General features: G+C 49.1%; 1 protein-coding gene across 4 annotated transcripts; it reads left to right on the forward strand.

Annotated features, from left to right (window-relative positions):
• The first annotated feature begins 4,049 nt into the window (after nucleotides 1-4,049).
• On the forward strand, nucleotides 4,050-55,955 carry PMEPA1 (prostate transmembrane protein, androgen induced 1). 4 transcript variants are annotated; one of them, XM_037403008.1, is made up of 5 exons: nucleotides 4,050-4,579; nucleotides 20,762-20,800; nucleotides 43,758-43,912; nucleotides 50,514-50,567; nucleotides 50,669-55,955. In XM_037403008.1, the coding sequence occupies exons 1-5, from the start codon at nucleotides 4,477-4,479 to the stop codon at nucleotides 51,212-51,214; spliced, it is 897 nt and encodes a 298-aa protein (XP_037258905.1). In that variant the 5' UTR covers nucleotides 4,050-4,476; the 3' UTR covers nucleotides 51,215-55,955. The 4 variants fall into 4 exon arrangements, with proteins under 4 accessions (XP_037258905.1, XP_037258906.1, XP_037258904.1 ...); XM_037403007.1 differs by having other exon boundaries at nucleotides 4,477-4,579; nucleotides 50,666-55,955; XM_037403009.1 differs by lacking the exon at nucleotides 20,762-20,800 and having other exon boundaries at nucleotides 4,324-4,579; nucleotides 50,666-51,444.
• Nucleotides 55,956-70,177: the final 14,222 nt, after the last annotated feature.

Below are 70,177 nucleotides of genomic sequence, written 5' to 3' on the forward strand. Positions count from 1 at the left end.
AAAGATTTAATCCACAGTATCCTGTAGACTTTAAATGGTACCTGAGATGTAGCCGTACTGACTTTCAAAGGCAAACAAACCGTTAGCTAAGACTGGCGAGCATCCGTGTCCCTGCCTGGCTTTGTTCTCGGACACAGCAGAGATCTTGTTCTAATTGTTGGGGAGAAAACGCGAGTTTCTGGTACCAAACAGTTAAAAAATATAAACTTAAATTAAGAGGTTAGTCACCAGAAAGTGGAAACCATGTCTGGAATTGTTAGAAATAAAGCTTGCTTGAAAATAAATATAGAATTATTCACCATGGTAACTATTGCCCTATTGCGTTAGTGCATATCGATTTAACATTAATCCAAAGACTAATGCTGTGAAATATTTGGTCTCTTTAATGGACAACTGTTTAGTTAACAAAGCTTTGGGGAGTTGTGGAGTTTTTTGTTTTGTTTTTCCTTAGATCGCCTCAACCACTTTTGGAAGAACATGATTTGACTTTTAGGGTTACTTATTTCTCACATGGATCTCTCTTTCCAATTACATTGTATGAATTTACCCTTAGTGCCACGCTGTAATGATTGTGCGGGGTCGCTCAGATCTTTAACTAAACTGTTGCAGTGAGGAGTAAAAGGAAAGATTTAAATGTGGCTGCCCAGGGAAATGCCTGTACTTCTGGTCTGGCAACGAGTGAAACTATATTATAGTCCAAAACCTTGCCAGAGCAGACTGATTTTTCCGTGTCGTTCAGTTTGTCCAAGGACCTCAGATGTTACTGCAGCTCCTGCGCGTCCCTTTCCATGGCTGCAGAGCCCGAGGCACAGCAAGCAGCCCCGGCTCACCCTGAAATTTTGTGGCAAAACCAGGAAGCGAAGGGAGATCTCGCAGTGCCAGCCTCGTCCTGGAGCCGTCAGAGGTGTCTCTAGGGAGAACATAAAAAGAAACTGAAAAAAGCAGATCAGTTACAGAGTACAGGAGCCAAAATCAACAAAAGTGTATTCTGGAAGTATCCCCCAGCTGAGCAGTACTTGCTGCTGGTACAAAAGAAACTCCTACAAACGGCAGCGGGCTGGAGGGAGAATAGCGTTATTACAAAGAACAGGGTGAAGTGTTTAAGTTAGCTGATGTACTTTTAATTTTTACAAGCCCATCTGGGATGACTTTAATTATTTGTTCTTAAATCATGGTGGAAAAATGCTGATTGTTCTTAAAGCCACATGAGTCGTTCAGATGAAATCGGGATGGTGGTAAACAGTGCATTTTTAAACCAGCATCAACTTGCAAACAGTTATTTTCCTTTTTTTTTTCTTTATTTTTAAAGAAGGTTAGGCAGATGTGTGAACTTGCAGCAGCCTGCATCTGAAACTGGAGCCTTTATCCACCACAGCTTTGCAAACTTGTGAAAACTCCCCCTAGAACAAGCTGGCTGATTCACGGGGTGAGGGTGGACACCTTTTCCCCCACCAGAGCCAGCTCTTCCAGGGCTCCAGGCCCCCCCAGCCCCGGCTTGCTCAGCCCTCAGTGCTGGTTAGGGTCTGTGAGATGCCTCCACCAAGCTTCCTTCTGCCACGGCGCCCATCCCCAGCTCGTCCTGCCTGTAAACAGGTCTTTGGCCGTGGTCTTCCACGGTGCTGCCCTCTCTGCCGTTCCCTGGGCCCATGGGTGATGCGGTGCCCGGCTATGGAAGGCAAAGCCATGCGTGTTGCAGCAGAGAGAGCCCAGAAGGACTCTGTAACCCACCAGTCAAGGAACTGGCCTGCCACAGAATAATAATATATTACTTAAAGCTGCACTTACTTGCTTAAGACCATTTAAGAATGCACTGTGGCTGTGGCTTAAAATGCACGAGTTCTGAATCAAATGAACTGTGGCTGCATCCGCACAGCTGATGTGCTCGGAGGGCTCGGCAGCAGTGGCGGGGCTGGTGTCCGCCAGCATCTCACACAGCACGAGGAAGCGTGCAGTGTTCACCTTGCCTTAGTCATGACAGTGCTATGCATTGTGAGTGCAAAGGACTGTGCATTGCAAGCTGGTGGCCTCCCTTTAGCTTACAGCCACCTTTTCTGGCCAGTCAAGCAAGGTCCATTGGAAAAAGGGTCTCTAATATGCAGCTGCCAAGTGTTTGAAAAAGAAAAAAAAAATATTTCCAGCTAAATAAGAATAAAAGTGGGTTGATTGATAAAGCTATCTGAACTTTATTTATTGATAAAGCGTTAGTCTTAAGTTATGACCGTGTGCTTGCCTCACTTTAATTTTCAAGCTGGCCCTTCTGGGGCTTGCGGGCTCCCACCTGCCCGAGGCCCACAGCCCTGTAACAGGGGTGACGCTGCTTCACGTTGTCATGACCCATTTCTAGAAATTCGCCTGGCACAGAAGAAACTTGAGACTCCAGGAGCAACCTAAAGGAGTCGGCTAGAAGGCCGGTAAGAATTACCCCTCCTGTGCTGCCGATGAGGAACCTGAGGCTGGGAACAAAACACAAACGCACAACTGGAAATGCTTTGTTTCCAGTTCTAGTGTAGATTTTTTCCAAGCAATTGCCCCCCCCCGCCCCACGCTGCCAGGCCTGCTCGCGAGCCCCCACCTCTGGTGCCACCCCTGGCACCGCTGCCCGGCGTTGGGGGCAGGGCACTGGTGTGAGAAGTCACCTCTGCTCCGCACGGGGAAGCACAAACTTCTCAAAGCTCGTTTCTATCTGAGCCGCACGATCCTCTTCCGTGTTTCCTTTGGATTAGTAATTGTTGGGAGTTGCCATCTGTCAAGTGGCAAAGAGTAAAAGATTAAACAACCTGGCAATTCCTTGTTCCTTCTCTTCGGGCATTTTCGCAGGACCGGACGGGGCCACAGGAGCAAAGCGCAGGCGCGTATTCAGCAGTGGTTTGTAAACAGTCATGTAGAAGCAAATTCCATTTTTTGGGAGGTGGAAATAAAGGTTAAACCTTACCAGTGAGTGCCAGCACGCCTGACCTGGCTCCCGGCACCACCATTCTGTGGTGTGCAGAGCATTGTACAAACTGTGGGCTGGGAGCCTGTCCCCTCAGTGGTGGCTTCCCGGCAGCATCTCTTGGGAGCACAGGCCCAGCTGGGGACTCTTCAGACACTTCCAAATCCTAAATCAGAGCTATCAAGAATGATGGGAAAATATGCTTTCTTAGAAGATAACCGAAGCTGCCTTTATCTCCCAGCCACAGGATTCACCAAGGATTACAGGAGCTGCTATGCACCACTATGGTTAAGCATGTTTCAGCATTTTTATTATAAACCTCTGTTTTCACAGGTTTATTTCCCAGAGAAAAAGAAAAAAAATCTGCCTTGACTAAAACTGGGCACACCAAGCACTTGGAGAAGAGATGATGGCTTTTTCCTTTCCCCTGTCTAAAATGTGAATGGGGTCACTCATTTCAAAGCGGGCGGTTTGAAACAAACCTGGGGATTTCTCTGCCTGAATCGCTCCTGCGCCGTGCAGAAGCCGCGGGAGCACGGGCAGAATTTTCACCCGGTTCAGCCGTGGCCAAATCGACGCTTGCAGGTCACCCCCCCCCCCCCCGCTTCTTTTCCAGGCTTTCCCATTTTTTCCTTTGGAGCGCTGCGTTTGGGAGCGGCCGGCGCCAGGCTCCGCGGCTCTGCGCGGCCGTGCCCGGGGCCGAGGGCGCGTCGGGGGGTGCCCCCCGCAGGGCGGCCGGGCCCGGGCGCTGTGGGGCCGCCGTGCCGTGCCGTGCCGCGCCGGGGGGCGGGGGGGGGGCGGCCCGCGCGTGCAGCTGGGCCCCGCGGGCAGCCAACGCAGCAGCACATCTGAGCGCGGGGCGGGTGGGGAGACCCCCGCCCCGGGAGCCGCCGCGGTGCGCGGTACCTGACCGGCGCCCCCGCCCGCGCGCGGCCCGGGGGGCCCAGCCTGCACGAGGCAGCGCGGATCCCGCGCGGGGCAGCCCGGGGCGCGCGCGCCCGCCGCCCCCATCCCCCCCTCCCGCCTCCCTCCCTCCTCGCCCGGCGGCGGCGCGGGGGAAAGGGCAGTCCCCGTCTGGCGCTGACGTCACGGAGCCCGCCCGCGGCTGGCGGCGGCGCGCGGCCGCGTCCCCGTGGCCGTGAATGAGCGCGGGGGGCGGGAGCGGAGCGGGAGCGGGGAGCGGGCGGGCCGCGCTCCCACCGCGCTCCCACCGCGCTCCCACCGCGCCGCTCCGCCGCGCCCCACAAAAGTGCGGGGTTGCGGCGGCCCGGCCCAGCCCAGCTGCTTCCCGGGCCGGAGGGGGCGCGGAGCAGCCGCCGAGCCGAGCCGAGCCGCTGCGGGGGGCGCTGCGCCGCGCCGCGCCGCGCTGGGGTTTTTATTTCCAATTTTTGATCGCAGCTGCATTTCCCTCCCCCCGCCCCCCCGCGCCGAGGAGGAGCCCCGGCTTTATGTGGTGCTGCCCGGAGAGCGCTCGGCGGCCGTGAAGTTCTTTGTGTCGCCGTCGCCTTCTTTCTTTTTTTTTTTTTTTCTTTTTTTTTTTTTAAATGTATAACTTAATGGGTCTGAACAGCACGGCCGTAGCTATTCAGCCCAATGTGTCCTGCACATGCAACTGCAAAAGGTCTTTGTTCCAGAGCATGGAGATCAGTAAGTACTTGTCCTGCTGCCGCCGCGGGGCCGGCCCCGGCCTCCCCGGGGGTGGGTGTGAGGTGCGGGCGTGCCCCCGCCGCGGGCACGGAACTTTCCGCGGGGGCTCCCGGCAGCGTCGGGACCCTGCGCTGCGCTTTCCCGGCGTGTAAAGGTTGCTTCCCCCCCCCCCCCCTTCTCCTCCGTGCGAGCTCTGATCGCTCATCTGTTGCTGGTGGGATGTCTGGCGCGGGTGCCACACGGCGTGACAGTGCGCGGCACCGGGCCGGGGGCGGGCGGGACGGGCTCTGCCTCCCCCGGGCTCAGCCTCCCCCGGCTGCCCGCGGAGCGCGGCCGCTGCCCCTCGCCCGGCATCGCCGTGCGGAACCCCCGCTCCGCCCCGCCCGGGCTCCGGCCCCACCCGCGCCCGGCCCCGGCCCCGCGGCTCGGCCCCGGCGATGCTCCGGCTGGCGCAGCCCCTGCCCCCGCGCTTCCCTCCCCCGGGGGCGATGTCGGGGACCCCGGCCCCGGCGGTCTGCACTAGCCCCGCTGTAAACCCCCCCTCTCGTTACTTGGTGGCGGGGGGACACTGCTGTCCGGACACCCCGGCTCACATTTGGGGACCTGTTCCCCTGCCCCCAGCCGCCGGGGGCTTTTCGTTGCGAAGGGCTACTCGCCTTTTTTATTTATTTTATTAATATTTCCCAATTCTCGCAGAGTAGCAGTGAGTGCAGTGCCTGACCTAAATACCCACTACTTTCCTCTTTGCTCTTTCCCTCTTGGAAATGGAGCGCAGCGAGGTGAGAGAGAATATTATTGCTGAGGCGAGAGAAGGGAGTTAATTTTTGTGGTTGTGGAAAGCGAATGGTGTTTTCTGTAAAGGGAAGGTTTTTTCAAGGCGTCTCAGGCTGGGTGGGTTCTCAGGGTTGTACCCCGCTTAACACCTTCTTCTGTGCCGGGAAATCTAACCCCAGCACAGACTAATGCAAAATGGTCCAAAATGCAAACTTGGGAAAGAGTCTGGTTTTTGCATCTATTCCTGGCATGGCGATGGGGCAGCGCTGGGTGCGTGTAGGGGAGAGTCAGCTGAGCTGCGCCTGTTCCTGCTAGTGCAGGATTTGCCCCGTTACCTCCAGCAGGGTTGCAGAGCAGTATTTTAGAGCCAGCATCTGTCCCTTGGTATTTTGGATGGCTTTTGTCCAGTGTCATCTGCCTTTGCCTTCTCCAGTTTCATCGTTCTTTAATTCAGGTGTCTTGAGTCCTGGAGAAGGTCTGTAGGCATTTGTATACTGGGTACTAAAATGCATTCATTCTGAATTTTAGCATAAACCATACCCTTTGTACTGTATGCACATTTAATCTTGATTTAATCTCATTCGTGTTCAGACAAAACTAAGCTGGATTTGCCTGATTTTATTAACACTACCGGTACTGAATAGACCATTATTCTTCCCTGACTTTAACAGGCCGGGCTAGATGTGCATACCAATAGCAGTGTATAAATAATGAAGATACAGTTCTTTTTTGTGTCAGCTGGTTGGTGAACATAAACTGTGTCCCACAGAATTGCAAGGATGAGAGACTTTACTTTGTGTCTGATCAAGGCTCATGATTATGATAAAAGTTGTGAATTAAAATGTATAATGCCTTTTGAAGAAAAAGCTTCTCTTCCTGTCCAGCTCTTGGCTTAAGGTTTTGTTGGAACAACTCAGACTTTTGATTTCATTCCTTGACTTTTCAGAAATAGTGTATTTTAGATTCCCCCCCCCCCCCCCCCCCCCCCCCATTTTTTTCAGCGTATGAAAGGCTTGGTAGGAGGCAGGTGCCGGTTACAGATGAGGGTGTGAGAGGCTGGGGACAGAGAAGTATGCTGGAGGACACCTTGCCTGAACATGGATGGGGTTGGCGGGAGCCTCGTGCCTGATGCCATATGGCTCCCGAGGTCCTTCCCCGGCTTTTATCCGCTGCCACCACTGTGCCTGTTCCCCTGTGCCAGCCACTCGGCTCTGGGGTCCTGCCACTCAGACGCTGAGTTCCCATTAGCTCCCGAGAGCCTTGGATCGAGCTCCCTTCATGCTGCCCTTCCTTATTTTATTTTCAGATAGGTTGCTTTATCGCCGGTGTTATTTATTTATTTCCCGCTGATGGTGGGCAGCGTTAGCTCACCTCCATGCTACGGGAGGGCTTTGGTTGCACTGCAGGGGCTGTTACCTGATCGCTTCCTCCACCGGGGTTCAGTGGAAAGGATAGACTTGAGCCTCCCTGACATAAATTCATTATACAGCTTTTCCCCCCGTCCAGTCGCTTGATTTTATTTCTCTTTTTCTAATATGACTTTTGAGGGAACCTCAGAGCAGCCACCACCAGATGCTGTTTAATTTTCTAGCCAAAAGTTACCATGCAGGAATGCTTCAGGAAAGTGGCATAACTGTAAACTCTTTTAATTTAACCCTCTAATTAGGTTAACTGTACAACTGATACCCAAAAATATTTCTTTGCAGGCTTTATTCCGTATGGCAGGCTGTGGCGCTGCGGTGGAGGAAGCAGCTGGTTTCTGTGTGTGGTGCTCCCAGATTAGGATTATAAAAGGGCTTTTTGGGGGCGGGGGCGCGGAGTCTCCAATATGCCAGGCAGTGTTAAGCAGCCAGACGTCTGCAGCAGTGGTCTCTAATCGCTTCGGCTGGGTGAAAGAGGTCAGGGGTGATTGTCGTGGCGGAAGAGGCTGCAAATAACTAATTATTTGGCGCAGGGAGCGGAGCAAGGCAGCCTGCCTGCTTCCCGGGGCAGCTCGGTCCTGCTGCCGGCTGGGTGGGAGAGAAGCACCCGTGCCTGCCCACTGTGGCCAGCGCCGTGGCCATGGTGGTGGGGGACCTCACACCTACCCCAGGGTGCCTTCGCATCCCGTGGGGGCTCCTCCTGGCTGGTCTGACGCCAAGGCTGGAGGTCCTGCCTCTGCAGGCACCCGGGCATCCCTGCGGGAGGGTGGCTTAAGGTGCAGGTCTTGGCTCTGGGCTGGGTGGCCCTTGGCAGAGGCTTTGCTCGTGCGGTAACGTTAGCCGAGGCATTCGGGGGTTTGAGAGGTGTCACTGCATCTCCCCGTGGAGATGAGACCATTCCCCGTGCTGGCAGCAGCGCCCTGACGCTGGTGTCGCCGCGGCGTGCTTGGCCGGTGGCGGACTGGGGTGAGTGGACCGTGAGAGCGGGTTTCTGTCCAAGCGCGGACTTCTAGGTTTTCACATTCTTTGGTTTAATAACAAACCAAACGCAGGTGGCTCAACCAGGGATCACATCTCCTTTCCACTTCAGCCTGCCTTTTTGGCAAATGCATTTCTTTCCTGACACTGTGTCAGCGGCAGTTACGGCTTCTTCCAGGGCAGAGTGGATAATAACGTGTACTTCTTTATTCCCCCCCAAGTTTTCCTCCAGGAGGTAGGGACGTGGAGGGAAGCCAGAGCTGCTACCAGCGTTTCAGCAAGCTAGAGAGTGTTTGCACAGAGGATGTTCAGTTTGTGGCATCTCAGTTTGACTTCAGCCAAACCGGGGAGTTCCCTGTGTCTGGCTTTGGCTCTGTGTCCATGACAGGCGCTGCTTTTTGCCGAGATCAGCATCCCAAGGTACGACTGAGGAGGAGCGAAGCAGGGATGGCTTGTGCTTATGGTGGCCTGAGAACTGCCTGTGTGTGCCCTTGGCTGTCCCCAGGGACCCTGGCTGTCTGCAGTCCCAGCTCTGCTCCCGTACCCAGGGCAGCAGGGACAGTCCTAATTCCCTGAGCCTGCAGAGCACAGGGGTCGTACAATTACAGTTTATTTTGTGCCTTCAGGCAGTGATTTTAATCTTAGCGTTTTATAATCTGTGTTGAATTGGAGAATGAAAAGACACAGAGGAGGAAACGGAGGGAAAATAGTCACACTTTGGGTTTTTCCTGTGGGTGAACACCTGGGCTGTGTGATGCTGCACAGCAGGACCAGCACACATGGCAGCAGAGGTGATCCTGTATAGTCAGAGGTGACCATATATAATGTGGAGACGAGATGTGGCTAATTCTTCCATTTCAGTCAGTATCAGGGTATATTCAGAGGAGAATGTTTAACACAGCAGGTCCTGTCACGTTCTGCCAGGAAGCAATCCTCTCTACCACTTGAATAAGCCGTTGGTTTGCCTTTGTTTTATTTATTAGTATGTTTTCAGATCCTGGTTGTGAGAGGACTGGCACTGAAGGGCATGTGGGAAACAGCAACCGTGTTCCTTTCCTTAAAGCCAGGAATTCCCAAGGTAGTGCCTGGGATCACCTCTGAATTTTCAGGATACTGAATTAGCCGAACTACCTCTGCTTCCTTTGCAGATGGAGAGAAGAGTACCTACAAATGTATGTTCTTACTTCATTTGCTGTTGCTCACCAACTATACTCGTATTTTTAGATTTCCCAGGATGACAGTTGGTGGCTGGATAAATCCAGTTTTAGAATGGATTTGTAAACCTAAATTATAAATGGATAGATGTGAGGAGACCTTTCCAAGGGAAGTACCAAAATACATGGTGTCACTAATAGACAGTAATTATAATCCAGCTTCTTTCCTTAGTAACTCATTGTACAGTCATGTCTGTTGGTCTTGTTTCAGGTAATAGCAACCGTCAGAATTTGGTAACCCTAATTAGCTAAAAAAGGTCATTTATTTGCAATGGCATTTCATGTAAAAACTGACTACCAGTCTGCTAACTGGAAGGAGATCCCGTGTGTGGTTTGTCTTATCAGATCCCTCAAGTTCTCCGATAACACGGTGCATCTGTTGTTGGTGTGTTTCATCAAAGTAATAAAGTGTGGCTGGAAAGCTTGCGAGGAGAGAGGTACAAGGGCCACTTTGCTGCAATTAAGTGGAAACTTGGTTCACACCATGAGCACACTCCCAGACGTCCATAAAGCAAAGGATTCATTAGTGTCGACGGGGTTGTTTTATGCAGTGTTCTTCCTGTCTGTGTGGCTAAATTGCCAGGTGATTATTTTATAATTATTTTTTGGGTGGCAGAAGGTAGGTCATTTGGGCAGATCCCAGGTGAGGAAACACATCAGAGACCTGCTCTGGCTGCAAGCAGAACAGCCGAGTCCGGCCCCGAAGTGGAACAGGGAGAATTTCGGCACAAGGCTCCCCTCTGTGAGAGCAGGATCTGACCCATCATCTCCATCGCTCAGAGCTGATTATGTGGGCTCTTGCATTGCTGCTTCCTTGCTGCACTAAACGTAATAGTGCTCTTAGCTCCTTGAGGAGCGATGCACGAGTTGCAGGGTGTAGTGGAACAGCAATGCCGGCGTTGAGCACGGTGCTGCTGTGGCAGGAACCAGCACCTGAGCTGCTGGTGCTCACAGGGTGAGCCCATATACATACACACCCCCAAGAGCTGACAAGTTTTCAGTGCTTGAAAAAGTATCGGGGTACCGTCTGTGTGTGTGTACAGGCAGTAACACATTTGTGAAAGTGAAGTGGTTTAATAATACAAGTAAGTAGTTCAGAACGAACTGGTCAATGAAGTAGTTGGTAACCAGAGAAAGGAGTTGTGGGCTTTCGGCTTTTTGTTTGTTTGTTTGTTTTTAAAGCAGATAAATTTCAGCTGTAGGAGTTTATCATCCAAATCAGGATTTGGGGAGCTATTGAGAGTAAAGAGAGCTTTGATGGTTTGGCAAGGAATACAGCTTCTAAGGCAGCACTTTGATCTGCATTTTAAATGCTTCTTTGTAATGACAGTTTCACAATTTCTTTTCTCATTTCAAGTCAGTTTTGCAGAGGTATGTTTTGAGAGAAAATAGTAACAGCACACATTATTCTTGTTGGCTTCGGAGCCAGCTAGAACTTGTAGTTCATCCCAGATCTTTTGGCTACTACAGTAAATCTATGATTACACCAGAAAGGAAATTAGTAGAGATGTTAAATATTATCAAAGCTTTGCAAATCTTTTGAAATACCTCCAGTGTGAAACCTAAACTTGCATTGGCGTTTTTGCTGTGGTGTGCTGTACAGTATTTATCTAAGTATCCACCTCATCTTGCAGGTTCCTGATTTAGTTTTTTTTTACCTTCTAAAGGACATGTTACTCTTTAGCACATGCATCCTTTTAGTCTTGCGTTGCACCTGAACACCTCGATTCTAGTGACTCAAGCTTTCTAAAGACAACCCGGAGCTGCTGTAGTGGTGCTACTGAGAACCTTTTTCTTCCCCTTCTACCTACAGTTTATCTACATCCTTAGATAAACTCTCACTGGAGGGAGAAGGTTGTTGTTGTTGTCTACGTATTTTTATAAAAGAGAGCTTGTTTCATTAAGTTATGTAGTATGGGTAGAGTAGGAGAGAGGGTAGGAATTGGGAATGTTTATTAAGGTTTTCATTTAAATCTTGCATAGCATCTTTCATTCTTGCAGCCAGTTTGGGGTGGGGTTTATACCTCTCCTGGGAAATCAGCAGCCTTAAGGGGGGAGGACAAGTTTTCCCAAATTGATTTGGAGTTGTGTGGTAGCATTTCTGGTGCTGGTTTTGGACTCTCCTGAGCTGTGACGCTAAGCTGTACCAGGCTGGCAGCTCTCTGCTAGTGGAACCAAGGTCAGCTGGTGTGTAGAAGAGGGCACACATTTCATTTGCAAACTAAATTAGCCCATGAAGTTGGGTCTTCAGTAACATGTAAAGGGTAGCATCACTGGAAGGCCTTAGACAAATAGCATCCTGTATATATTTCTTACATCCTTTTCCAAACTGTCAGTGACTTCATTCAGTTGGACGTTTTCCTTGTTATTCTGCATATCTCTCTAGTACAGGATGCTGGTTTGGAGCATGTAAGACTGCATGGCCCTGAGACTTGTACATTCAGCTATCACGCTCAGAGATGCTACAGCCAGTGCACTGGTGTGTATTGCAGGCTCAAGTTGGCACCACGTCCACCATCACCTTTGGATTTTTTTGAATTAATGCTACTTTTTCACTGCATACAGCAAGTTAGCATGGCTGATGTCATAATTAGTACAGTAACCCCTTTTTTCTCCCAGTAGTCATACTTCCATTTTCTCCCTGATGCAAGGCTAGGCTTATGCTCTGTCTAGAAGAGGGTGTGTTTTTCTCTGTGTGGTGTGTGTTATTGTTGTCACAGGCTGTGGGGTAACGTAAAGATACCTTGCACGTCTTTTGAAACTGGCCTCGCAGGTTGTCAGTGTTGGTGGATGTCCATAGTGCTTTCAAATGGTTCACAGATTTGTGCTCAATGTGTTCAGTCTCACATGTATCTTTAATAAAATGCCTCAGACTGACTAATTTTTCACTTGCAGTATGTATTTGAAAATGTGCATTTAGAAAGACGGGTGCTTTTGCATGTGGTAGTTCTCTCATCCGTTCATGAGACCCTGGTCATGGCCGCAGTGCTGAGGAATTGTGCTGGCGTGAGGTTTGTGCTCTTCAGCAGGTGCAACAGGATTTCCCACATTTGCAAACTTGGCCCAAGCAACCCAGCAAAGCAGAATTTAGCCTTGGAGGATGAAAGCTGATTAACCCCTGGGCTTGGAGCATACCGAGAATGAAAAGACGTACTTGCACAAAAATCAATACTACTTTTCGAGAATATATGCAGGACGTGGTTTGGGGATTTTTTTCCATCTCTTCATTCTGTCCAATATGTTAAGTAGCTGGTTTGTTACTCTAACCCCCTACAAATGATTGTCAGTAATAATTCTGTAAAACTATGAATCAACTCTGCATGACTTTGTGCAAATAGACTGAGTAATTTCTTTGTTCTTTTCTTCTTACTTTGTAATTGGAGTCTGTAAAAGCCCAAAGGTTTGGTCTTGTGGAAAGCATGATTCATTTATTGGTGTCTGTGCCGACTAGTTATCTTTCAGTAATTCCAGAGTGCTGCTACAAGCCAAGAGTGATTCATACATGGCTAAGTGCACAAACAAATGGGGTCATGGCCATCTGCAGAAACTTTTCTAACCTATTTATGGTATCAGAGAAAGAAGTGGGTGTATTAAGGATGATGGAATAGGTGTCAATTACATTAGTGAATATAACCGGTTAAGTAACGCTAACCATTACTCAAAACCACATGTGCTCATTGCTAAAGATCAGTAGGTCCTATTTAAATGTTAACATAGGTCTGATATGAGAGATGGATTGAGTGCCCAGCTTGTCTGCTGAGGAGCTCACCACCGTAACTGCTATGGTAGTCTCTTCTACCTTCCTTGAGATTTAGACGTCAACTTGCCCTGTGAATGTTTGTAGTAACAAAGTCTGGCTCTTTGCTGTTGCAGACCTCAGTCATTATATGCTTTATGTGCAGAATTTGGGCTAATACTAATTAAGGTGCTGTTGATGATCAGGGGTAGGGTTTCTTACTTGCACACCAGGCAAAATGGCAGTACATCATCTTAGTAGAGACAGCGGTGGTCAGGCGAGTTGGTTTTCCTTCCAAATGCATTTTCAGTGCTTTAAAATCTCAGAGGGAAGACAACCTGCATCTTATGAGGTAGATTTCCTCTACTTTCATCCCATTTCACTAATTGAGAGAATTAGTTTTCCCCTTTGTCACTCTGATAACAAAACAGCACTGGCTGCAGCCATGTCGGAATTGCTTTGTTTGGATTTTAGTCTTTTGCTTTGGGGGAGGCAGTTTGCTCCTGCTGTGCTCGCAAGTAGGGGAGCTGGTCTCCAGGGCTGGCACTTGGGTGCCTGAGTTGGTCACGAGGAGGAGGGGGTTTGAGACTAGCAACAGAAAATAGCAGGGGCAAGAAGCACTCCTGGGGTGTATGGATGAGGGCAGGGGGTGGGCTCGCTCCCGGCCACTTTCTGCCAGTGCCTGCCCGCTCCTCAGTCTTGTGCACTGCAGCTGGTTTTGCACCTGAGACAGGTGTATCCAACAAGATCTTGCGCTTGCAGAGCGCATGGTGGTCTCATGGTGCTTTAGAAACATCCCGTGTCTGCAGGACGGATGAAGGTTCCTGCGAAGGCAAGCTGGAGGCACGGGTGGGCTGGTGCCACAAGGTTCAGGAGCGGGCATGGCCCCATCCGAGACCCCTGCGGTCACCGCTCTGTTCCGTTGGATTTCTGAGGGCTTGACTGGAGCAGAGTTCATGGATTTACATTTCTGTAAATCAAACTTAAGCATCAGTGCTGGCTAAAAATATGGAAGAATTTGGCAACATGTCGTTGTTGTCCTTGTACCGGTATTTTGAATGCTGTGACCGTTTGTGCTGCACCCGCACTGCATGTGCTCTCGTGGAGGCGGACGGGGCCCTGGCCGACACACCGAGCATGCTGTGGAGGGGGAAGTGACCCAGACTTTTGCCCAAAGGACTGATGAGCCTTTCCTGATGTCTGAACAGCTTTCTTCTTCTGCCCTTGCTTTATTTAAGTCAACAGATTGTGTAAGCCACATGCTGGATTTACCTGCAGGGCAAGTGGGAAGGAAGCAGTGCCATTTGGATGAATTCCCAAAAGACGTCTAACCGCTGAGCATTAAGACTAACATTTCCAAGCCCGAGTCCCTACAGCCATCCTCCTGGATCTGCTTGCCACCTCCTCCATCCGTGTGCAACGCACCTGTGGCCTCGGCTGCCAAGGACGAGTCCCGGGGAAGCTGCCCGCTGCAGCCTTTCGCCGGTGGGTCTGCTGCAGGTTGGGCTCCGTGCTGAGTGAGCTGGGAAATTTTCCCCCTTAGTGTTTTTTGGTTTAATACTACGATTGATGTTATTTCTTATAAAAACAAAAATCCCCCCCTGCCAAGCTAAGCTGTGACCTGAGCCTCCCTCACCTTCCCATGCTGTGTTTTCCACGGTGCTGAGGATACTGGCTGGCTGTTTGCACCGCAGGGATGAAACCCACGGCTCAGCAGCTTGAATGACCCAGGCTTGGGCTTGTTCTGGGTGCACGCTCCAGACCTGAAACCAGGCTGGATTTCCTTGTGCCCTCCACAGGTATCGGTGCAATGAGACCCAGTTAGAGAGTCGGAGAGCATCAGTACTCCCTGCACTGGCTGTGCTGCATGGGCTGAGCTTCGCTGAACCTCTGCTGCGTTCCTGGAGGAGCAGGTCCTGCTCTTTTTGTGTTTTTTTTCATTCTTTCCACCATTATCCCACCTTACCAAGGGTGGTCTCTTGGCTTCAGTAACTTTGAACAGCATATACAGACTATGCTGTTTAGCACTGAGCTCTGAAAGTCCCTTGGCCTGCTAGGTGCTGCCTTTAGGACACTTAAGGAACAACACGATTTACGGACACTTGCTTCACACAACTCTGAGCAAAATTATCTTAAATTGCAATGATTTCCCATATATTAAACAGTAATCTCACTTCTATTGTTACGCTTATATTACTGTAATGGGACTTTGCTTGAATTGGAAAATGCATTTTTGAGTGCTGTGTCTCCCTCTCCAGCGTGCTGACACACGCACGAGGTGTGTAACACTTAATGATACTGATTACTGGTGTGTGATGCAGTGAACGTTTTATATTTCTGTAGTGTGACTTATTCGTAGCAGTGTATACAAATTGCACCTTTTTCAACTTTTGCTGTGGATGCAGGTGATGGCTGTCCTGTCAACTGATGCGCCAGAGATGGGCTCAAGAGTAAGGAGAGGGGCAGAGGTCTCTGGTGGGAGTCCTGTATGCTCCGAGTGAGGCATGGAGCAAACTACGGGGTTACAAACGTGTTCTGTCTTGCCGATAGCTTTTAATCCTCATCATTCTCATGGGTTTTCTCGATAAATACTTCTCAACAACCGCTGACTTGCCATCCAGGCCTGAATTGTAAGGAACAATAAACGTAATGGACAGCCTCAATTTAATAGATTCACTATGAGCTTTTTATTAGTGGAGCTCTTCTTTTTTTTTTTTTTTTTTTAAATGACTGCATTTATTTAATTTAAGTTCAGAAAGTAGCTCTTTCAAATCTGAGGGAAGCATGCCTGAGTGGGCTCAGTTCAGCTAATTTGGTTATGCAGCAAGGAAAGGATCTGTCCTGCTGTGCAGCCTGCACAGTGCTGGCTGGTCTCGAGTGGGTTAACAGCTGCGTGCAGATGTTCAGGAATTTCTCTTTTGACTTGACCATGGGGTTTTGCTGCTCTTCAGACCGCAAGTGCACTCCAGTCACAGCAGGTTCATGGGTTAGGAGATGCTTTTCATCCTCTCCTGTTCTGTTTGCTCAGGAAGGGATCACGCTGTTATCTTGCAGCCATGCGTCTTCCTTGGTTACGCTTCTAGAGATTTGGAGACCCACATTAAGCATCTATTAAATTAAGCAAAATGGCCATTAGAAAGCTACATTTCAAGTGGAAGAAATGCTTTATGTAATCTAAGGATATGTGAGGGGACCTAAATACAGGCTTAAATTGGCTGTTACGAAAATAGGTATAATTGGGTTTTTGCACAGTGATTTTATGGCTTCTGAGTTTAATGTCATGACGAAATCCCGCATCCAGTCCTTGAGCAGACGAGGAGATGGGGGTTGAGAAGCCTGAGTAATGGGACTTGTTCTAGGAACAGCCCTGCGCTCCTTTGCAAAATTGGACATACCTGTCATATGCTGAGGCTCTGCTTTGTTTGAAAGTTGTCTAGAGCTGTGGTTTCCTCTCGCCTGTGTTTGCCCTTGGGTCTCCCTACAGCACTCAGCCACCCGCTGTCGGGGCTAGGCAGGCGAAGGGGTGTCTCTGGCTGTGGTTGTAACTACCTGCAGCTGAAAAATGCAAAAATCTTGCAGCTGTACCCTCCTAACTGTGCACATGCCAAGAGCTGCAGCTTTGTTTTCCAGCCTGATCTATGCAGTTAAAGTCGTTGGGTAATTTAGTAGCACTTCTGTAGGCTTGGTGTGAGGGCAACTGCTTTGCTACCTGCCTTGGGCAAGGCTGGAGAGGGTTTCCCTCCGAACCCGAGGCTTCCCCAGTCGCGGCTGGGGCCAGGTGATGCTGTGGGGCTGTCAGCCGGCTGTTCTGGGACCGGGAGTCTGAGGAAGTGGAGGATACCGCATTTTGACCTTGCATCCTCATATTAATCCAGATAGTCTTTCCTGTTTCTATATTTAAAGCCTTTCCATTCTTCTGTCTAGAGAGACAGAGCGTCAGCTCTCTTGGGTAAAGACTGGCCCATCCCCTTTTGGAAAGCTGGTCCCCAAGTAGCTTTTCTCCATAGAAAACAAGGCTTGTCTGAATGTTGTTGGCAGGAATTGGAAGAATGATTTTTTTGTTTGATGTATCTTCAACCAGTTAGCATTAGAGCTATTCTTTCTAGCTAAAGGTCTTGCAAGGGTGAAGAAACTCCATTGCTTTCCTGAGAGTGTCTTAGCCAACACATGGGAGAAAAGCCTGGTACTGTGAGACGGGGTAGAAAAAGCTGAGATAGGATTTGCTGCTTCTTTGAAACTATCCCTTTTTAATTGTCCAAACAGCATTTCAAAGAAAATCTCTGCTCTTCTCTATCTCCTTCCAGCATTATAATTCTATATAATCACTTTTCTTTCTCAAAAAGAATAGGGCGTGATTTATTTTTTTTGCAGAAGGAGGAAGGGATACATTCCAGATGTTGCTGGGATACACTTTTTGCCTCTGTTTAATGTTTAGTGGCTTTCGGTAAATAGGCTGTGAGAGGTGGGGCTGATGGTTTTATTCCAGGACGAATCATCTACAATAAATCCCATCTGCTGACGGGGGAGCATATCTTGGGTGTCAGGAACTGATCATGTCTTTCCTGCCTTGAAGAAAGGCAGCAAAAGCTGAGGCTGGCCCAAGTGCTCCTTTAGGGTCTTTGCCCTTGGTCCTTTGGGGTGTTTGCCCCCACCTCGCTGCTGAGCTGTGGGTGAGAAACACCGTGCGGGGTCCAGTCCCCTGCCTGTGCGGGAATGGGCGCTTCTGCTCTACAGTGACTCGCTGCTTTTTCGGGAGCAGCTCCGACCTGCAGGCAGCCCTGGGCAGGCAAGGGCTGCCATGTCCTGTGTGCTGTTTCGCGTGGGGTGCCCAGTTCAGCGGGACTCTTCTGTCTGTGCTGCCAGCAAGCTGGGCTTTCTGGTGCTGGTGTTGCAGCCCAGCAAAGAGCATCCAGGTGGCCTGCACCACTGTGTGAGGCTGGGCCCAGGAACTGGCCTCTGGTTACAGGCAGTCCTCTTCCCTCCTCCTACGGCTAAGACTTGTTGTTTCAGTGCATGCAATGCTTCTACCTGCTTTTGGAGCTTTCTTTCACACTAAGCCAAAAATAATTTTCCAGCATGTGTTGCACACAGGCATCGTGGGACAGCGTGGCAGCTCCATTCCCTGTTTCATGTTTTCACCTGTTTAGACTAAGTACATCTTTGTTTTGTTGGCAGCCTGTTGCGTTGCACAAACAGTGTAAGACAAAACCACTAGCAGGTGTTGGTCCAGCCAGTATAATTACTGGTTCCTTGCTGCTGCTGGTAGGCAGACAGCGTGAGCCGCCCTTCGCGTGGAGTCTTCTGGCAGGGCTGTGGCTGCAGGAGTGCTCCGGGCGCTGATCCACAGGGAGTGTGTGCCGACTGCTCAGCCACTCCTGCATCTCTTCCTGGCTGCCGATTGCATAAAAAAAATAAAAATGTATACATCTGTGGAGGAAGGAGGGAGAGCTGAGTGTGGCTCTGGTCAAGTTAAAGCACTGACTTTTAAGTGCAAATTCTCATTTACATTTAAAAAGATGGCAAAATGCATGGCTGAACCAAAAAGGCCAAACGTGAACAGTTGAGAGCCAGGCAAGCTCAGAGAGAGGAGAGAAGCAGCATCCTAAAATCCTGCAGGACTTGAGAGGGTTCAGGCTGGCTTCTCCCACACATCCCGGGCTGTTGGCAAAGCCGGGTGAGCTGCCATGTGCCCAGTGTGCCAGGGCATGGCCGTGCTGCGGGGCTGCCGGTGCGGCACGGCGGCTCCTTCCCACCCTTTTGGAAATTTAACCGGAGAACAGCTGATCCTGATCTGGCCAGCTGCAGGCACAGAGGCTCTTTTTCTCAACACCTGACTTCCCTTCGGACTCCCATACCTTTTGGGCCTCCCAGGCCTTTTTGGCCTCTTGCTTTTGTTGCAGCCTCTACTTTTCCTTTGGCCCTGCACCCATTTTCAGCCTCCACTTTTTCTCAGCCTCTAGTTTTCCCTTTTTGGCCTCCCATGCCGTTTTGCTCTCCTACCTGTTTTTCACCTCCATTTTCCTCACCCTCCGATTTTCCCTTGGCCTCCCACCCTATTTTGGCCTCCACTTTTTCTCAGCCTCTACCTTTCCCTTGGCCTCTCACCCCTTTTGGGGCTCCCACCCCTTTTCGACCTCCACTTTTCCTTAGCTCCTACTTTGCCTTCGGCCTCCTGTGCCTGTTCAGCCTCTCATTCCTTTAGGGCCTTGCACACCGTTTTGCCCCCCACCTGTTTTCAGCCTCCACTTTTCCCCAGCCTCTATTTTTCCTTTGCCCCCCCGCTCCATTTTGGCCCCTTACCCCTTTTCTGCCACCAGTATTCGGCAGCCTCTACTTTTCCCATGGCCTCCCAGCTCTTTCTTGCCTCCCACCCCTTTTTGCCCCCCTACCCATTGTGAACCTCCCACCCCCTTTCAGCCCCCGCTTTTTCTCAGCCTCTCCTTTTCCCTTGGTCTCCCACCCCTCTCTCCGCCTCCACTCTTCTTTTGGGCCTTTCATTCCTTTTGCCACCCCTCTCTGGGCTCTGTGCAGGAGCTGACCAAGGAGGAGGAAGAGGAGGAGGAGAGGGGGGGTCACCATGCGTTGCTGCTTGTTGGTGTTTGGCTGGGCCCTTGGTGTTTGGCTGCCATTCCTTTCCCATGGGATTGGTGCTGGTGCCACCTGCGGCAGGGATGCGCAGGATGCTCTGGGTTGCAGGTGACGCCACACGTCATGGTCACTCTGAGTGCCTCCCGCACGCACGGCATTGATTTGTGATACATCTGAACTTTTGCTCTAAACCAGCCCGACTAAAAATCAGTGAGCTGATGCCGCGCCGGCGGATCCCGGGGTATTTAGCTGCTGCAGTAATTTACAGCGACTCGCTGAGCCCTTCGTCTTTTCCTGGGGTGAAAAAGTTGCTTATCGCTGTTCTCTTGGGTGCATGGGAAATAACTTCTTAAAGCTTTATTGGGGAGTGAGGAGCCCCCCAGCCTGCTCACCCGCGGCGTGCGTGGGCGCCCGAGGTGAGGCAGCCTGGGCTGGCGGTGCGTGCAGCTGGGAGCCTCCCTTGGTCTCCAGTTAAAGGCCACTTTTACAGGCCAGTAGGAGGCCTTTGGCATCAGACTGTGGCAGGTACTAATTAGTACCAATTAACCATTATCAGTGACAGACAGCTCTTAAGGGCTTCATAAAAACGTCCAGTACGTGGGTTGTCCCTGCAGAATCCCCGGCGGGGCTGCGGTGTGCTCACCCCTCCGACAGTGCCTGGCGGCCGCGTCAGGTACCCAGCTTGGGCCGGGGTGGTTGGGGGTCCCTGTCCCATCAGCCCGTCAGTTCTGCAGAGAGTCGCGCACAGCTCGCTGACAGGCGAGAGGGAAGTCACGAGCTGTCTTTTAATCCAAACTCTTTGCTGCTTTGAAAATCCACCTACTGGGCGTTGCATCTGGGGTGTTGTGTGAGGTGTTGCTGTGGGTCCTTCCTCTTCAGCACCCTGCAGCCCCTGCTCCCCGCTGGGGTGGGGTGTCAGGACTCCCACAGCTTTCGCTGCGGCTCAGTAGCCCTTGGGGCTCAGCTGTGTGTGTTTGCAGGGGGGCAGCCCATGGCAAATAGCCTTTGAAATGTGCAGCACTGCCCAGAGCCACGGATGGGTGGTCTAGCAGCGTTGGACGTGGCAGGAAGGCTTCTGGGGTGGGCTGAGCGATCCCCAAAACTTTGCAAACCTTTGTAAGGCTTCGGCATGTCATCAGGCGAGTTGGCCGCGAGTGCTGGAGGAGAGCGGACCCGAGGGAGCCCGTGCAGTGGCGTGGCCGGAGAGGAATGGGACCTTGTGCTGCAGCTTCTGGTGTGGGAGAAGCATGGGTTGTTACTGGGGGTCATGACACCCAGCTTGTAGTGCTTTTGGTACTCCTGGCTACTGTGGAGGTGGTGGGCTTGGGTGCAGGTGTCAACCACGGTTGGCTGTGGGGGAGCTCTTCAAAGAATGGGACCCCAGGAGGGGAGCTGGGGGGTGTGTTGCAGCCGGTCGGAGGTGGCTGCCATCACTGACGGATGCTTTCTGTTTTCTTTCAAATGTCTCCAGGCACTGAATGTTTAGGTCGCACCTTTCCAGGTAAACTGGGTAAGTGAAGTATTTCAAGAGTTGCCAAGATCTAATTATGAAGGCTGATTGCATGATTGCAGCTGCTGTACTATAAACACCCTGGTTACTCGCCTGACGGAACAGGTGGTACCTTGCCTTGCCCTGAGAGCAGCAGGTACCTGCTGTTCGGGGTGCGGACAGGGATGCAGCAGTGTCTTCAGAGGCTGATTGTGCAAACCTGATATTTTCTGTCTATCAATAGCTGGCTGCACTGTGGTAATCCTGGATGGAATTTTTTTTCTTCTGCAGTTCAATGTAGAAAGAGCTTCAAAAGCCGATGTCTTTTTAAGCATGAGCACTCTTCCATTTGCTGTTACTCTGGGAAGCTAATGAGCAGCATTACATCAAGGAAAAAAACTTTCACTGTATTTTGTGAAAGTAATTTGACAACCTGAATCTTTTTAAGACATGGCATGTTGGACTTCTGTCGAGTGTGGGGCTGCCGTGTTCAGAACAGACAAAACCAGATGTCAGGAGCCCCGTGGAACCAGGCTGCTGGATTTGAGCTGAACCTGTTTGCAAAAGAGCCGTTGCTGGTTTAAAAAGACACTGTTGTAATATTTATGGGTCTCTCAGTTTAGAATTGAGTTTATGAGAGTACCTCAAAAGTAAGGCGCCTTTGCTCACATGTGGTGTCCCAAGCCTGCTGGGGGAGAACAGACTAAATAAAGTGTTAACAAGTGGTGAATAAACGATTTTAATAAATGGCTAATCAATTGTTACAGAGCCTGCGAAGTCAATAGAGTTTATGACCTTGGCTTATAACCATGCTCAGATCTTTAATGTGCTTGTAATGCCTACAAATCATTCATTAGGCTTTTATCAAGCATCTATTAGTGAAAGTCATAATCTAAAACAAGACAAAAAAAAGAATTATTTCGGTTGTTTTATTTGAAGCCTGATGGCAGAATTTGGTTGCACAGTACCATAGTCCTTGCTTATGCAAAAAAGCCATGAGACACCACCAGTCCCACCAGCAGCGTTCTGTGGTGCAGACATCAGGCAGGGGAACAGCAGGAGCCCCAGGCTGAGAGCAGCCTGTGGATGCAGGGCAGATGCAGCCCGGGTGCTGGGACACTCGCACCAGTCTGTAGGGAAACTGTCCTGCAGCAGTCAGTGATTTTTTTTGTATTTATTTTATATTAATGCCTTAAACAACAGATTTCAGCAGATAAGCTGGGCGGATGGAGAGAGCACCAGTGTCATGCTGCTCTGAGCAGCGTAGCTTGGGGTGTTTTCACTCTAGCAAAAGGTGTTTGCTGTTGCTTGACTGTTGTAAAACTTGCACCCATTTTCTTGTCCTGTGATTTAGGAAAGCGTGTGAGTGGGGATGTCCTCTTGTTGTGCTGCTCTTCCTGCTTTCCCTGGTCTTCCCTGTCTCATTTTGTGTGTATGTTTGTGCCTCAGGGAGGGAGGCAAAGATGCATGTGAGAACATGCAGTTTTCTTAGAATATAAATAACATAAAATTAAATATATTGGGGTTTTGTTGTAGAGTTGTTCCCTGTCGTCTCCAGTTGCTTGCTCCTTTGCTGAACTCCCTTACTCTTTGAGGTTTTTTAATCTTACTAGATGGATACTATTTGGAGTATGGTGTAGCACACTGTAGCGACCTTGCTGCTAGCTTACTGGTGCTCCCAGCGAGGGGCTGTCTTTGCAGACATCAGTTCGTGCCCAGAAAGTCTCCCCTGGCTTCTGAAAGCCACGGTCTGCCAGAGGCGGCTGCCTCTATCAGATGGCTTTTTGCCTCGCCTTTGTTGTCTGGATCCTTGCGTGCAGCCTCAGCCTGGGCCAGTATTGCCAGACATCGCCACCTCCACCACCTGCTTCCTCGCGGAATGCCCGGGTGCTGCCTGCGGAGTCAGGACCCTTGGGGAGAGATGTCCCTGCCCATCCCTATGCTGCCTGGGCTGAAGTCCTGCACACAGGGATCAAAACACAAACCCTGGGCAGGGAGCACCATCCGAGACCACAGCAAGGCAGGTTTAGCTTTCATTGTGTTTTTTTTTTTTTCTCTTGGGTTTTTAAACTGTTCCAGCATCTTCCAGGTAACTCCTAGATGTCTCTGGTGTGGATGCCAGACTCTTGAATATCTATAAATGACTTGTGGATCTCTCTTGCCTGCTGAGAGGGGATCGGTTTGGCTGAGCACAGCCTCTGCCCAGAGCTGTGCACCAGGGCATGGTTAGGCACTGCTGTCCCCACGGGGAGCAAAAAGGGAGGCTGCGATTTCTGCCAGGTTTTGTGGTGGCTGTCCTGCTTTTTGCAGGGGGTGGCTGGGAATGAGTACGGAGGGTGAAGGGGAGATGCCCTCAGCAAGGAGCCACTCATCTGATGTAGGAGTCGTCCTTGAACTCTTTAAAATTAAAGGGCAGGGTAGAGGGTTTTCACAAAACAAAATTCATAAGGCAAAATACATAACTAGATGAAAATGCGTGGTCTGCTGATTTCGTAGAGGTCTGAGGGAATTCTGTTGGGGTGGACACACAGACCTCCCCCATTTCCCAGAAGCTGGGTCAGGCTCTGTGTTCACTGCAGTGCTCCCCTGGGAAAATGCCCATGTGCATCGTTCTTTTATTTTTATGTTGTGGGCATTTTGTTATATTAGTCTAAATGGGTTTGTTTCCATAGCTGCATTCTGCTGATAAAATCCCAATGTAGGATCTCTCAGTCTCCCAGTGCCTGTGTACCAAAAATAAATCACATGCAGTTGTCAGAAGATGAGCTGCTGCCATGGCGGGTGCCAAGCTGCGAGGAAGTTCGGGCTCAACCTCGCTGAGACTTGCAGGTGCATGGCATCTCGCCCTGGTGCCACCACGCAGCGTCCTGCTGCAGCTCCCAGCTCTGCAGGCAGCATTGGTGCCAGGGTGCCCCGGGGAAGGAGTTGCTGCAGGAGGGGTGATGTTTGGAAATGGGGTAAGAAGTGATGGAGGCAGGGGAGATGCAGCTCCCTGTCCCTCACCTGCTTTACAGGTAGAAAGGTATGGATGAGGCAGGGTGCGTTGGTGAAGGATTGGTATCAAGTGGCTACCAAGATAACGTATCTCCTGGCTTGTTCTTAGTGCTGTGGTTTTGCCACCAGCTGCTAATACTTCTCTCATCAGAAGAGAGTGGGCTTTTAATGGTGATATAAACTATCTCAGCTGCCGGGGCTGGTTTTGCTTGGCTTCAGGCTATAACTCCACAGGTCCAGCCTGGGAGGTGGCACAAGGAAGGAGGATCCCCTGCAGCTGGCTGAGGTGGCTGCTGGTTGTGCCCAGGGTTGTGGGTCCCTGTGGAGTGATGCTGATGGCTGGGGTGGTACCACAGCAGTGCCACCAGCTTTGTACACGTGGGTCACTCTGATTTTGCTGTCTGTACAGCTGGGCTGGAGCACATCTGGCAGAAAACCTGGTTTCTAAGAGGTAGTTGCCTTTCCTTTGGGAAGAGCGAAACTGATTATTTTTGTTTTGCCAGAAGTTCTGACCTACGGGTTGGTGTGTTTCGGTGTGGGACCAGCCCCGCTGCCTGCTGGCACTGCTCGGGGCAGGTGCTGCTCCCACTGTCCGCAGCGGCACAGGCAGGGCATGGCCAAGGGCATGGCTGGGGCATGGGAGCACCCCCGGGGAAACCTTGTCCTGAGGGTGCACGGGGTGCATGGCGGGTGGCTGGCCAGGAGCGCTTCCCCTTGCTGCTCTGCCAGCGGTGTCCTTAAACCCCCGGCTGATCTTTCTCCTTTAATGCATCTTTTTAAGTACTGGGTAATAGTGTTTTCGTTCTGGCAGAAAGGAAGGAGAGCTTTTAATAGGTCTTTTGTTTTCTCTCCGTGCAGTTCCCTGGCAGTAACCTGCCATTAGCTCTAGCATTTATTTGGGGTATTTGCATTTTCATCTGTGGGGACCTACAAGGCTGAGAAACCAAGGGGCTCGTCCAGGGTCACACAAGGAATACGTGGCAGAGCTGAGTTTTGGCTTCAACTTTTCTGACTGTTGAGCTGATCTATAGGTTTAGCGGAGATGGAACGTCTTGGTTTGCCCCCTTTTAAGCAAGACAGACAGAGAAAGCAGAAAATAAAGGCTCCATGGAAGGAAGCATATTTTTTTTGCTGTCTCCTGTTAGCAAGCTTCATGGAGCTGGAATTGCAGGATGGCTGCATTTGGGAGTGTGAGGATACATGGAAGCAAAGGGAAAAGCCAAGGCCAGTCATGCTGGAAGTCCAATGAGCTCCTTCGTCTCCACTGGGTCCAGCTGCACTGGGAACTGGGAGCTGCCCCAAGAGCCGTGGCTAACCCGAGCGCTGGCTAGGGAGGGTGGGCTGCCCGTGGCCTCGCTCCCTCAGCAGCCTGGTGCGTTTGGGGGGCGATGGCTGCAGCTGGGTTTGCATCGCTGCTCCTGTCCCGCAGCGCCTGTGTGCCTGCCTTGTCTGAGGCAGCCCCTCTGTGCCGGCAGCACAATACTCGCCTTCACTCGCCGTCAGACTGAAGGTCTAGACGCTCTCCCTGCCTTTTGTTATCAGGGTCACAGGTTAGGGAGCGTTCCCAGCTCCTTTTCCCTCCACTGGTCAGGAATCCTTTCTGGAATTGGGCACTCCCCTTGGGACTGCGGCAGAGCCTCCTGGAAGGAGTCACCCGACTCCCCAAATTTAAAATTATTGTGGCAGCTCCCAAAAAGAAATGTGCTTTTGAAATGCAGTCAGGATCACTGCCACTCCAGTTCTTGCAGGCACAGATGCTCAGCTGACACCAGCTAAATAGAAACCTTTTAGCCCTTGCCAGTAAGTCTAGAGCAAACTGCCAAAAAGCATCGAGGACCAAGATACAAAACGAAGTCAGGCCTGAGCAAAGTACTTAAAAATGAAGGATGGAACTGATGTGCTCTGTCTCTTGATTTTTTTTTAGTACGTTAGATGCTTCAGTCTTGGGGTTTTGTTAAAATGCAACGGTGGAATTTTAAAGGTTTTCAGCAGATACAAAGCAAATAAGTCCCCTAGCAACAAAGGAAACATTTTTTCCCTTAATGCAGACTTTTTTGACATGAAACATTTGTGAAATCCTCCCCCTCCCCCTTAAATCAAAGATAAGTTTTGCTGAAGGAGACATTTTTAATGGCTTTTAGACATATTCAGAGATGGGACTTGAACCCTTGATGTGCATCTGCTTGTTCCCCTGCTGCAGCCCACCCCGGCTGGCTGGGGGCTCCCGCAGCCTCACCCTTGCCAGGTCTGCAGGGTGCCTGCGTGCTGTGACCCCTTGCTGGGGGGGGAGGGGGGGGGGGTCGGGGAATGGTGCAGTAAACAAGCTGGTAGCAAGTTTCATGCATGGTTTCGTCTTCTTTTTTTTCTTTTTTACTTTTCTTTTTTTTTCTTCCAGGCAAGAAGGCTTAACAAAAAATTGGCAGGGTCATACTTTTTATTATTGAATTAAAATCTGTTAAGTAACAACAGTGAGCCAAAACCTGAAATCGTTATTAGGCAGCGCTCTTGGTAAAGTGAAATGCTTCTGGATCTGGCTTGCTTCTGCATTTTGTGTGTGCTTACGTAGTCTGTGTAAAGAATGAGTGTATGAAGCTCAAATAGAGCTTTTAAGTAGAGGTGACACTGGCGGCTCCTTCTCCGTGACTCCAAGGCCATTATGTGTCTGGCTCTGGCCAACGTGAATTGCAGAGGAAGTTCATGTAAACGCCATGGCTGATTTGACAGCCGCAGAACCGTGGCAGGTTCAAAGCCTGGATGCTGTTGAGCAGAAGCAGTGACGTTTTTCTATGCCTGGTGATTTATCTCTTTGCAGAGGGTAAGGGGGGACCAAGGGAGCCCGTTTTACACCCCAGTCCTGGCACCTGTGGTGCTGGGATGGGCAGGGGCTGTTGGGCAGTGGTGGCACTGCGGGCAGCACCAGCGTTTGGTGCTCCATATCTCACCGAGCCGCTGTGATTCTGGAGTCGCCAAAAGCCGTGACAACAGAGGCACGCAGGGTGCCCACAGCTGAGCGTTCCTGCGGCCTTGTTCTATCCTTATGGCAAAACCCATGAGTTATGGTCAGGCCAAGGCTTGAACTTCTTCCCTAGAGCTTTGTTGGGTCTTGGATACTTCCACTCCCGGGTGAACATCACCGACTTGCACTGCCTGGAGGATGCAGGGGGGACGTGGGCCATCCCACTGGTGGTGGTGGAGAGCCAGGTTAGCTGGGCTAACCTCTCCTAGGACAGTGGGGCTGCTGCAGAACTCTGCTGCCTGCATCTGTGGAGGGGCTGCGCTGCGGAGCCCAGTGGGTCGGGGGGGGTGTGGGACACCCTTGGTGCCAGCTCTGCAGCCCCCAGAGGCAAACCTGCGCTTTTTGCCCTGTGGAAACCCTAGCGCGGCGTGGAGAGCAAAGCACACCTGTACGCACCGTGGCCACGGGAGCAATGTAGGGTTAATTCTGCAAACCCGCAGTGTTCCGAATGATGCTGCTTGTATGGGGCGTGGGATGGAATAATGTTAAATTACACTCTCCATAAGGGAGGAAAAGCATCCAGCCCCATTCTTTACTGCTCATTTTAGTAATTTCTTCCAGATAACCTACACATCTGTGTCAGTGCAATTAAAGCAGAAATTCTGTCTAATGAACAGTTGTAGCCCTTGGGCTATTGCGGAATGAACAGTGAAGTTGGAAACAGTCTTATTAAAATAATAATTAAGAAACAAGGGTGGGGAGACAGAGGGAGGTGCAAACGAGGTGGTGGTGGTGGGATGCTGTAGGGTGAGGAGTGGAGAGGAGCTGCAGTCAACCTGGTTTTGAACTTCCAGGGCTGACTCCACACTGTGCCCCCCCGCCCCTGGGAAGGACTGGATGGTGCGGGGGGACCCGGGGCTGGGCACACCCTGGTCCCCCTCCCTCACCTGGGCATCTGATGCTGCCATGTCACAACAAAACAATCTTTAAGAGCCTGTCTTGCACTTTGTTGAACGTGGCTGTTTGTAGGCTGGCTGTAGGCCTGCGGGCGCTTGCTCTGTTGTGGGCAGCGTTCGCTCTCCTGTGAAGCCAGATCAGTTATTTTGTGTATTTGGGTTTTTTGGAGATTTATGTTCTCCAAGGATAAAGCTCAGGAAGGGAGGAGAATTTTTCTTGTGTTAGACAGGATTACACCTGGTTTTGCTTTTTCCAGAAAACTCCTTTCTCAGTAAAAAACCCATGCTGTGCACACGCGCAGTTTGCTTTAACTTTCTGTCTTGCTCTCCCGAGTACAGTGACTGACCAGGCTGAACTGTGTCTCAGTGATGGAGACCAGCTAGTTCTCTCATGTGAGATAGTTTATGCTTTTGCTTTTAAGTAAAAATAAAAAAAATCATTTTCATTATTAACCCTTGGAGTTATAATAGTGTCTCTCCACAGGTCATCACTTTATATCGATAAATCAATTAATACTTGGAGCTGGCTTTTTTGAACTTAATACACTGCTGTTTAGAAATGCATGTGCTGCAAAAAGCTAGTGACATCTCAGATTAACAAAATAAAAAAAAATAAGCAAATGCCATTTAAAAAAAAAAAGAGGCCAAACAAATCCCACTGGAATGATACATTGGAATGATTTTAGTGGGATTTATATCTATGAGCTGTGAGGTTTTTGTGGTTTTTGTCTTTTGAAATGGTTGTGAACCAGAGTGATTACTTATCATTTTCATTTTAACTCCATCTGACAAATCGTTTTAGATGGAGAAAGCAATACTGCATCTTTAAATGGCTACTCTGTCAGCGCATCTTGCAGGGCTTTAAATGCCCTTTGTTATCGCAGTCTAGACAGGACGCAGGCGGAATATTTGATATGTTATAAGGCAAAGATGTGACAAGGTTGAATTAATTTACTGGCTTATTTAGAACTGAATTTCAAAACATTTTTCCTTACAAACTTGTCTTTCTCTATCCTATATATATTTTTTCCGAAGTTAGTACAGTATGTTTCAACTGTTTAGACTGGGAGAGGAGACATTAGCTTACTGCAGCCTGCAGTACTTTAATTGCCCTTTTTATGACTGTCTAGACATCATGCAGATGCATGTTTGTGGTGAGAAGACATTTCCCCCCTCTGGTTATACGATAGTCTGAAACCTCCACATTGCCTATCTCCTTACCCCCCTGTCTCGGAATGCGCTTTGCTTCCTCCATCTCCGAAAATCACTTTTTTCCCCCCGTTTTATTTTTTGAAGGGCGCTTCAGCCCCCGTGTTTCTGTTCTCTTCCCCCTGCATGTTGGCAAGCGCTGATGCTGTCGGGGGGCTGGAGGTATGTGGGGCAGGAGGCGGGCGGGGGGCTGCGTGCCCGGGGGTCCCCGGGCCGGGGGAGCGCAGACTTGCGGGCCGGGTTTAAGAATGAAAATATCAGCAAGGTTTGAATGGGTTCGGAGTTTTAGTTATGCAAATGAGATGCATTAATTAACCCCGTTGCTATAGCTACTGCTTTATTGTTAAATGCAGTGAAAAGGGGACAGGCGGTGTCCGTGGATAATCCGCCCCTCCGTGCCCCCCCGCCCCCCCCCCCCCCCAATCCCCGTCCCCCCGGAGCCGCCCTGCGGCCCGGTGCGGGGGCAGCTGCCGCGCTCCTCCCGCCGCCGCGCAGCCCCGGCCCGGGCCAGGAGCCGCCTCCGCGGGGCTGGGCCAGCTGGGGGGCTCTGCCCCCGGCCGCCCCTTCCCCGGGCCGCCCCCGGCCCCATTGTGGCCGCTGACCCGGGGGGCGGCTCTGCGCCTCCGCCCCGCGCCATCAATCTGCCGTCGCGGGGCTGCGTGGGGACGGGGTGCGGGGCACGATGGGGCGGGCGGGAGGGGCCGCAGATGGGCCAGGGGACGGGGATTGGGGGGGTGGGGGTGGGGGTGGGAACCCGGCCCCGTGCTGCGCTCCGAACCCGACAGTGCTGAGCCAGGGCAGCCGGGCGGAGCGGCCTGGTGCGGGCTTGGACGCGCACTACCGCAAAACTACCGCAAAACTACCGCAAAACTACCGCAACACGGTGCCTTCCCGGCGACCTGCTGTGGGAGTTAGACCTTCCTCAGGCTCTTGCTGCAGCTGAGGTGCAAGTACATTTATTGCTTCTGCTTTTGTCAGATTTGGGGCGTTTTTACTCACCTCCCCCATTCGCTCTGCTGTGTGCGCGTGTATAAATATAAATATTTTTTTTCACGTCTCTGTGTGAGCACGCACATGCACTCACTCCCATCTGGTGGTGCTCGGACCGGGGCAAGAACTGAACTGGAATATTGCAGTGACCAAACACGGTGTGCGTGTCTCTGCATTTGCATGCGTTTTGCATATTTGTTTCTGCAATGCATAATTATCTCTGTAACTTAAGACTGTCCTCATTCCATGGGAGTAATCTGTCTTGTGAAAGGTCGCTCCTTTTGTAAGCAAAAGCTGCGAAATCATACGGATGATAATGGCACTTAAGAATAGGCGGAGAAGGGAGAGGTGTCCTGCTGATGGGCCCTGGGCAGGGCTGAGGAAATCCGGTGGCAGTTACAGCCCCATCGGTGACCTGTGTGGCTTTGGCCAACTTGCTTAACCTGTGTTTCGACACCCGTCTGCAAGTGGCGTGTTGTGTCCGGGCAGCCCCTGGCGCTGCTGCCCGGAGCACGTGGCCCGGAGACCCCGGGGGAGCTGCAGCGCCATGGCCTGGGGCTGGGGGCACGGCTGGGTCCCCCCGCATCCCTCCCAAATTGCAAGGAGAGTTGGTAAGCGAGGTGGTGTGGGGGGAGCCACGTATTGATTCACACAGGAAAAATGCCAGAGGAGCAGAGGTTCCCCAGCCACGGCTTGTGACGTTTAGTGGCTTCGCTGTGCTGCTGCCACATCCTGGCACTGGGTGAGAGTCCGTGGGTGTCGTGCTTGGGGCAAGATGGCATGGGCACTGCTGCTTGTCCCTGTGTCCCTCTCGGGGTGCTGCTGCTGGAGCGCGGGTCCCGCAGGACTTGCTGGGCACTATGCCAGGGTTTGGGTGCTGGCACTGGGGCACCTGAGCCGCAGCTGGCTCTGGCGGGGCTGTGGCTCACCACGCTGGGAATTGGCTGATGGATGGTTTTCCCATGAATATGTGGAAATGGAAACTTTCTAGACAGCCAGGGTGGAGGGAAGTGGAAAGGGAGGACACTGGGGAGGGAGACCTGGTAGAACTCGGTATATACTGTGTTCAGTTGGGAGAGACTGTAGTCCGTGCCGATGACAGCCATAGACCTCCATCCCTGTGCCACTGTGCCAGCGCTGCTGGCTGTTTCACAGTGGGGTGTCCCACACAGAGCGGGAGAACCTGCGCCATCTCACTGCTTTGCAAGCGAGGAGGATGCTTTGCTGCTGCCTTCCTCTCTGTGTGCACAACAAATACAGCGTATGGGATCCTTGTGACCTGCAGAATTGAAGTTGCCTTGTTCTGATGGGCCTGGTGACTAATGAAACGCATATTCCTTAGTGCCTCCGCAGCAGCAGGAGGGGGGAGCAGGTACAGCAGGGTGGGCAGGTCGGTGGTGTGCACCAGGTGACGCGGTGCGGGCGGCTGGCTGTGGCTGACTGTGAAGCTGCAGGTGCCCCGTCGGTGCGAGGCAGCTCCGTTGCAGTGGGAGACAGGGCTCAGACAGCGCTGGATTCGGAAACCCAATCCCTGTAATTGCTGTTAGCTTTCTGGAGAGGTGGCAAAGCCCTCCCTGGATGGAGCACTTGCTCTCCTTGGAGCGTCCGCAACTGGCAATTTGTCTGTCGAAACAGATGTGGGCAGCGACAAACATCTATTTCTATAACTAGAAACAAATTTGGTAATTGCCTCTTTCAACAGGACTTGCTCAAGCAGGAAATGAAATTCCTAAATGGCAGTTAGCAAAAGTATTTATAGCTAAGTTCATAAATGAGATGTGCTTTCCTTTGTCATGAGTTTCTGCTGGGTGGAAGGAAAAAAAACAACCTCTACAGTAGCAAGCCACATATTGATCAGGAGTGTTTCCAGGGTATACGAAAATACTTACTTATTAATGTGCTTATTTTTACTAGCTGTAGAAATACCCCTGACAAACAAAACCTCTTTGGTCTTTCCGGGTCGGCTGGCAGGGTTTGATCTGGATAGTGTGTACGGTGTTTTTTCACTCGCTTTTTTCTAAATTTTTTTTCTTGCTCATGCTATATGCGATTGCAAATGGTAAACTCTTGCTCCTGTGTCCCTCTCTGGATGCTTGTGTTCCAGGTGGCAGGTGACGTGCTGCCCTCACCCCAGCCCCAAACGTTGTCTTGGCCAGACACCGTGGTGCTGCCTCTTGGGGAGCAGGAGATACTCTGGTTGTTCTCAGCTTGGTGGGCCATGAGCCTTGCTCGGCATTTTCTAGTCAGCAAGCAAATTTGCCTATCTTTTAAGTGCAAAATCAGAATTACTTTATTCTTTTAATCCAGTTTAGCTGTTCTTACCCTTGGGAGTAACTTCAAAAGCAATGTACTCCTTCCAGTCATCTCAGCAGGCTGGGATCAGGCTGACTGTGTATAAAATACGTGGTCGCAAAATCCTGGAAAAGGGGAGGGTGAGAGAAATAGGCACAAAAAGGGAGCGGAGGGGTTGGCTCGTGCAAGATTTTATAGAGTCTGAGTGTCCCAAAGAACCTCGTTAGCTCTCGTTGCTCTGAGGGAGCTGGTTAATGTCTTCAGGAGTTTCTCTGAACCAGTCTCCAGTTGGTAGGTCTCTGCTCAGAGCCGGGAGGTGTCCCAGCTGAGAGAGCTGCTGACTCCAGCTCTCACGTTTGCAATTTCCATGTAAAAGTTGAGCGCTGCTGTGCTGATCCTGCCCTTCTGGCTTTTGAATGCAGGTCCCGGTCCCCGCAGCTGCCACCATGGCCGTGCTAGCTCAGGAAGGTCACCTTTTAAAAACAGGTGCGGTGGTGTGATCAGGGCAGTTACTGTGTTGGAAGGACTGAAGTATTTTCTGAGGGCTGACCAGTCTGATGCTTCGTTGCTGCAAGCATGATATGGGGGCATTTCCTTTAAAACACACAAAAAAAGGGGGTGGGGGTGCGGGATGAGGCCATCCTTTGCCAGTGACTCAGAGGATGTGATGCTTGATTACCCGGGGTGGCAAATGAAGAAAACTAACTATATGAAATGCACAGTTATGGCCCACGGATTGACGCTATGAACGTGACTTCTTGGGGCCCCATCACCCATTTTCCAGCAGTTTTTTTGCTCAAACTGGCTCCTTTTCTGAGTCCCACTTGCTCACTGCCCTCCTGCCCCCTTCGCAGCCTGCCATCGCTAGCTTGCACAGCGTTACTTCTGCTTGCTGCATCAGAACAGGCCATGTTGAACCTGGAAATGCAGTTCAGCGTTTACTGATGATGCATGAAGCAGGACCATATCCAATGGGCTCTTCCCAGCTGCCTGTGGTCACAGGCCTGATCCTGCTCTCTTTGATGCCTTCGCGTTGCTGCTGCAGCTCCAGCTTCAAGATGCTGCTGCTGCGTGCTAGCAGTGGCAATATCAGTATCAAGATCATATTCTGTGTCTATCTCCAGTACTTTCCGTGCTGCCTTGTAAACAAATACAGTTGTTGACAATCTGATGGGCTTGTGGTTTTATGGAGGTATTATTTAGAAGATAAATGTAGCAGATGCTAATGCAGGAATATTGCAGTAATGACTTCGCCTGGTCTGATTGTTTCTAAGATGACCTAACAGACAAGCGGCGGAGGGTGAGTAATTTGCCATCTGAAGTTCTTTGCTCTTTTATCTCTTCTTCCCTGACCACGGCCTCTGAGAGAGAGAACATTGGTCTCTTTAACGAGTGGAGCTCAGCATCTGGTGGATGAAATGGCCTCTGTAAACCAGGAGCAGTGTTCGGTGCTGCACCCTCTCTGGCAGCCTTTGGATTCCAGCTGTTGCCTGGAGCTGTTTTGGTTCTTGCTTAAATTAGAGCAGTGCAGATGTAATGTTTAGCATAATGGGCATGTCCCTTTTCCAAGCAGGGTGGGAAGGATGTGCCAGGGCAGAGCTGCTTGCACTGGGCTGTGTTGCTGCTGTACCAAGGTATTTTCCTCCATGCCGTATGTATGGACAGGAGAGGACGAGGAACTGTTGTCAGACATGTCCCAAGTGCTGACCCTGCTGCCTCTGCTGTGGGATGCTGCAGAGTCCGAGCCCCTGCAGCTGCTCACTGAGGAGTTGAGTTTATTCCCTGCTATAAAATCGTAGCTGAGAAGGGTGAGTAGATTCAGATGGCTCTTCTCAAATTCACATTCTTTAGCCTTGAGTAGAAAAAATGAGGTCCACTCTTTGGCTACGTTGCTTAACCCACATCCTTTTACAGAGGCTTTGATGAGCATCTGGCATAATGACCACGATTTGGCTGGACTTGATTCTGCTGACTTTAACCCTTGGGTCCTTCCAGGGAGCCACATGTTGCTCCAGAGTGTGCCCAAATTTTGCTGTAACTTCTATCCTCTACTCTCTGAAAGTATGCTCGAAGCCAGCAGGCAAAAATGCATGCGCCTGGGGCAGGCAGGGCTCTAAACGGAGCACAAGGACTGGGTAGACATCAGCCCAGTTCTGTGGACCTTGCTTTGGTCCAAGCCTGCTGCAGACCGGTTCAGTAATGTCAGCTCTGGCCTTTCTGGTTCTCTGCTTGCAAAAGACGGCGTGTCGGTATGTGTAAAGTGAGGCAGTACAGGGTGTCCTCAGCTTTCATTTTCCAAAAGTGATTAGGACTTGTGTTGTGCCCTAATTATTGGGGCATGCAAGGTAGCGGTAGGCTCTCAGCTGTGCATGGCAAGGACTGTCCTTGTGCGTCTCCTTGTTCTCAGTGGTGCCTCTGGGCACTGCTGAAGCTGTGGTGCTCTGAAATGTCAGCAAAGACTGGGGAGGGGAGCAGGCCGGGCTGTCAAGTAGCTGACAGAATGGATAAGGGTGTCTCTCCTCCTCCGCCTCCTCTGCAGCACTGCTGGTGCCCAAGCCCCTGCCCTTGTTGCTGCCTTCGGCCGGAGATGTGGGTGCTGAGAACTGCTGAAAGTCAGACCCATCACTTCTAGTTTAAGGCAGTGTCTCTGCCTACCCATTGGCAATGAGTTTCGTGCAAAGACGGCAGCCCAGGTCTGTTGGAGAAAATGCTGGGTCGTATCCTCCTGCCTGTCAAAGCCCCTGGGTGCGTAGGGGAGCAGGCAGGGACCTCTGGACCAGTGGCCGAGAAGGATGCTCGCTATAGAATGCTAATGAAACAGCCCAGGTTTTGGGTGCTGACAGATATTTACTGATGCTGAAAGAAGGGGACCTTGGTCCACCCCTATTCCAAGACTAGTTTTCTATTTGCTCTTTGTGGAGCTGCGCAGACTTGTTGAGAAGCCTTTAAGGTTACTAGCCTGAAACTGTTCTTGGCTGAAATCCTTCGACATCCCTGCTTGGCATCCCACGAAGCTTCTAAGTGCAGAATTTGGGGAATCACAGACAGGGAGGAAGGATACATGGATGCTTTTCATCACCAAGCTTCAAGTTATTGCCAGTGCCAGTCTGATTTGGACACTTCTCCCCACCACCTTCCTGATTACTCTTGAATAAACTCATCTGCACGTGCTCAGTCGAAAAGTAGCGGCACCCTTATTTGTCTTTTACATGCTTTTTTTATGTAACTAGAGTGCTGCCATCAAGGGCTACAAGGAACCTATTCAAACAGAAGATACCCAAGGGTGGGGGTGGATGAAAAGATGAGAAAATTGGGAGGAGAGGGAACTGCGGTTGGGGCTGTGTACAGCTCTGCTGTGTCTTGCTCTGAGTCATGCAGCCAGGGCAGCTCTGTGGATATCAGAGGTGTTAATGGAAAATTGGGGATGAAAGGGCTCGCTGCAGATTTGTGAACGCTTTTCATTAATTCATCTGGTTAATTTTGCTGTGTCTGGAAAGGCTCGTGCGTGTGTGTGTGTGTGTATAGAGACCTTCCTTTCTGGTGAGTGAAGGGTATGCATGGAGGACCGGGCGTTGCAGTCAGTTGAACTTATCCTAAATCCCCAAGGATTATGGAAGAAGCTGGGACATGCGGCGTGACATTACAGTGACACCATATTTAGCTAACGGTAGGCAGCAGTTCATTTACAGACCTCATAAGCTTCAGAAGCAGACATGGCCCGACTGTCTCCAGTCCCCGGGGGCTGTGCCGGAGGCTGGTGCTGCTCACCAGGCACTGCTGCGGGATTGTCCCCACCAAGGTGCCCCACGCCACGTCATTTGCAGGCTCTCGACCGGAATCTGTTGAATCACAGTGTTGAGTCACCTGCGTGAACCAGGCTCCCTAATTAACCACAGGCGCTCCATGAGGTGGCCGTGCGCGCTGAGGGGCAGAAAGTGCTGCCTCGCAGTTGGAGCAAGGCTTTGGGGGCAGAAAGGAAGATGCTTTTCTCACTTTCTCTTGAGCATCACCTAGCTCTTTGCACGGTGTCGGTAGGTCTCCTGCTGTCACCCCACAGGAGGCAGGTGTTCACCCAAGGGCTGCTCGCTGGCAGAGGGGTCACATCGCCTGTGCTGTGGGTTCCCCATTCATGACAATAGGTTTGTGCCCAGTAATTGTACCCTGATGAGCTCTTTGGCTCCATGCCTGCACCAAGGGCCATGCTTCTTCTGCAGTCCCGGGAGGAACTGTGTTCCTCAGCCAAGGCAGAGTCAGAACAGGGTCTCGTTCCTGGGCTGAGTGACCCAGGGAAAGACTTTGTCCCTCTGCGGCGGAGGGCTGGGAGCCTGGGCTCACTGCTTGGCAGCTGAGCTAGGTGCCTGGGGTCAGGGTGAGCAATCCTCTGCCTTGCTATGGTGCATCTCCTGTGACAAGCTGTGCTCCAGCTGCTTACCTTCTTTGGCTTCCTAGGGACCTTTACATCGTTCCCCACGCCAGCCCCCTATATCTGTGCATTGACTTCATCCGCAGGCTGTGGCTCTGCTGCCTGAGGCTATAATGGCTCTACTGCTGTGGCCAAAGCTTGGCTCTAAGACCTCGCTGGGGTGGTCGGGGTGCTGCAGGGGCAGGATGGGGCCAGGGAGCTCAAGGTACCTGCCATTAAAAGTCATCCTTAGCCTGGGTCTTCTGGAGGATGCACAAGACCAGGTTTGCCCAGATTTGTGCGAGACCTCATTACATCTCTTTGTACTTGAAGAGGAAAGTTAGAAAAGTCTCACTCTGTTTCTGCGTGTTTTATTGAGGCTTGTTAGGCAGCAGGAGGAATCTCTGTACAAAACGATCCCATTCGGTCTTGGTGTAAACGTTGTAAGTGTCTTGGGGAAAGTGAAGACCAGAGATGAAGGCACAATGCGCAGCGGGGTTCCTTGGCTCTTGTGTTAAGCACTTACAGGATGTTTCTCTGGGAACGTAAGTGACATTTAATTAAAAATAGTCTCTATGTATGGTGGAAAATGGCCAATCTGGAAATTTCCATACAGCTGGGTTGCAGAGTAATGTCCCAGCATAGACAAGGACTCTCTTAGTTTGGATTGCAGGTGCTTGTGGAGGGTCTTCAACAAGACAGTCCCTGCGCTGCTGTGGGCTAAAACCCGGGGCTGGGTCAGCACCCCTCCTGCCCAGCCAGGAGCTGGGCTGTTGGGAGCAAAGGTCCGTGTGGGTGGTGGTGGCACAGCAGAGATTTAGGGGGAAATACTATTTCCACAGTTCTCTGAAACTTCTGAAATGGCACGGTCTGCATTGTTCTCAGCCCCTTTTTAGTCTCCCTGACTCTTACTCACTTCCTTTTAGATTTTTCTGCTTTTCAAGTTCACATTAGTTTCTAGACTGGGGGAAACCACTGGAGTTACCTTTCATTTTAAACCCAATATTTTGCCTTTTCTGTGACCTGTGCTGTTGCGGATGTTGGAGCAACACTGGAAGTTCCCCCATAGCAGCAGGCTGTGCCCAACCCTCCCGAAGCCTGGTGAGGGATTTGCCTGCCTCTTACCAGCTCTCCTTTCTGTCAGGCATGTGGAGCAACCTCAAAACACAGTTCTAGATGTATTTTCCCAAAGAATGCTAATGGAATGAGTGATAATGGGGCTGTGATGCTGGGGGACTGTCACAGGAGAATCCAGAAGCTGAAGTGCATATCCCATCTGTCCTGGGTAAAGGTTAACTGGTGGCTCAGGAACTCTCAGCAGCGAGGCTTGCTTGGGAGCTATCTCCTCGTCTGGTGTGAAGCAGGGCATTGGGTTGCCTCACACCAGGCTGATGTCCACCGGAGTGTGAAAGCAACAGCAGTTTTTCTTCCACACCCCGAAAAGCATATTTTTGATACTCTGTGTGAGCTTGTGATTGGCCTCATTGTGCTTGAAGTGTCCCAGCAATGTTTTGAGTCAGAACTAAGGGGGGCTTTAATGGTAAAAATACCCAGAGGAAATGAAACCGAACATAGGAGAAGCAAAGTTTCTGCAGGGGATTCTCCGCTTGCTTTAATTTTGTCTCAGCAAAACAGGCTTAGGTTTTAGTACAGTGTACCACAGAATTTATGATGACTGGCGTATTTTTTTTAAACTTTTTTTTCTTACGAATTGTGGCTAGTGCATTTGTTCAGCTTAGCCATTATCTCCTGAGTAATTTCACTTCTCCTTCTCATTGCTTCTCACACGATATGCGGTTCCAATATATATAGAAATTGTAATTGAAGCTTATAGATAACTGTTTTGATCTGCAGATGTGTCTTATACCCAGCTGAAAGCGAAGGTCATCTTGGCTGAGATCCTGTTTGAAAGTTGTTCTGTCCACTTTAAATGACAGCGGGAGTACCTGTAGTTGCAGCAGAATGCAGGTGTTTGGGGTTTTTTTCCCCTCTTTATACATGCCAGTGCTTTGGAGCATTTATCTTCAGCAGTGATACTCTTATGTGGGAGGAAGAGCATTAATAAAGTTTATCGTAAGCATTTTATGAACTGTAGTTTAGCTGTAAAAAGTAAGGGAATACATTTGAAGTGTATCATAGCCTCCCCTCCCCTGGGGCCGCTGTGAACCGCCTGTGTGTGCGCAGAGGCTCGGTGCTCCCCGTGTCACCGTTGACTCAAATAGCTCTCCCTCCTTGCAGAAATGCTAATGGATTTTAAACCCGTGAGTGCCAAGTATTTTGTTCGTATGCACTTGAGGAAGCTCCGAGGTGGCACCTTGCCGCTGTCAAGCCCTGAGTGTGGTCTTGGGTGGGAAGAGTGGGGCTGTGTGCCCCAGGAGCTGTGCCACTGAGGTGCCACCGAGGTGCCCCTGCACCTCCGCCAGCAGCACCGGCTGCTGTTTGAACAGGTTTCAGACACTTCAGTCCCTCGCCGTCTTGGTGGCTGGTCATCAGCCTCCTGCCTTCCCCAAAAACCCTCTGAGCAGGAGAGCGGCCACAGCCCGCAGGCTCCGGGAAGTGGCGGAGCCTCCCATCATTCATTAATGTAACGCTATAATCTACTGTGAAACCCTCTTTCAAGGCCGCATGTGGTTTAAAGTGGCAAGTGAGTAACGAACGTGAAGAATACGACATGACAAGTGATTTTACTTGATCACGAATATCCAGTTTCGGGATTAGGAGAATCTGGGGGAAAAATGCTTAGTTGCAAAACAGTTGCACGCATGCTGACCAACTCCCAGAGCTGCAGCGTCTAGACAGAAAATACAGAAAAGCAGGTTGTGTCACTTCAATGTGATGTCTGAACCTGTTAGTTTGAAATGTGTTCTGGAATAAGAATTATGCAAAATTAAATTAGTGTGACCTTACTTTGCATTTGGAGGCTGAATATGCCCATCTTGTAAAGCCTAGTGCATTTATAACACTTCCCTTGGGGAAAATTACAGAGAGAAATGGAATGAGGTCTCTTCTAATTGAAAAGTGACAATGATTAGGAAGCCAAATACAAAATGTGTTGAGTATTTTTTTCTTGTTTTGTTGTGTGTGTTGGTTTTTTTTAAGAATACCAGTAGAATTATAAATTATGTGCTTTGCAGTTTGGCTTGTTTTTCATTCCCCAAAGGCGCTTTATTAGCATAGCAGCTGAATTGCACTTGTATAATAACGTATTAACTGAAAGTTTGGGATTTTAATGATCTTTCTTCATTAGTTTGACTGAGCTGCTCGGATAAAATCTTACCAAGTATATCCAGCTTTTCAGTGCGTTGGGGTTTGTTTCCCCCTTCTGCAAATGAAGCCCACGAAGACAAGTTAAAACAGAGGGAGAGTTGGCAGCAGCTTTGATGCCTCGAGTGGGTATGAGTCTCTTGAAACTTGAAAAGCACAAATTGAGTGTGTGGGGACTTCTCTTGGTTTGGTTTGATTTTTTGTTTTATTTTTCCAAAGGCCAGCTTGGGCAACGTGAGCATTCTTGGGATTAAACCCTCAACATACCCGATGTGTTTGCTTCTAGGTGCTGCAAGGCTGTGCTGCTCCTCGCAGGCTGGGCTTGGGGTAGAGCAGAACCCTGGGCACCGGCTGCCCTCTGCTCCTCCCTGCGCTCCTCCTGGTGCAGAGCGGAGGTTCCTGGTGGGTTTGGCCACTCGTGTATATGTACAGCATTGGGAAGAAGTTCTCATTTCAGCAGCACCACCAAAGAAGACAGGGGCAGATACCTTTCTCATATATGGTACTTAAATGCTCAGGCCCTCATCTGTGTTGCAGGACATGGGTAGATCTCCTCCGCTGCAGCAATTGAGCTGTTTGCTTCCCCATGCTAACGAAAGAGATCAAAGAAGAGTCAGGCCGTTGGTATGAAAAGGCCAAGGTCCAAGTGGGGGGAGCTGATCAGGTTTTATCGTTCAGACACATTTCACCAAACGCATTTACAGAATGTTAATTTGCAGCTTAATTGTTCTCCCTCCTCCCACAAAGTGAGATACGAAAATCGCTCCTCTGCTGACAACGCCAGTGTGATGGCTGTAATGTTTAGACTAGATTCAGTGTTGAAGTAACGCAATTTAGAGTTTGAAGAGCAAGGCATGAAGCATGGCCAAACACTGCCTGCACCTCCTGGCCTCACCCTGTGGTCTCTGGGGGGTCCAGCCTGTCCAGGTGACCAGGAGAGATAGGGCAGGAGCAGCATCCTTGCGGGAGAGCAGTGTCCCCTTCGTTCTGGTAATCGTACTGTGACTTACCTTGGCAACTGTTCTGTAACACCCAATTACAGCAGTCCCAGAGCCGGGATAACCAGCGTTCAGGACTGGATGGGGATGGATGTGATGCCGGTGTTTTGTCCTGGATCCTGACAGAATTCCCACCCTTTCTTCTGCTTCGGGCACTGCTCATTATATGCCTGTACATGTGTGCAGGAAGCTTGGCTTAGGTCATTTGTAAATGACCCATCTTGTGTGTGCTCCTTCCTAGGAAGGAAATAGGGCAGCGATTCCTGATGGCCAAAACCTCACCTGTCACAAAGCAGCGTGCGCAGTTCAGCAAGGAAGCCAAATACAAAATGTGTTGAGTGGTTTTTTCTTGTTTGTTCATGTAAGGGACCTCTTGTCCCAGGAAAGGAACTTTCCTTTACAGCTGCCTTGGTCCTGGCTTTCTTCAGAAATATAACCTCTTTCAACAGAAAAGGAAGTTTTCCATCACTGGCTTAATTTATATTTTTTCTTGTGTTTTCTTACCGTGGCCAAAGCACATGCTGCATTTTGAGGCTAAATTGACTCATCTTCCTAAAAAACTGTGGTTGTTTTTTGTTTTGTCTTTTCTGTAATTAATTCCGCAAAAAGCTGGGTGGCTGTTCTCCAGTCTGTGGGCTCTGCTGCCCACGTGTAGGTGAGGCAGAGAGGCTCTGGGTTGGTGCCCCCCTGGGGTCTGGCTTTGTGGGTGGCCTGGAGAGCACCCAGGGGAGCTATGGCTGGCTGGGGTTCTGGGGCTTCACCCTGCTGCTTGGGTGCTGGAGGTTAGCAGGGATGCTCTGGGTGCCTCTGGGTGCAGCTGGAACTGGACGTGCCTTTGGGCTGTGCGGGGACACTCCTACGTGGTGGGGGCAACATGGGAAGAGACACTGTGCCTTTTTTTAATGGTTTTGCATCATCCTCTTTTCCCAGCCTTTTAAGTTTTGGCGCGTTTGTGTATCTGGTCAATCTCATTTGTGTCTAGAAGGAATGAGCTCCTGTTTCAGCCCATTCTTCCAGCACAGGGCACCCATGGCAGCTCTTGGGTCTGGTCACCCATTGTTCCCACGGGCAAGCTGTGCCGCTCCTTTGGGGCTGAATCGTAAATTGTTGGGAACATATTTTTTTCCAGGATCTTCCCCTCACAGTGGCATTTGGGCACCTTGCTGGGATTGCTGGGAAAGACCCAGAAGCTCCTTTTTAAGAAGATGCCTTTAGCTAAAAGGCATTTTTAAGGCAGAATTCCTTTGCGATGTTTCCTACCCCACATGCAGTCTCACAGTGTAGAGGCAGCTGCGTTTTAGGGGTGCTGTAAGGGTATGGGCTCCAAGTCATTCATACATCTAACTTTGAAGTGACAGACAAGGCTCCTGCTTTCAAGGCATAATTCTGCTTTTTGAAGGTGGTGGGCAGAGCTGGTTAAGCATTTTGGGCAATGGCAGAAATAGCTGCTGTTTAGCAGAATGAGCTCCCAGGTAACTGGCAGCGCTCACCACCTGGACTGTTGTCCTGACATTTATTTGCTTTTACTGGCACTTAAATGCCACCTGCCAGGAGAAAACTTTCCATTAAAAAAATAAAATTAAATTTGCCTGACTCAGCAGAAGCCACCCCAGCTGGTACGAGCGGTGTGATGCTGCCCTTTGAGGCATGATGTGGCTTCCGATGTATCTACAGATATATACGTGTGTGTGTCTGTGTAGATAAAATACAGATGGCAGCATCTGTGATAGCTGAGGGCACAGCTTTCCAAAACTGGATTTTATAGTTGTCCCTACTGAGAAGCAAACAAAGTTTAAATCCCCAGAATGATTGAATTTTGCTGATCTGGCTCCTCCTTTATGATGAGCACTGGAGTTGCTACTGCCCGGTCCTGGGCAAGAGGGGGCTTGAGGGGAGCAACTGAGTGGTTCAGGGATGGCATCTGCTCTCTGGGTGCCAAGTGCATGGAAATAATGACCCCAGTGCTACGTTTGCCTGCAGTACTCAATTTTCCATAGCCTCAGAGAGGTGTGAGGAATTATTTCCTTAGGAAATTTTAGGAGCGACTTCTTACTGCCTCCTGCCAAGTGGCTCCGGAGTTAACTGGACAGTCTGTTTGCTTGCTCTTGTTTGTTTGGAGGATTTTTGGCAGTTTTCCTTTACGCCAGTTCAAGCCACTCAAGCTGCCACTGTCAGCTGGCCGAGCCCTGAGCCGAGGGATGTCTGGAGCTCCGGGATGTGGCCCCCATGGGCAGCCATGTCGCACCCGTCTGGCATCTCACCAAAGAGCAGGAGGTCTCCCTGTCTGCACCCTGTGGCAGATGGGCTGGCGTCAGAGGGAGGGGGCTGCCCACGCTGGTGCCTGCTGTGCTGTGCCATGGGCTCCCTGTGCCACTGTCCAACCCTTGTGACAGAGCGGACACGTGCCTGTGCAAGCGTGTGCCGAGGAGGATTTCAGTCCGGTCCTCCATGGAGGAAAGAGTGGTGGTGATGGGAAGAGAATTGCAGAAATTTATCTTGCATTTAGCTAAATTGTTTCATCAGGATGAATTACGCCAGTTCCTGGCTCCATGGCCCCGAGCAAGGCACACTCAGCACCGAGATGCTGCTGGTTTTGTACCCGGCAGAGGGGGCATCCTGCAGACTAAAGCTGGGAGGGCTTTGGGAAGTCCTGGCTGCACGGTAGCATGGAAACACCCTGCTTTGTAGATTGTTTTTAAAGATCCCCCCTAGAGACTTTTCTGTGGCAATGAAGAAGTGAATTAATGAGTTTTTTAGTAAGTAGTTGGGTTCAAAGCATACAGAGCCCACACAGGCATATGTGAGAGCTTTATGGGGGAAGGATGCAGGTGTCATTGGTGTCTTGGCTACGTTAATTCTTGTGCTTAATTAATGCTGCTTTTTCTGGTGGCTTAAAGTGTCTCTCTCTCTCTTGCAGCGGAGTTGGAGTTTGTACAGATAATCATAATCGTGGTGGTGATGATGGTGATGGTGGTGGTGATCACATGTCTGCTGAACCACTACAAACTCTCTGCGCGATCCTTCATCAGCCGGCACAGCCAGGGCAGGCGGAGGGACGAGAACCTCTCATCAGTAAGTCACACTCTGCTCTTCCAACCCATGTTGTCCCGCGCCGTTTGCTCAGTGATGTGACACTGGGGAAGCATTGGAGCCGAAGGCATTCATTTATGGGGTGGTGTTTGCCCACATGCCACTTGGCACTGCACAAAAAGGCACCCTCCAGGTTGGGTCTGGCATCATATTCTGTCTCTGTTATTGGGGGTGGTCGTCTCAGGGATGCTTCTGGCTCTTTAGGGTGCTGTATATTGTAATGTATGGACACCCATAGCCTCTGGCTTTGCCCTGAGCTTTGCAGTCTGGATTTCACATTGGTCAAGTAACAACATGAGGCTGTTCTTGGTGTGTCCTGTTCCTGAAACCACCACGTACCCTCAGCTGGTTCGGGTGCATATGCCTTGCCCTTAACAACCCCAAACTATTGAGTCCTTTGATGGCTCCAGTTGGAGTGTCTCAAATGACTATAAAAAATGTATTGCCTGCCTCAAAGAGACCAGGAAATCCTGAAAGGCTTTCTGCAGTTTTCACCAGCAGTGCTGCCGTTACTGTGATGCAGGGGTCAGAAAACACTGGTCAACCAGACAAGCAGAAATCTTTCCAAAGGGATGCTCAAGAGGTTCCCTGTGTAACCCAGACTCCCTGCTTCATAAAAGCCTGAGGAGAAACATGTTAATTGTACCTGTGATGGGGACCCAAGGGGAAGCCTCCCCAGCCTTAAGGCAGATGTTGGTTTATGCAGTTTCCTCAAATGCAGCAGCTCAGAGATTGACCAGAACCTACAGAGAAAAGGCATCACGTTTTCTTGGAGGGCTAGCATGTACTGTTCACCGCTGCTTACATGGCTCTGTCTTCAGTGCAGGGATATCTCGTACTGATACTTGGTTTTTTAGCTTTCATGTTGAAGGCTTTTAAAGCTCTTTAAACGATAGGGCTTCCTCAAGGTCACTGACTCACGCCCTCCCCTCCGCAGGCTTCCATGGCAGGCTGGGCGCACCGGTGCTGCCGTGCGGTGGTCTGAGTGGGGCTGTGCTCTGTTGTGTCAAATCCATGCTCACTGCAGGAAAAAGCTGAAATACTGGGATAGCTTGCTTTTTTTTTTCTTATATTTTTTCTTTTCTTTTTTTTTTCTTTTTTTGTGAGAGAAAGATATGTAGCATCTTTTATTTAATAAGTCTTCAGTACAGCACTGCTGAAGGCTGCCCAGCCAGCAGACACCCAGGGTGCAGCCTTTCCCTCTGCTCTGTAGCTGCTCTTTTTGTCACGTTACACAAGCTGGCGAAGGTCCCTTATCGAACGCTCTGTGCCAAAGTGAGGAAGACTCCTCTTGGGAAGAAGAGCTGTGCAACCCCCAAGCTCAATTCAACCACCCTTTGTTTTGTGGGTGATGGAGCATGTCTCTGGAGTGAGCTCAGCTCATGGTCATCTATTGATGCTGTGCAACAAGGTCAAGGTGCTGGGAGTGCGTGATCCTGTGTTAAACCAGCCGGTGCGAGGGTGGTGATCGCTCGAGCTCCTGCCCTCTTCGGGGATCAGAGCTAACCCCCGCGCGTCTATCCCAGCTCCTCCCGGAGTTACAGAAATCTTCTCTCTTCTTACCACCCCATGCACCCGCTTCCAACACTAGCAGAATGTTACAGGCACAGGAATTCTTAAAAATAGCAGAAAGATTGTTTTCTGCTTTCAGATTTTTTTTCACTGTCTTATCATGTTCAGAATGTTTTACTTGAACAACACAAAATTGTTTCATTTTACATTTTCAAAGCAAATATCAGATCAAGCCTTTTTTATTTTGTTATACCAATTTCTGTTTTCTGAAGTGGCCTGTTTTGTATTTTCTTTAAAAAGAGGAGAGAAGGCTAACATGGAAAGAGAAGAGAAAATCACGTGGAGATTGAACAAAAATTTCAAGTCGAATCAATAACTGTTGACTGTTTAAAAAACAATGCCTTTTTTTCTTCTAAAATTTTTTTCTTTCTAAAACTTTTTTCTTGTTAATTATTTTTTTCTTTATAAAATATCACCAGGTCAAAATTTCCATGCATTTTTTTGGCCCAGTCCGCACACCGAAACAGCTTCATTACTTACTCAGCCTTCAGACACATCAGCAATTAAATGGCTTTTCAGCAAAGGTTTCTCTCAGCACCTCTGCTGGACCTCAGTGGGGATGTGGAGTCTTCAAAACCTTCCTCAGAGCTAAGGAGAGAAACGGGAATATACCATTCTGGGGCTTTTTTTTCTCTCCTCTTTATAATTCTTCCCCTTCTCCCTGCCGCCGTCTGTGCTGCCAGCGCAGCGTTGATGGGGTGGCAGCCGGGCTTCCTTGTGGCCTGAGCACCCTCCCGGTGGGACGGAGAAGCCCCTTGTGTGTTAAGTGGGAGCTCGGTACAGTGGGATCAGTTATAATAAAGATCTTAAAGGTAGTTCCTTTCAGATTCGGCACAGCGTGTCTTTTTGTAGAAAACAGCTCCAGTCTAAATAATCACTGAAGGCTGGCAGGCAGAGGCTGTGCCGAGCTGGATACCAGTTCATGTAAGCCATTAAACTTGCACTGAACTGGTGTTGGGCTTTTTAAATCCCAGACTTCATTTTGCTGTTGTGGCCATGGGCGGGCACCGGAGCAGTGTACATGCTTTTCATCTTTTGAAATATTAAAGTAGTTCATCCCATGGTCAGGACGCTGCTAGGTCTGCTGGAGTTGTCCTTCTTTGTTGTTGTAGCTCAAAAATTACAACTGAAGGAGAAGTTAATTTCCCTAAAGGTTTTTTTTAATGCGGTTCTTGCTAGCGAGGAATTCTTGTATTATGTCATGTGTTTCTCCATCACTGTTCTCAGTGTTCTCATACTCTGTCTCCTTATAACAAGTACTTTGTTTTTCCAGAACTAAGAATACTTAAGAAATGCCACTTAAACTTTTTTACAGTAAGAATGCCACCGTCCCTGCACCTTTGAAACAGTGATATCCCACTCCCCCAAGAAAAAGTGGTTTAAATGCAGTTTCCAAACATACCTTTGGCCCCCAAAATGGAAAACGTAAGTCCTCCTGAGGGCTCAGAGGCTTAATCTGCACCATGCAGCTTTACAGAGAAAATTCTCTGACATTACTAAAACAAGCGGTTCTATAAAAGTCGAAGATTGATCTGTAAAAAGAAATTAAAAAGTAATTTTAGGTTCTGCAGTGAGTCCTGGAATACTTGCGGAGGCTTTTACAGCCGTATTGCTCATCAGACAGCAGAATCTCAGCTTTCATTTCAGAAAACCATAGTCTAGAAAACTCAGCTATTGTTGAGATGAATTCAAGTCCTAAATATTCTGGAAATCAGGGATGAGCAATGAGAACCCCGAGGATGAGGATTTACAGCGGTACTGCTCCTTCATGTGCAGCGCAGTTTTGTATGGCTCAGTGGGGCTGTGTAGCCATCCCATGGCCAAAGCATGAACGCTAAACGTATGTATGTTTTCTGTCTCTGGGGCTTTGCCCTCCTCTGACTATCAATTTCCAGCAATTTTAATCCCACTATCGAGTTTTTAGGAGAGATGTGCCGTTACCCAGATGGGCTTCACAGTAGCGTGTGACGCAGCAGGTCTGTGTCGGCGAGCGTACTTGTGGTCAGTCAGCCGTGGGGATGTGAGCCTGTCGGGTCAAACCCCGCAGTCCCGGGAGAAGTGATTAATAACAGCTGCAGAGATACAGCTCCTGCAGAAAATGGGTCTGCCGCCTGCTCCTTATCTCACTGTGGATCTCATTTTAATGGTGTTTGTAGGGGTTTGCTTCTCTTGCATCCACGTGTCACCCGGAGCCTCGTGCCTGGACCTCATCTGTACAAACAGATGCGCTGGTGTGAGCCAGAGCTTTTCTTCTCCGTGCCTGGGTGGGATGTGGGGTGCGGGCTTGGGGCAGCAGGTACATGGGGGTAGGGGACTGCCTGTGTGGAGCAGCTGGGGTCGGAGTGTGCACGTGCCCTTGCCGTCGCCAGCCGCAGCGGGCAGCCCCAGGGGAGCGCAGCGATGCTCCGCACACTGGGAAGTGCCGGGCTGCAGCCGCCCTCGCGGGAGCTGGCTGACATCACTCCCGGGAAAGGGGGAAGCAGATGGGATATTGCCATGGCACTGCCCACTGCCAAGTTAAATATAAAACATCTAGCAGAAGGCAGCGGGGTACTCGCTGCTTAGGAAGTCTGCCACGGGGGCATGGCAAAGTAAACACAATTTTGGGAGTGCTTCCCGCTCCTGCCCACTGCTCCGGCATCCTTGGGGATGAGGCAAAGGGCTGGCAGGGCAGTGTGCGTGGGAACGCTGGAAACCCTCCCTGTGCCTTTTGGTGTTGGTGCTGTGGCTGAGCAGGGGGTTAGGAGCAAGGACTTGGTCTGTGGCATATGCAGTTTCTCTTGGGTCTTTTGGCTGCTGGGGGAATTTGACTGTTGACTACCCCTGCAGGCAAGAAGTACATGTAAAGCGGAGCAGACTAAACAGTTGATGCCTGTGTAAACAGTTGCATAGTGAAGTCTCAAGGTCTGTATAAAAAGCAGCCTTGCGGTGCTCAGGAAGGGCTATGGTGCTCAGGAAGGGCTATGCGGCACACAGCTCAACTGGCGCATTCATGAGCTGCAGCGGGGGATGGATGGTGCCGGTATTGCGGCACTTAACCTCTGCTGCTCCAAGGAGATGTTCCCTAAAAAACCCTGAGAAGTGGGAAGAATCTGGGTCATCTCATTTCCATATAAATCACTGTTTTCCTTGCACTGGCAACAGGACTGCCTTGAGGTTTATGTGCAGAACTGAGCTTCAAAAACAGGAACCTGATGGGATTCTCTCCATATCTGATACCGTGTGCGATGCCACAAGAGAAAATATATTCCAAAGTTGGGGAGAATAAAGAAGAAAAAGGGGGGAGGGATATAATGGGCAGACGTTTTGGAGATTGTAATGCAGGGCTGGTGCTGCGTTGTGGGATGCGTGGGTACGCAGGCTCCTGCCACAGGGCTTGGGGTGTCTCTGCCCCCAGGGCCCCCCACTCTGCCCACTGGTGGGGGCACTGCTGGGGACAGCGGCCGTGCCAAGCAGCTGCTCACCGAGGTAGCCACAAAGGTGCGTGGCAACAGTTCCCATTGCATGCCGCAGCCTGGTACGAGGCCAGATGTGCTTCACAGCTGGGTGAGGTCCAGGGAGCATCAGGCAGGCAAAATCCCTCCTGAGTTTATCGGTGAAGGTGTCCCTGGGGCTGCGGTACCATTGCAGCTCTTCACAGGCTCTCACCGCGGCACCAGGCTGCCCGCGCCACCGGCACCGTTATTGTAGAAACGGGCATTTTCATGGCAGCGGCAGTTGCGGTTTGCTCCTCAGGAGAGCCCTGCTGCTAGGCTGGGCCTGGGGATGGCCTCTGGGTGGGATGCTTTACAGGGAAAAAGGGGAAGAGAAATGCCCTTGGCATTTTTTTTTTTCCACTGGTGGTAAATACTTCTGCCTGACTCGCTGGTGCCAGAACTGGAGACTCACCTGCAAGGAAATGAGCAGTGCCAGCTATTCCAGGTCGTAATTCGGAGCCTTCTGGCTTGTTTTCCTCCAGCCCTGCCTACCGAAGGGATGTTGCTCTATTTGAATATTAGCAATATTTAAATATTTTAGTTCTGAAGGCAGAAGCATCTAGGGTGAACTGTGTACACTCAGAGTATCATCAGCAAATGGGAAGAACCTTTGTTTGTTTGTTTTGATCATGAATTGTACAGTAACCTCATGGTTTGGGGGGAATTGGCTTTGTGGCTTTATCGTGCCTGGGGTGGTTGGCACCTGGGTTCAGATCGCAGGATCAGGGTGATGCTGGCAGCAGTGCAAGGAAGCCTCTAGACCACGGTTTCTCAGTCTGAGCCAAGGGCCAGTTACCCTTTTGGGGAAAAAATACTCTAGAACCATCCTGTTGCTACAGATATTACTATTTATTTTTTTTTTAGCCAAATCAGATTTAGACTTAACATTTGGTTATTCACTCATTATCTTTATTTTCCCATGATTTCCTTGATTATGTGCATCAGAATGTGGGTGTGAGGTTTTTCTTTTTTTCTTTTTTTTTTTTTTTTAATTATAATCTTGTCATTATTTCGTGGAGCATTTTCTGATGTCTTGTGAATCACCCACGGCTCATGGATCACAAATTGAAAAATACTCCTATGGCATGTTTGAACCAGGGAGAGAAACATGCTGGGTGGGCGTGGGTGAGAGGGGGGAAGTCTGCAAATGGGAGAGTGTTGTTTGCTGGTGCCGTTCTCATCATTCATTCTGCAAGTGATCTATTAAATGTAAATGGAGGTGAAAATGGAGGGAAATTTTAATCGGAAGTGTTGTTTTTGGTGGCAGTACACTAGTACCTGTAGCATATAGCCATAGGGTGCCCAGCCTGGGCAGCAGTAGCTGATGCCCCGCTGGAGCTGGCTGCCTGCCGTGGGGAGGGTGGTGCTGGTGCTGTGCGTGGCTGCAACCAGGGCACCGGTGTGTTGCTGGCGGCCGTGGCCCTGCCTTACCTGGGCTCTGGTGCAGGGTGAAACCTGGCGCGAGCTGTTTGAAGGAGTTGAACCGCTGCCCGCAGTCAGACTCACTCTGTGCTCTCTTCTCCTTTCCAATGCAGGAGGGAAGCCTGTGGCCTTCAGAAAGCACCGTCTCGGGGAATGGAATAACAGAGGTGAGAGCGATGCGGATGCGAGTGCTGCCTTCCCAGCTGTCCCAGCTTGCGGTGGCTCGTGCTTCTTGCCCTTTTTCTCATTTTTCTTTCCCTTCCAGCAGCAAATCTACACCCCGAGACCCAGCGACCGCCTGGCAGTGCCATCCTTTCTGCAGAGGGACCGATTTAACAGATTCCAGCCAACCTACCCCTACATGCAGCACGAGATCGACCTGCCACCCACCATCTCGCTGTCGGATGGCGAGGAGCCCCCCCCATACCAGGGACCCTGCACGCTGCAGCTGCGAGACCCCGAGCAGCAAATGGAGCTCAACAGAGAATCGGTCCGGGCCCCCCCCAACAGAACCATCTTCGACAGTGACTTGATAGATAACTCCGTGTATGGGGGGCCGTGCCCCCCCAGCAGTAACTCTGGCATCAGTGCGACCTGCTATGGGAGCAATGGTAGGATGGAGGGACCACCGCCGACGTACAGCGAGGTGATAGGGCACTACCCTGGGTCGACATTTTACCAGCACCAGCAGAACAACAACGGGATGCCCTCTATCCTGGAGGGCAGCAGACTCCATCATTCACAAATCAATGGCCTTGAGAGCACAACCGCGTGGAACAAAGAGAAGGAGAAACAAAAAGGGCACCCCTTTTAAAAAAAAAAAAAAAAAAAGAAAAGAAAAAAAAGCAAGAAAGTAAATGAAACACTCTGCACTTCTGGGTAAAAGAAAAAGGAGAGAGAGAGAGTTGAGGAAGATGAGCAAAGAAAAAAAAAAGCCCTTCCCCATCTCTCCATGTATAAATATTTACTTGTTATGTCTGGTCTGAATGCACAAGCCTACCAAGCTTGCAAAAACATTTCTTTATTGAGCTGTGTCTAGACGTTTAAAAAGGAAAAAAAAAATCAACTGTAGTCCATTTTTTTTTTGTTTCTAGTTGAGCTGTGTGAATGCTTTTTTTTTGTTTGATTATTTCACTTATCTTTAAAGACAAAATATTTGCACAAAAAACATTTTGTTTAAAGATCTGCAATATAAATATATAAATATATATTAAAAATAAGAGAAAGTGTATGTGTAAGGAGCAGGAGTATTTTTGTATTAGAAGAGGCCTATTCAAAAAAAAAAAGTTGTTTTCTGAACTAGAAGAAAAATGGCAATTTTTTGAGTGCCAACTCAAAAAGCGTGTATTACATTGTAAAAAAACAAAAAACAAAAAAAATCAAAAGCAGGGGTTTAGAGTTATTTATATAAATGTTGAAATTTTGCACTATTTTTTAATATAAATATGTCAGTGCTTGTGTTGGTCAAAGCCTCTATCATGTCTACCATGAACCTGTTAAGGGATATATGTCGAAGTGAAGAACAAAGTAGCTGGAGGGGGTGGAAAAACGCTGAAGTGGAGATGCCAGCCTGGGGAGGAGCGGTGAGCGAGACTGCATCTTATGCAAATCCTTAATTTCCAGAGTCCCTGCGCGTGGCCGCTGACAGTCACGGCTTTATACATTCCCTACAAAGCAAGAGGAGTTGGTGTGTGTCTGTATGTCATCTGGTAGGATTATTGGAGTAAAAAGGTAAAATAAAAACTCCCTGCTTCTGAGAGTCAGTAATGGCTGAAGCAGACAAAAATTACTTGATTTTTTTTTTTTTTTTTTTACAACCTCTAACTTTTTGGAGGGGGGGTGGTGGGGATGAGAATAAACTTCTGTGTCTGAAGGAACAAAGTGTTTTTTGGTTTATTTCTTTCAATGTTCAACTGGAGGGCCCTATTTGGAGCTAAAACGGTGATTATGGAAGTTAATGGGAGTAAATGGTAATGTACCCACTGGCTGCCTTTCAGCGGGGGTTTAAATATCTCATGGAAAGTGTCGTGGTGGTGAAAGTAATTTTCATTTTGTATTAACCTCCCAAACCTCTATTTGGGATAAACGGGCACAGCCGTGTCTCACAGCTCGCTGCCTCTGGCCAGCACTACTTTTTATTTTACTATCCTAGCTAAAGAGGCATCAGATACAGTAGATGGAAATTAATCTGCTCCTGTGATATATTAATTAAAGGCTAAAGAAATACGCTTAATGCTTTAGAAGCAACCCCCCTTTACCTCTTCTGAAGAGCCCTCATCCACAGCAGCACGGTCCCACCTGCCCTCCCGCCCGCCGGGTGTTGTGCGTCTTTTAATTTATCTTGGTTTTGGAAGCATTTTGTCTTACTATGCTATTGTTTACATTTTTATATTGTCTGGTAGGTGTTTTACCCTCATGGTGAATTTGTATGTGATGGAGTGAGAGAGTGAGAAACCGGAGAGCACGAGAGAGAGAAAGTAAAAGGGAAAAAACCTGTTCCCAGTCCCGTCTCCCGGCTGGGAGAGCATCTCTCCGAATGTTGGGAAGGGTCGGTAGGGGAACTACAGAGAGCGAAGATTTTACAAGGGGGTGTGATTTCATTTTCTGCAGGATGCTATCTAGTAGAGTGACATAAATGAAAGATATAAAGGCAATAACTATTATTTTTAAGCAACTTTTCTATTACTTGAAAAAAAAAAAAAAACAAACCATGAGAACAGTTTTGAAGTTCTGACCATTTGAACAATATTTATATATATTTTAAAGAAGATGATGAATAGCTGAACTTGAAGTTTGATCATCATTTTTGCTTTTTTTTTATTTTTGCCTAGAAATAGTCGTGTACCTTCTCAATATTTCAAACTGCTTTTCCACAGCTCTTGAAATCTTCGTAGCTTTACAGTCATGTACCCTAAATTTTGAAGACCTAAAAAAAAAAAAAGAAAAGAAAAAAAAAAGTGCAAAGGAATAAATAGTTTGTCACGAAAAGGAATAATAGTTTGTCACGAAAGGTACAAAACTGATGAGTTTATACGAGTTTTTAAAATGTATCTTTCCTTTATGTAACATGTCTATTTAGTGCCTTATTAAAGAAACAGTAACCCTCCCTTTTTAGGGAGGGGGAAACAAAATCATCCTTAGCGTCACAAGTAACCAGCGTCTGGTCTCTTGCTCCTTTGGACCTTGCATTCAATTTTCCAGTCCCTTCTGTCCCTGGAGCAGCTCGATGTGCCTGGCCAGGCAGGCTGCTCCCCCTGCCACCGCGCTCCCCCGGTCCCCAAGGGAACTTGAACACGTTTATGCACATTATCCTACCTGCAGAGGTAGGAAGCTGTGGTGGATATTATAAGTGAGGTACCAACCAAAAGAGAAACAAATATAATATCTACTGCCCTCTTGAGCCAAAATGCGTGAATAGTGTTGTTGGGGTTGGGGTGTTTGTTGTGGGTTTTTTGGGGGGTGGGGGGTGTTGTTCTGTGAGCTGAACTAGTTTGTTTGCAACAAAAAAACCCTGGTAACCTCATCAGGTTTTGGGTGGAATATGCATCACACATTTAAAGCCGAGCAGTGAATATGGAGGTGTCAGTGTCATGGGGACCGGAGGTTTGTTGATAACCGGATTGTCTTTGTCGTGTGGCATTGCCTGGCCACCAAACCCCACGGAGAGCTCCGGGAGGTGGGGGGGTCTGGAAAGGTGCAGAGGGATAGTGGGAGAGGATCTAAAAATGTAGTGCAATTAAACCCAGCTCTCATGTCCTCAATATTTCAACTGATTCTCTGGGTTTTTTTCCCTGTTTTTTTTTTCTCTCTCCCCAGCCCACTCCTAGTGAGAGCTTTTATTTCTCAAGCATCACCCCAAGCATCTGCAGTTGAGTGGTCAGTTGGTTGAGTTCCTGGGTCCAGTTTCATTTACCTCTTTCTCAAGTTTGGGGGATTTAATGAGTATAAAATGAGGTGGCTCATTGACACCAAATTTCTGTTGCAAAGGATGCCTTTCCGTCCCCGCCGTGCACAAACATGCCAGGCTGCCACCTTTCCCACTGCCGGTGCAGTGCCCTGGGGGGGGGAGCCGGGGTCCCAGGCAGCGGGTGCAGCTCGAGTCCACCTCGATGGAGCCAAGTTGTCACCTTTTGTCTTTCTTCTGCCCATCCCTCTGTTTTGCAGTCCCAAGAACTGTGTATTTCGAGTGCAGATACCAGATCTGGGGCCCCGATCAACTCCAAGTTCTGAATGGGTGTTTAGAGATAACGGTGTGTTCTTTTTTATTATTGTTGTTGTTGTTGTTGCTGTTGTTATTATTATTATTATTACTATTTAATGTTACTTTTTGGCCTCGGGGTCCATTTCTTCCCAATCCCCATGTCCCCGTATTGCCAGCGAGGCAGAGGATTTGCGTTGCACACCCTTGCTGATGTCTCTCCTCGTTTCCTTCTGGCCTTCGTGCAGCTCTGGAGAGGGCTGGGCTGGAAGCTGGGCTGCGGTCCTGCTCCGTAGGAGTCTCTAGCATCTTGCAGCTGCCAGCAGGGACATTCAGGCCCCTTTAGAACAATTTATTTTTAAACAAATAGAGAAAAAACAAGGCATTGCTAATGCTTAGCAACCTCTTGTCCTAGCCTGCCTTTTTGCTCAAAAGTTTAAGTCATGTTAGCTTTAAAAGGGGTTGTTAATCTTAGTTTCTTGGCATACAGTACGGCAAACAGCATCCTTATAGTGCCCCCAGATATTAATGGCCTGGGATGAGAATGTGGGTCAGGATGGTGAGGAGGGATGGGTTTCCTTTGGGGCTGACACTGGTAAAACTTGTGTTCCCTTCGCAACCCTCGATTTCACCGGTTTGAAGATTGAGCTTTACTAATCTAGTGTGTTATTTCCGCAAGTGTTACGAAATTCATTCTGTCTTAAGTGGGGGTATAAGGAAATCTCATTGCTTTCTGGAGAATCACCCTTTTTTATGTGTATTGAACTATAAAATTGCACTAAAACTGCTATATTAAAAACCAGAAAAATAAAAGCCCAACATTTTTACTAAGGATTGGGAAAAGACGGAATCCAGATGTGTAGCATTAATAATGCTAGGCGATAACAGAATGAATTTTTAATCTCTTCTGTCTCTGTATCGCTCAGAGATTTTCTATGTACAACACAAAGCTATAAAAAACAAAAAGTTTTCCAGAAACTGCGCTTCAAATTTTTGCTGTACTATAGAAGCTCATGAAGGACAACATTAAAGTCCTAATTTGCCTGCCTTATAGACACATTTCATTGTATTAATATTTTCTTAAAATTCCAGTTGCATTGCGTTGGCTTTGGAGTTTGTTATAGGCAGTCCTGTATCCTGAGTTCTGTTCAAGTTTAAACTTATGTAAACTATTGACAGCACATGCAATGCAGTACTTATCTATATTTTGCTGTTTTAGTATGAATATGTACTCTGATGCCAATTTACAAAAATCTGTTGTAAACGCTTATTGTGTAACAGTAACCGATAGTGGCAATTATATGTCATTCTAAAAGCTGCAATACTTATACAATAAATTTTACAATACTTTGGAAAATTTGCCTTCACCTTTTGCTTTGTTACCCAAAAAATCAAAGTTTGCCAACACAATGTAATTTCAAAAGCTCTTCCAATTATTTTTTTTTTAATATTGGAAAATTAATATTCTCAGTTTTTTATATTTGTGTGGGTTTCCCCCTTCCTTGTTAAGTAGCCTTCTGAATAACAGGCCAACCTCTATATTGACACGACATGTTTTTTCCCGTGAAGCTGTAGCTGGTTCCTGGTGTATTTGCATGCTCGGTCCGTGTGTGCATGTACGATTCTGTTTTCTTTTGAGTAGACCAGGTGTCGCAGCTTTAATCCCAGAAGAAGCATTCCTGGTTTGCACCAATATGTCCAACACTTGCGCTCCTGCCTTTCAGCCAAGAACATCACTGATGGTCAGAAGGTCTTAACTTGAATAACCATCAATCAACAAGAACTGCGTAGATTGACCCAAATCTAAGCACAGATAATTTGTGTGACTTTTTTTCTTTCTGAGACTGTGGTCAAATTGCAGTGATCACATTAAAATGATTGAAAACTTAACTGCTTGCAGGGGGTTTTCTTTTGGTGTTTCTAAAGGGTGTCCCATAGATTCACCCAGACCTTGGGTTCCCTCTTGGGACTAAGGAGTGTGCAGTAATTAATCCCGGGCTTTGCTTGAAGCTGTTGGCTCTGCCTAAGCCCTTGGTCTCCCCAGCCTCCTCCCCGCCTCTCTGGCTGATCGCAAACCTCTGTTTAAGGTGGCAGCATTTTTGAAAGTGGCCCCTGGCTTTTACAAGTAGCCCCTCCCGTTGATTTGGGTGGGCAAGTGGTGGACACTTGGCTTCAATTTGGGGGCACCGTGAGCACCCGGAGGTCCTCTGGACTTTGGTGGGACGTCTGGATGCTCTGCCTGGCCAGTTACTTAGAACACAACCCCAAGCTGATGGCCAGTTGGGAAAACATCACTAGTAATAACTGAAAACAGCTTAATTGCAGCCCAGGAAGGGCAATGCCAAATCCAGCTCTCTGGTTGTGGCTCTGGAGCTGTGCCACTCACCTCCCAGTTGCAGTTTGTTTTGTGGGATGCCTGGTGGCCTCTGTGCATTGCTGCTGGAAAGACAACCAGGGCAATACAATACTGGAAAGAAGCTGCCCTGGGTTGGAACACTGATGTTTCCCCATGGTAAGCAATCGGCTGCTTTTAATGCCATGCCATTGCCTGACTCGTCGGTGGGGCTCTCCTGGCTTCAGGGAATGCTCACCAGTAACTGACCACAGGATCTGGTGGGGCAAATACCCAACACAGTTGTTTGGAGCTCTTCTACCTTTAGACCCAGATTAGCCAACATACCTGGTACCAGCAGCTGTACCATGGCTGGGGGTGTTTGGCAGGGGACTGTCCCCACCTGCGCTCAGGGCCCTGGCAAGCGGTGGGGCTTCAAGCCTGGTACCATCCCCACGTCCCGAGGGAGCCAGGGGTTCCCGAAGAGCTGAGGTCCTGCTTGGAGGAAGAGCGCATTGCCATGCAGGTGAGGTTCATGAGCAGCATGATGGGTTGTCACTCTCATTGCCACTTTACACCCTGGGACAGCGGCCCCAGCAGTCAGCTCAGGGTGACTCGGTGAGTGATGATCTGGAGGTGCGAGTGGGCTTCTTGAGGCATCACAGAGCGCTTAGGCTGGTGTATTGGAAGCACTGGAGAGAGTGCTGTACGCAGAACTGCTCCGTGCTGCCAGCATTCCGTGCCTTCCAGTCCACTTACAAACCAGCAGCCGTTAGCCAGGAGCCTTTACTCCTTAAATTGTGTTTTAGATGAGCAGAACCCTGCTCGCTCCATTGTAGCGACTAAGCAACTTCTACATGAGTGTTTGGAGCTGACTTTTTAACCTCCTGGTCATCAAGAGTGATGCTTTGTCCCAAAGCCAGGCTCTCCAGGGCTGGATTTGTTTCCTCGTGGGATGGTACCTTAGCTCCAGCAGACTTGCGACGAGGCCAGCAGCAGCTCTGGCGGGGGCTATGCTACAGGATAGCTTTTAGGAAGCAGAAGCTGTGTTTCAGCCTGAGTGCATGGATCAAAACAAGCAACTCCCCCTGCTACATGTGTTCAAGCAGGTAATGAAGACGTGGGTTTTGCCTTCATTGCAATTTTCCTTAGCGTTGCTCCTGCCTCAGCTGCCACACATGTGCGAGCATGGCCAGGGTTAACCCTCGGTACAGTGGGAGCTCCGCAGGAGCTGACAGCGCTCATGGAAACCGAGGCCCCCATCCTGAACAGACACAGATGTCTCATTTCATGCACTGTGAATAACACGGATAAAAATTCCAATGGCTTCCTCGGTATATAACAGTGAGCATGGGAGTTTCGTGGGATCAGGGCCGTCAGGACGAAGCAAGGTGAAAGCCCCCATCGCAGGGGTGGATTTGCTGTGCCAGCGCAGCGCTGCAGCTGACCGAGGTGATGCTGCGTCTGCGAGGGGCAGCACGGCCCCGCTGCCCAAGGAGCTTGGTGACTGTGGCGGGATGCTGAAGGTCCCAGCGTTGGCTCGAGTGGCTCCAAACCACTTTTCTGCCCCACATGGAAAGAAACACTGAAATACTACATTCCTGAGAGGTGTCAATGCCCCTGCCCCAACCTCAGGATCACAAGTGTCCCAGTGGGAAACATCCACCTTGCTCCGAGCGCGGTGAGGCAGGGGAAAGGGCAGGCTTTGGTTTGAATCACTGTTTCGAAATGACATTTTTCATCTTCAGATTCATGGCTGAAACCAACATCTTCCCACAGAAAATGGGAACTCAGCTGAAACCACATTTTCCAAAGGGGAATTTTTTTTAAATGGAAAAAAAATAAGCCAAGTTCAACCAGTGCAGTGCGTGGGAATGGGCAAAGAAATATTGTTACTAAGTTACCTTTCCGCAGCTAATGAGGCGATGTGGGGACACCGAAGCAGGGCTGATTGGCAAAAGCACATTTTTAACCCTTTTTCTTTTATTTTTCTTTCTCTCTCTCTTTTTTTTTTTTTTTTTTTGGGGGGGGGGTTGGGTTTTGTGTGTGTGTGTGTGTGTGTGTGTGACTTTTGGAAACCACAAGTGGCAAAGCCTTTGATTTTAAACAGATTTCTGTGCTGCAAATTGAATAGGACTTAAGAAATCAGATTCAGCTCTCCCCTGCGCTTCCAGCATGGAAACCCTTTTTGCAGTGCTGCTGGCCCTCCCTGGCTGCACTCGCTGGAAGGTGCAAATTCAAACTTCAAAGTGTCTGAACTTCACAGCAGCTTTTTTTTTTTTCCTTCGCTTTTTGTCTCCATATTTTATCTGTTTGTCCTAACCCAAACTCTTCCCCTCTGTCTCTCCGCCATCACCCTCCTTGGGAGCCGCACTAAACCCCACTCCAGCTCCCCCAGCAGATGATTCATTTCTCGTGTGCTCCGGGCAGCAGCTTGTGCCTGGTTTGCACCTGGAGGGCACGAATGAACCCCCCAGGGCTTGTTCATCTCCAGTGCCGGTGCCCTGGGATGGTCCCTGCCAGTGATTCCTCCCAGTAGAGATGGAGGAGGTGGTTTGGGGTGCTCTCAGGTGGGGAAGGTGTGAAACCCAGAGTCAGCCTCTTGCTTTTTAACCTGCTCTGGCTGCTTTTCCCTTGGGTTGATTTATCGGAGGTTGTTTTTCTCCGTGGTGCTGCCCTGAAGCCCCTGCGCAGGCTGAGACCTGCCTCACCATGGAGGGTGGGGAAGCCCTGGCCAGGGACAGAAACCCCCAAGTAAGGTGACTGGGACCACAAATTCTCCCTCATGGCGAGTGTCACAGTGATGGGTTATACTGAGATTTATTAAGAAAATAACGTGCTCTCACAGGAATCCTTGCAGTCAGCTATCCTGACTGTAATAGGAATTTACTCCAAACACTTGCTGCTATCCTTTTCTTTTTTCCCTCTAAAAAAGAGTCTAGAAATTTCCACAGCTTTGGCATGAAACAGGACTGTGTAATGGCGTTAGGAGCAAAAGCAAAAGACTGGGCAGGAGAAAAGAGGAAATAATTCCTGCCTTGTCCTCCTAGACATGATCAGGCTGGAAAAGCACTGCTCAAGGTTCACTTCATTTAAGGTCTGATGGGGTCAAAACTGCTTCCCCCTCCTTTGCCCTTCTCAGAAGCCCTGCAGAGAGCCCACCCCTCTCCTTGGAACCCAGCACAAGGAAGACCCAGGGGCTTTGCTTGGTGGGTGGGCAGGCAGGGCAGCTGGCCCAGCTGGGGGGCTTCGACCCAGGTGGGCACAATCCTGCCATGGCTCAGGGGGCAAATTTAAGCAGCTCCAGGGAGGGCGGTGGCTGGCTGGGGGTTGTTCCTGCTCTTTTGCTGAGGTAGGAGCTAAAGGAGGTTTTGAAGAGGGTGTTTCCTGACTGCTTTTTGCAGCTCTGCAAGGTGGGACTGAGTTTTGGTTCTGTGATGCCCCAGGTTTCTGAAGCAGCCTGGGTAGTGAGAAGGAAAGACAAATCCTCTGAAAAAGCAGCTGCTTCAGTGCTTATTCTTTTTAAGTTGAGATTTAGGGCACCCAAAACTGGGCTTTGGGGTGTTCTGGAGCCATGTGTTTGCAGGAGCTGTGGGTGTGCTGTTTCTTCCCATGTGGCTGAAAGTGTGTTGGTTGCTGCAGCTCTGGGGCCTCCTCCCTGGCTGCCCTCCCCGGGGGGAGCATGACCTGCTGTTCCCCATGTGTGAGCGGGGCTTGCTGTGTGCTGGAGAGCATCCCTTGGCTGCGGGGTGGTGGCTGTGCCGCTCCCCAGCTTCCTCCCTGGCTCTGCATATGGAGAGCCTCTTGTCAGGGAAGATTAAAAGGTTCATAAATGAAATTCAGAGCTCTGGCTGACCAGACTGATGGCTCTGGACGAGGCAGTGGACAGGTGATGTGAAGCAGTCTACAGAGTGTATTTGGAGCAGGTTTTGCAATGCAGAAATGTGGGAGAGAGCTGACTGCTGGTCAGGAGTCATTAGTTGTCAGCTCTTGGTGGGTGTTCATTCCCTCCTTGCACAGTCCTGACTCAGTTCAAATGCACACAGTTGCCTTGAGATTGATTGTTAGCAACAGCAATAAATCACAATCACAGCAGCCAGTGGCGAGTTTTGGATGCCAGTCAAAATGCATCTCCTTGGATTTATCTCTTGCAAAGGCAGGGAACCTGGACACGGAACAATTAGATCAGTGTGGCTCTGTGAAGTTGCATTTGATTAAGAGAGTAACTGAAGTACAAAGCCTAATAAGCAGCCTGGTTTTAAAAAGAGAGGCTGGAGACCGAAGTATAAAGCACGTCCACCGCATTGCTCACTGAGCAGCATGCTGCACCCAGGCAGGTGGCTTTGCACCAGGCTCCCACCTGCTCCTGGCTGCTGTGACTATTATCAAGGCACAAATTGGAGATTTAAAAGTGGGGGTTGCTGCACTGGAAGCTTGTCATAGATGTTGTATCTTGTTTCCCAATGCCATGGAAGCTGTGGGGTTACTTCAGAACACCTCTAAAATGGATGTACCTGACCCGGGGAGTGGCATGGCTGTGCCATCCTGGGGACCGCAGCAGCTCTGCTGAGTCACTCAGCAGGATGTGACAGTGGCTTTAAGTCCCAGGCAGTTGCTGTAGTGTCACAGGTGGGTTTTCCCAGTTTGCCATGCTGTGTCCCCTTTGTGTTACCAGCAGAGGATGGGCTGTGGCCACAGCTTCTGCTCCAGTATTGTAGCGTTAATATCTTCAGTACCAAGTGCAGGCAGATATCTTTTTGCAAGAGGTGTTTACAGCGGTTTAGTACTTGGGGCCATTAAGATAAGAATTGCTCCAAAATGCTTTAGCAGCTTTAAAATAGTCACACAAGACCAACCTCTTTGGGGTGCTTTGTGGTGTTTTGAGGAGAGTCTGTGTAGGTCTGGGGTAGTCAGTAGAGCTGGTGTGAGTGCAAGGGGGCAGCTGGGCTGAGTTTTGACTCGGGGTGAGTGCGCTGGTGTCTTTATCAGGGAAGATGATGAGCTGTAAGCATGTGTTCACTCCAGACACAGTGCACACAGCCAGACTTCTCCCCCTTGAATCTCAACCCAATGCTCTACAAGGTTCAGGTGAACAGAATCAGGTTAAAAAGTAAATGATGCATGACACTGATGGGCCCCACTGCTTTCTTTTTCCCATCCCTGTTGTCCTCTTGTGAGAGCTGCTGTTGCTCTCTGCTTTGCTGAGCAGGTCTGTCGATTTTCCTGTTCTAAGGAAGAAAGCTTGAGGTTCCCCAAGAGCCTGGCCCTAGTGCCCTGCCTCCCTGCTCCCAGGGCAGCCCTCGCATGGGCATGGAGGAGATGGAGCTAAATATAAGCTGGGGAGGGGAAAAAAAGGGGAGTGGAGGAGGGTGAGCAGGAGGATCTGTTTATTTTCCCTCTGATCTCTGAGCCCTGTTACGTTTTATTGCTTTGCAAACAGGAGGTCTGGAAAGCTTCCTTTCCTCCTGTGCCAGTGCAAGGTCAGCTGAGTGCATAATTCCTGCACTTGAAGGGAAAAAAAACCCAACCAAAAGCTAAATATGACTAGATTTATAGTAATGTTGTAAGAGTGGCATGAAACTGAAACTCTATTTACCCTCTCCAGGCCAGATTTTACTGTAAATGCCCAAATAAACTATTTATATAAACAATTTCTGCAAATTTGCACAGTGCTTGGATGTGCTTACACCCTGCTGCTGAGACCTTAGATCCGATGAGTAACCTGTGGCGGAAGAGCAACTTTTATTGCAGAAAACCCCTACGGAAGGAGATGCAGGCAGGTGCTTTACGTGCAGCAGGTCTCAAGGAAGGCGAGTCACCTTCACACACTTGCTATTTATGTACGCATAAGGATGTGGTCGCTGTTGCCTATAGCCTGGCGATGCTTCAAAGGAAACCCTTCCGTTGTGGGGTGCGTGGCGTTTGAGTAGCTGTGTCAGAACAAAGGGACACTATCAAGGAATATACCCAAGATACCTTGTGGTGTAGAAAAGCACATTATGAAGCAAAAAGCAAAGCCATAAAGAAGCAACTTTAAAAAAAATTGCTCAAGTTCGCTCAGCTCTTCTGATTTGGTGAGGTTTCTGCCCTGAATCGAGGTCTTCTCAGACTGAGTCATGAGCAAATGTAACTAGTTGTGAGTAATTGCTGGAGCCAAATGTGAGTTTGGAAAACAGGCTTTGTCTTTTCTCTTAAAATCTTGGTTTATAGGAAAAGGCATCGGGTTTGCTTTGCTGCTTGAGCTTCCAGTGCCATGTGTGGGTAAAAGCACAGCCATGAGTCACTGCTTCTGTGTGTGCTGCCTGTGCACAGGGGTTCTGACACTGCAGCGAATTATGCCCATCGCTCGCTCTGTCTTGGCCTTCAGCTTCTGGCCTGACTTTAGGACTTGGGCAAACAGCAGAAATGTCATCCAGCACAGATACATGTTGCTTGTAAAGAAATTCCGCATTATCAGTCCTACACAGAAATAAACTCCAAATCCTCAGGGACCGCATCACGTCATCGCCTATCCCCATGTCCTATCTGTGTGCACTGTCTTTCTCTCTGCTTCTGGGTTCCCGTTAACCCAGAACTTTCTCAGGGCTTGAGGAACAAGGTTCAGCTGCAGAATGAGCCCAGTCTCCCAGCAGCAAACTGACGGGCAGCACTTCCCACCACTGCGACCCCTGCTCTGCCTTTCCTGAATACTCCTGTTTCTTCTCCAGATTTGGCTGAGCTACAGGGTGGCAGTATAAGACTTCAGTGGAATCAAAATTGCATTTTAATTGTAAACATTTGTCCAGAAATTAATGTTTCTGAACTAATGTTTCTCTCCAACCAATGTGTTCAGAAACAAATGGCTCTCACTAATTGATTTTTCCCTGTATAACAGGAGATGTACATGTAGAAAATCAACCATGTGTAATTGAAAAGCCCCCTCTTTCAGCAAGTATCCACACAATCACTCAGCCAATGCATTTGCTTGTCCTCCGGCAGTTATCACCTAGAAGTTGCGTGGCTGTCTGGAGGGGGTTAATTTTTCTAATTTTTTTGTTTTTTCAACATTTGGCTCAAGAAACAATTGTTACGAACAGGCTTCCATGTCTAGTAAGCTTGGTTATAGTCCCAAGTAAGTGTACCTATATGGGGAATCTTATTGATGGCTTCCTCCTTTGGTTGGAAAGGTAGATTTGATATCTTCAAGCCTCTGAGATCTGTAATTCCACCATTTGTCCCATTATGTAAAACAATTTTGAGCAACATCCAAGAACCTTTTAGCAACTGACCAGTGACTCCTCCACAGTGAAGGTACTTGGCTCCAAAGCCCTTGTCTCTGCAGTGCCAAACCAACTGCCTCAAAACCCCCAAACCCTAACTGGCAGCCCGAGTGGGTGGGAGCAGAGTACAAAAATAAGTGTAAAATGAGTTGTAAAACGGAAAAGCTGTGATTCATTGTTTTCCATACAAGGCAGGTAAGATCTTGCCCTGCTGCAAACCATGTCTCAAAGGTGACAACAGATTTCAGTTGCTTTAGGAGGGTAAAAGCAAGTCCTCACCCAGCTGGTGCGTAGATCAGTGTGTTAAAGGAGAGCTGCAGGGTCAGTGGCCAGCCCAGGAGCATCCCTCACTTTTGCTTTTTTGGGTGCCTTAGCCCAGCAGTGGGCTCTCCTGCCAGTGGAGGGTGGTTTCCTCTAGGACATGTAGGAAAATGGTCAAAATGCAACAGCCGTGCTTCATTTTGAGTCTGTAGCTGCTGAGTGGAAGGCAGGAAATCCTGACTGGGGAGGGAACCGAACCAAAAGAAGAAAATTGGCTTTGACACGTCCCTGCAGGAGGGGGAGCAGCAGCTCCTGGGGAGCTGAGTGGGTGGCTTGGCCCTTCCAAAGGGCCTTGAGGCAAAAAAGACCCCACCAGGCTGGCACCTGGCCAGTGCAATTTGGAAAGCAGGGTTTGCATGTAGGGAAGCCAGCTCTTTACATGAGCTGTTTACATTTCTTGTGTGATGGAAAGGGTTACAAGATGTTTGGGGCTTTCTGTGAAAGGTGCTGTGAAATCCAGGAATTAAGAGGCTGCTGAAAGCATACTTAGATGGGACGGAGCACTAGATGACATGGTTATATTCAGTGGCTGCTTGAGGGCCAAATTCTACCTGTATGACATTTGTGAGTGGCCATGAGATGACAGGGCTTGGCTTGCACCAGGAGTGACTACACACACACACAGGTTTTTGGCCCCTTTGAAAGCTGGGGATTACATGGAGCAACTTCCCAGCCATTGACTGATCACTGAGGTCTGAGTCTTGGAAATGCTGAAATTCAGGAGTGTGGAGGAAAGTGAGACCACAGCCAGGGGCAGCTCAGGGCAAGTGTCCCAGCTACCTGGTGGCCGCAGGGAGGGTTTGCAAACTGGGCTGTACACCATGTTTACAACTGTCCCAGGCTGTGCATGGGATGGATATAGCTCTTGCAAGTGTGTGGCAACATCCTATCATGTCCGTGATGGTACTAGTCAACGTTGCTTCATACAACTTTCTCACTACACACCTTCAATAACAGCCCATGATGGGTCCTAGCAGTCATTTAGTATTTTACAGCAGTTTCCCTCTGTTGCTTTGACCTCTCTTACTATCAGCCTGAACAGACAAAAGTAATCAAGGTTTGTTCAAAAGTAATTTTGTGTTAGAGCTTCTCTTGAGAAGCAGATAATCCGTGCTGGGGTTTTTTTTTTGCTTGTTAATAAAGCTGCATAACAAAGGATTTCATCATTCCAACAATACTGAATGTAATGTGCTTGCAATAATTAATGCCACTACTAATGGCAGATTGGAATTTTGCCTTAATTATATCATTAAGATACATTTCATGCATTTAATTGTTTTTGTAAAATGACAGCTAAGCTCTCCTGCCTCACATTTCCCATTTCCTGATTCAATTACTCCACATGCAAGGGCAACCTGCTAGCAATGGCCTTTCACAGCTTTTGCTTTCCAGGGGAAATCAAGTGGGTTTTGGTTAGATATGCCAATACATTTCAGGTTAGCAAAGCTTTTCTGTGCTGTTTGTCAATGTTAGTGGTGAACAGATGCACTGAACTCTCCCCTCCTCCTTGCTGGCCTGGATTTCATGAAAATAGGAGAAAAAAACCACATGTCAAGACAGGCCTGGGAAGAACAAGAAGGTTAAAAATCAATCTGCAAGCCTTATCGCATGCCCTGCTGCAGCGGTGGGAGGTTACATTTGGGTAAAACATGCCATGTCTGGCTAAAGGCAGGAATCTTGGGATCAGGGACACCAGCCTCAGAGGGGATGATGTGTTGATCTAGGGATTCACTAGCAAAAGTTCCTAGGTGTTGATCACTTGAAATCCAGCTGCTGGAGCTGGAGAAGAGCTGGAAGCTCCAAGCAGGTCCATCCCCTGTCACAGGGAACAGACAGAGCTCATCTATGAGAAACAGGATAGGATTTCCTGGGTGTCCCCAACTTTGAAGCTGATATAACTTCACAAGGTAGTGTGACCACACAGGATGTCATGTTCTGTCACATTTTTGCAGGAAGACCTGGGAGATCTGCTCCTTTCCTAGCTTGTTTTTATGTGGCAGTGCCAATTTGTTAGGCATGATGGTGCTAACCTGTGGGATGTCACCGATGGGAGATGGAGATGCAGCTCTGGGCCTTCTAGTGGGGTGGCACCAGCCAGGAGGCTCGGGCTTCCCTCCTGGGCATGTGCCAAGTTTCCTGCTTGAGTTCTGAAATTGTCAGCTTGTGTCTTTGCAAGGCCAGAGCGAGTCACCCACAGCAAGCCCAGTTTTCTGGCAAGGCATCTAGGAGGCATGTGAATCAGTGTGGTCCATTGTGGTCCAAACCAGGACCTAGAGCCCTTGGCAATGGTGACGTATGTGGATTTGTTTTGGATGAGTAAATACAGTTTTCACTGGACAGGAATTTTTAGTTATGTTTGCAATTCCCAGCTGCTCAGAGGGATGGGAGTGGTGTGTACTCTCTACTTTGTGCTTTTTCTGACTGCAGGTCCCTCCCAAATCTGTAATCATTGTTATATGACTACACAAAGGCAAAATTCAGGATGAGGATGGTTAGGAAACGGGCATCTCTGCCTGAAATGATAGCTACAGGAAATGTTAAGTTGCTTTGGGGGTAGATAGCTTTTTGCTTGTCTTTAGCATCACTGCTGGATTTTGGACCATCTGAGAATAGTCAGAACTGCTCCAATGGCCATCCAGATTGCTGCTGCTGTTTGCATTGCAAAGCCAGAAACCCAGGGTGTTATGTGTGCTCTGTAATGAGAAGCAGGTAAAGCAAGCAGAGAAACGTGATTGGATTTGTGCAGATGACAGAGTGGGACTTTCCATGCCAGGTGACTGATACAGCAACTTGTGAATAGTTCAAAAATCTTTCCAAGTTGTTACCGCAATATTGACCGTGGGAAGCATTTGGAAGCAGGCTTTTGTTCTCAAGACTATAACTGTGCTGCTGACTCGATGAGTCCTTGACCTCAATTACTTGCATTCATTAGTTGAAGTCTAGTGGGGATGAAGTCAACTACCTCTTTCGTTCTCTTCTTTCTCCCCATCCTTTCTTGCTTGGTGTGTGACAGAGCTGAAACTTGGCTAAGGCATAAATCCCATTCAGCATTTGACGCGTTTTGCCCTGACGGTGTCCTGGGGGTCTGCGGGAAGAGGCAGAGGAACCTTTGGGCTCTGTAAAGCCACAGCCAGTGGAGGAGAGTCCTACATTGGAAATGTCCTGCTGGATAGGCTGCACATCTGCTTTGCTACTGGCCTGCTAGAATCCTTAAGCAAGAAACTTCACAGGTCTCTTTCTCATATTTTGAAAGTGATGGAAGACATTCACATACTACATCCTAGTCACACGAAGCTCACCAGGCATAACAACTCAGTTGCCATCTATAAAAAGTATTGTCAACCCCAAATGGTTTCAAGCCACTAGAACACTTGTACACTGTGACCTGTATCTTCTGGAACAGGGTCTATGCTGCATTGTCAAGCTCTGGCAGTCAAAAACCTTGATGTTTCTCAGGTAGAATAGTTGCCTGTATTTCTACATTGAAACAGACTTCAGAGGGTCTGTTTAGGGGCTGCTTGTTGGAAAGACAATGCAGAAGGATTTCAATCCATGTTCTACACACTGCAGAGAAAGGCTTGAGTTCTGATGGAACACACAGCAGTCACCTAATGACTGTGCAGCAGGTATTGTTCTGAGATTTTTGTTTTGTTGTTACATTGGGTGTTGGGTAACACTTAAAGGAACTGTGTCTTTTTGATAATTGCTACTTTCAAATAGACAACAAAAAGTTCCCTCCCAGTTCTCTTTGGGTTAGAGACCACTGACTACTCTTCAGTTTTCTGATGCTTTTCTGGTCAGGAGTCGGGGGCTGTGTCTGAGCCACCTGTGCTGTGGCAGGGAAGGGGGCAGCGGGTGAAAGGACATGGCAAAACCCCTGAGCTTCTCCTCCCTTCCACGCTTTGTAAAACAGGGGTAAGTCTGCAGCACTATGCATTTTTTGCTCTTAGGTAGGGATGAGACATTATGAAAACACAGATTTATGTCAGAAAAAGGAATCCAAAATTAACTAGAACTTCCTTCTGTTATCTGATAAGTTGCACTTGCTTTCAGCTCCTTCCTACAGACGCATGGGCAAACAGCACCCCAAGACACTAGAGAAACACTAGACACCAAAAAAAGCTAAACAAGAGGTGTGAGGAGCACTGATTTCCACAATATCAGGTAGTACAATACCATCTCACATCTTTCTACTAGGAAGCTGAATTTCCAGTTCAGTTTTGCTCATAGATTCTGTGTCTAGAGTGTTTTGCCAACAAATACCTTCCCCTTCCTTGCTGTCATTGTTAGTAACAGATTTATGTTGTATTTTTTTTCAAGTTGTCCAACAAATTTTGGACAAAGCTGAGCACCATTATTCGTTGTTCTCAGAATAAACCAACAACATAATTTATCAATGTGACAATAACAATAATGTTAGTATTTCCCAGTCTTGAAATACTTGGATTGGAAATGACATTATAATTGAAAATAATGGTAATTATCTCTCTGCAAACGTGTTTTGTTGCTACACTCAATACCTTCTTCAAAACCAGCCATGAACAGAAGTCACCATAACCAACAATAAACTAAAAATTCATTTTCCTAGAGATTGTTGTACTGCATCTGTTGTGTGGGAAATAACAACTCTGATTTTTTCTTTGTTTGGGATTTCAAAATGGTTTGTGGATGGGAAATTTCAAACCAATACCATCAGGAAAAATCAGCTGCTTCTATTTAACTAAATTTGAAATGTTATATGATAATATGAATGTTTTTAATGCAGTGTGTGTATGTATATATATATGTATGTACACCTTGAGATCAATACTAATATGGAAACAAGACACTTACTGTATCAAAATGAGAAGGAAACATCAACATAATTCTTCACACTTTCCTACTGAAAAATGACAAATGTGTGTTGTCAAATTGTGGGCAACATATTGAGTTGGGTATGATTGAGCTCAGCACTGCCTGAGCCCAAGGGAGCAGTGGTTTCTCCTGGAACCAGGACCCTCAGCACCCCTCGCAGCTGCCTTGTGCTCAGGGACCACGGGCAGGGGCTTGGTGAGGTCTCTCATGCAGCCCCAGCAAATTTTGGTTGGTTGGGCCAAAGCAGGTTTAAACTTCAACTACTAAAATGCATTCACGGTCCTTCCCTGGAAAATAATGCACCACTGCAGGGCAGAGAAAGGATGGTTTAGATTCTATTTTGTACTTATATCTGCCTTTTTATTGCTTATTTCACGTAGCACCACTCTTTTGCATTGCTGCGGTGCCAGCAGGTGAGACACCTGCCCCAGCTCTTCCTTTCCAGCAGGGACAGGGACCTGCTGGGGAGAAGCCATCAAGCCACTGGAGAACATCACCGGTGGAAGTGAGAACCAAATGAGCATTTTGATGTTTCCAACCTGGATCCAGGGCTGGAGGAGGGAGGTAAGGGCTTTGAAGATAAGGGGGCACCCCACAGCTGGGGCTCAGGGAGGGACACCTGGTCTTGGGGTGGGATCCAGCACCAGCTCTGTGCAGACATTTAACACCTTCTCCTTAGATCTTTATTTCACCTTAATCTATTGAAATGATTCCCTTATGAACTAGTTCCTGATGTCCTTATTAACCAAGGACTAATTAATTATTAATTAAGCAGCCCAGGCTACTTATTCATTCAACTTGTTAATTAAGTAT

Source organism: Falco rusticolus, chromosome 10 (genome assembly GCF_015220075.1).
Source record: "Falco rusticolus isolate bFalRus1 chromosome 10, bFalRus1.pri, whole genome shotgun sequence".
In the NCBI taxonomy this organism is placed as follows: Eukaryota; Metazoa; Chordata; class Aves; order Falconiformes; family Falconidae; genus Falco; species Falco rusticolus.

Excerpts from the sequence above, each read along its gene's own strand:
- PMEPA1 (XM_037403007.1), top strand. The coding sequence starts at position 4,477 with ATGTATAACTTAATGGGTCTGAACAGCACGGCCGTAGCTATTCAGCCC. Across the intron at positions 4,580-20,761 it reads GTTCCAGAGCATGGAGATCA|GCACTGAATGTTTAGGTCGC; the intron begins GTAAGTACTTGT and ends AAATGTCTCCAG. Across the intron at positions 43,913-50,513 it reads GGGACGAGAACCTCTCATCA|GAGGGAAGCCTGTGGCCTTC; the intron begins GTAAGTCACACT and ends TTTCCAATGCAG.